The 71169-nt window shown below is 45.9% G+C and overlaps 5 protein-coding genes across 6 annotated transcripts in view; 1 reads left to right on the top strand and 4 right to left on the bottom strand.

Moving 5' to 3' along the window:
* Positions 1–25445: 25445 nt before the first annotated feature.
* On the top strand, positions 25446–29361 carry LOC127317244 (phosphatidylinositol 4-kinase gamma 5). Its single transcript, XM_051347768.2, has 2 exons — positions 25446–25748; positions 26724–29361. Exon 2 carries the CDS (start codon positions 26859–26861, stop codon positions 28941–28943), a length of 2085 nt encoding a protein of 694 aa, XP_051203728.1. The 5' UTR covers positions 25446–25748; positions 26724–26858; the 3' UTR covers positions 28944–29361.
* Positions 29362–29644: 283 nt separating this feature from the next.
* LOC127317245 (calcium/calmodulin-regulated receptor-like kinase 2) lies at positions 29645–33072 on the bottom strand. Of its 2 annotated transcripts, none has more exons than XM_071823435.1 (8): positions 32848–33072; positions 32253–32681; positions 31971–32124; positions 31517–31643; positions 31193–31278; positions 31030–31101; positions 30427–30630; positions 29645–30143 (listed from the first exon to the last, which is right to left on the bottom strand). In XM_071823435.1, exons 2-8 carry the CDS (start codon positions 32600–32602, stop codon positions 29844–29846), a joined length of 1293 nt encoding a protein of 430 aa, XP_071679536.1. In that variant the 5' UTR covers positions 32603–32681; positions 32848–33072; the 3' UTR covers positions 29645–29843. The 2 variants fall into 2 exon arrangements, with proteins under 2 accessions (XP_071679536.1, XP_051203729.1); XM_051347769.2 differs by having other exon boundaries at positions 32852–33066.
* An 11752-nt stretch (positions 33073–44824) lies between these two features.
* Positions 44825–46335, bottom strand: LOC127313107 (aspartic proteinase nepenthesin-1-like). The gene has a single exon (XM_051343652.2). The coding sequence runs from the start codon at positions 46222–46224 to the stop codon at positions 44965–44967; it is 1260 nt and encodes a 419-aa protein (XP_051199612.2). The 5' UTR covers positions 46225–46335; the 3' UTR covers positions 44825–44964.
* Positions 46336–50027: 3692 nt separating this feature from the next.
* LOC127317246 (uncharacterized) lies at positions 50028–53333 on the bottom strand. The gene is made up of 3 exons (XM_051347770.2): positions 52952–53333; positions 50643–52485; positions 50028–50541 (listed from the first exon to the last, which is right to left on the bottom strand). The coding sequence occupies exons 1-3, from the start codon at positions 53258–53260 to the stop codon at positions 50303–50305; spliced, it is 2391 nt and encodes a 796-aa protein (XP_051203730.1). The 5' UTR covers positions 53261–53333; the 3' UTR covers positions 50028–50302.
* A 16767-nt stretch (positions 53334–70100) lies between these two features.
* The window catches only part of LOC127317247 (putrescine hydroxycinnamoyltransferase 1), a 1460-nt gene continuing 391 nt past the window's right edge, over positions 70101–71169 (bottom strand). The window contains exon 1 of the mRNA XM_051347771.2: positions 70101–71169. This exon is cut by the window's right edge and continues 391 nt beyond it. Within this exon, the coding sequence (XP_051203731.1) occupies positions 70182–71169 (988 nt within the window). The 3' untranslated portion in view covers positions 70101–70181.

The following is a 71169-nucleotide window of genomic DNA, read 5'->3' as shown; positions in this document are numbered from 1 at the left end:
TAGGAAGCTAGAGGATGGTTGGGAGCCCATCATTAAGATGAAGTTCAATGACTTTGATTGTAATGCTTTATGTGATCTTGGTGCAAGTATTTCCGTTATGCCTAAAAAGATTTATAATATGCTTGACTTGCCACCATTGAAAAATTGTTATTTGGATGTTAATCTTGCTGATAACTCTACAAAGAAACCTTTGGGGAGAGTTGATAATGTTCGCATTACCGTTAACAATAACCTTGTCCCCGTTGATTTTGTTGTCTTGGATATTGAATGCAATGCATCTTGTCCCATTATATTGGGAAGACCTTTTCTTCGAACTGTTGGTGCTATCATTGATATGAAGGAAGGTAATATTAAATATCAATTTCCTCTCAAGAAAGGTATGGAACACTTCCCTAGAAAGAGAATGAAGTTACCTTTTGATTCTATTATTAGAACAAATTATGATGTTCATACTTCGTCTCTTGATAACACTTGATACACACTTTCTGCGCCTAGCTGAAAGGCGTTAAAGAAAAGCGCTTATGGGAGACAACCCATGTTTTTACTACAGTACTTTTATTTTATATTCGAGTCTTAGAAGTTGTTAATACTGTAGCAACCTCTCCTTATCTTAGTTTTGTGCATTGTTGTGCCAAGTAAAGTCGTTGATAGTAAGGTTCATACTAGATTTGGATTACTGCGCAGAAACAGATTTCTTTGCTGTCACGAATCTGGGCAACATTCTCTGTAGGTAACTCAGAAAATTATGCAAATTTACGTGAGTGATCCTCAGATATGTACGCAACTTTCATTCAATTTGAGCATTTTCATTTGAGCAAGTCTGGTGCCTCAATAAAATTCGTCTTTACGAACTGTTCTGTTTTGACAGATTCTGCCTTTTATTTCGCATTGCCTGTTTTGCTATGCTTGATGGATTTTTCTATTCCATTGACTTTCAGTAGCTTTGTGCAATGTCCAGAAGTGTTAAGAATGATTATGTCACCTCTGAACATGTAAATTTTAATTGTGCACTAACCCTCTAATGAGTTGTTTTGAGTTTGGTGTGGAGGAAGTTTTCAAGGATCAAAAGAGGGAGATGATACAATATGATCAAGGAGAGTGAAAGCTCTAAGCTTGGGGATGCCCCGGTGGTTCACCCCTGCATATTTCAAGAAGACTCAAGCGTCTAAGCTTGGGGATGCCCAAGGCATCCCCTTCTTCATCGACAACATTATCAGGTTCCTCTAGTGAAACTATATTTTTATTCCATCACATCTTATGCACTTTGCTTGGAGCGTCAGTTTGTTTTTGTTTTTGTTTTGTTTGAATAAAATGGATCCTAGCATTCTTTGTGTGGGAGAGAGACACGCTCCGCTGTTGCATATGGACAAATATGTCCTTAGGCTTTACTCATAATGTTCATGGCGAAGGTTGAATCTTCTTCGTTAAATTGTTATATGGTTGGAAACGGAAAATGATAATGTAGTAATTGCTAAAATGTCTTGGATAATGTGATACTTGGCAATTGTTGTGCTCATGTTTAAGCTCTTGCATCATATACTTTGCACCTATTAATGAAGAAATACATAGAGCTTGCTAAAATTTGGTTTGCATAATTGGTCTCTCTAAGGTCTAGATAATTTCTAGTATTGGGTTGAACAATAAGGAAGACGGTGTAGAGTCTTATAATGTTTACAATATGTCTTTTATGTGAGTTTTGCTGCACCGCTTCATCCTTGTGTTTGTTTCAAATAGCCTTGCTAGCCTAAACCTTGTATCGAGAGGGAATACTTCTCATGCATCCAAAATCCTTGAGCCAACCACTATGCCATTTGTGTCCACCATACCTACCTACTACATGGTATTTTCTCCGCCATTCCAAAGTAAATTGCTTGAGTGCTACCTTTAAATTTCTATCCTCTACCTTTGCAATATATAGCTCATGGGACAAATAGCCTAAAAACTATTGTGGTATTGAATATGTACTTATGCACTTTATCTCTTATTAAGTTGTTTGTTGTGCGATAACCATGTTCCTGGGGACTCCATCAAATACTCTTTGTTGAATATCATGTGAGTTGCTATGCATGTCCATCTTGTCTGAAGTAAGGGAGATTTACCGCTTGTTTAATGGTTAGAGCATGCATAATGTTAGAGAAGAACATTGGGCCGCTAACTAAAGCCATGATCCATGGTGGAAGTTTCAGTTTTGGACAAATATCCTCAATCTCATATGAGAACATTAATTGTTGCTACATGCTTATGCATAAAAGAGGAGTCCATTATCTGTTGTCTATGTTGTCCCGGTATGGATGTCTAAGTTGAGAATAATCAATAGCGAGAAATCCGATGCGAGCTTTCTCCTTAGACCTTTGTACAGGCGGCATAGAGGTACCCCTTTGTGACACTTGGTTAAAACATATGCATTGCGATGATAATCCAGGTAATCCGAGCTAATTAGGACAAGGTGCGGGCACTATTAGTATACTATGCATGAGGCTTGCAACTTGTAAGATATAATTTACATAATACATATGCTTTATTACTACCGTTGACAAAATTGTTTCTTGTTTTCAAAATCAAAGCTCTAGCACAAATATAGCAATCAATGCTTCCCTCTGCGAAGGGCCCTTTCTTTTACTTTTATGTTGAGTCAGTTCACCTATCTCTCTCCACCTCAAGAAGCAAACACTTGTGTGAACTGTGCATTGATTCCTACATACTTGCATATTGCACTTGTTATATTACTTTATATTGACAACTATCCATGAGATATACATGTTACAAGTTGAAAGCAACCGCTGAAACTTAATCTTCCTCTGTGTTGCTTCAATACCTTTACTTTGAATTATTGCTTTATGAGTTAACTCTTATGCAAGACTTATTGATGCTTGTCTTGAAGTACTATTCATGAAAAGTCTTTGATTTATGATTCATTTGTTTACTCATGTCATTTACATTGTTTGGATCGCTGCATTCATTACATATGCTTACAATAGTATGATCAAGGTTATGATGGCATGTCACTCCAGAAATTATCTTTGTTATCGTTTACCTGCTCGGGACGAGCAGAAACTAAGCTTGGTGATGCTGATACGTCTCCGACGCATCGATAATTTCTTATGTTCCATGCCACATTATTGATGATATCTACATGTTTTATGCATACTTTATGTCATATTTATGCATTTTCCGGCACTAACCTATTAACGAGATGCCGAAGAGCCAGTTGTCTTGTTTCATTGTTTTTGGTTTCAGAAATCCTAGTAAGGAAATATTCTCGGAATTGGACGAAATCAACGCCCAGGGGCCTATTTTTCCACGAAGCTTCCAGAAGACCGAAGAGGAGACGAAGTGGGGCCACGGGGTGCCGCCACACTAGGGCGGCGCGGCCCAAGGGGGGCCCGCGCCGGCCTAGCGTGTGGGGCCCCCGTGCGGCCCCCTGACCTGCCCTTCCGCCTACATACAGTCTTCGTCGCGAAACCCCCAGTACCGAGAGCCACGATACGGAAAACCTTCCAGAGACGCCGCCGCCGCCAATCCCATCTCGGGGGATTCAGGAGATCGCCTCCGGCACCCTGCCGGAGAGGGGAATCATCTCCCGGAGGACTCAACACCGCCATGGTCGCCTCCGGAGTGATGAGTGAGTAGTTCACCCCTGGACTATGGGTCCATAGCAGTAGCTAGATGGTTGTCTTCTCCTCATTATGCTTCATTGTCGGGTCTTGTGAGCTGCCTAACATGATCAAGATCATCTATCTGTAATGCTATATGTTGTGTTTGTTGGGATCCGATGGATAGAGAATACTATGTTATGTTGATTATCAATCTATTACCTATGTGTTGTTTATGATCTTGCATGCTCTCCGTTATTAGTAGAGGCTCTGGCCAAGTTTTTACTCTTAACTCCAAGAGGGAGTATTTATGCTCGATAGTGGGTTCATGCCTCCATTAAATCTGGGACAGTGACAGAAAGTTCTAAGGTTGTGGATGTGCTGTTGCCACTAGGGATAAAATATTGATGCTATGTCCAAGGATTTAGTTATTGATTAAATTACGTACCATACTTAATGCAATTGTCTGTTGTTTTCAACTTAATACTGGAAGGGGTTCGGATGATAACCTGAAGGTGGACTTTTTAGGCATAGATGCATGATGGATAGCGGTCTATGTACTTTGTCGTAATGCCCAATTAAATCTCACTATACTCATCATATCATGTATGTGCATTGTCATGCCCTCTCTATTTGTCAATTGCCCAACTGTAATTTGTTCACCCAACATGCTATTTATCTTATGGGAGAGACACCACTAGTGAACTGTGGACCCCGGTCCATTCTTTAACATCGATACAATCTACTGCAATACTTGTTCTACTGTTCTCTGCAAACAATCATCATCCACACTATACATCTAATCCTTTGTTACAGCAAACCGGTGAGATTGACAACCTCACTGTTTCGTTGGGGCAAAGTACTTTGGTTGTGTTGTGCAGGTTCCACGTTGGCGCCGGAATCCCTGGTGTTGCGCCGCACTACATCTCGCCGCCATCAACCTTCAACGTGCTTCTTGGCTCCTACTGGTTCGATAAACCTTGGTTTCTTACTGAGGAAAACTTACTGCTGTACGCATCACACCTTCCTCTTGGGGTTCCCAACGGACGCGTGTTGAACGGAAAGACATACGTCAACTACGCGCAGCAGTGAGTAGTTCGTTTAGTTCTTGAGGACATGGGTGAAGTCTAAATGTTAGTAGTGAATTATGGTTGAGTAATATTCAATGTTATGATATTTAAGTTGTGGTGTTATTCTTCTAGTGGTGTCATGTGAACGTCGACTACATGATACTTCACCTTTATGGGCCTAGGGGAATACATCTTGTATTCGTTTGCCAATTGCGGGGTTGCCGGAGTGACAGAAACCTAAACCCCCGTTGGTATATCGATGCAGGAGGGATAGCAGGATCTCAGAGTTTAAGGCTATGGTTAGATTTATCTTAATTACTTTCTTGTAGTTGCGGATGCTTGCAAGGGGTATAATCACAAGTATGTATTATTCCTAGGAAGGCGGTGCATTAGCATAGGTTCACCCACACAACACTTATCAAAACAATGAATATTAATTAGCTATATGAAGCGAAAGCACTAGACTAAAATCCCGTGTGTCCTCAAGAACGTTTGGTCATTATAAGTAAACAAACCGGCTTGTCCTTTGTGCTAAAAAGGATTGGACCACTCGCTGCAATTATTTCTCTCGCACTTTACTTACTCGTACTTTATTCATCTGCTACATCAAAACCCCCTGAATACTTGTCTGTGAGCATTTACAGTGAAACCTTCATCGAAACTGCTTGTCAACACCTTCTGCTCCTCGTTGGGATCGACATTCTTACTTATCGAAAATACTACTATACACCCCCTATACTTGTGGGTCATCAGGCTCCCAGCTTCCCTCTCAGATCTGCAGTAACCTCCCACCGAGGTTTTCTTCCCGATGGATTGTTGAGTGGTACTCCAAAGAACTCGGGATACGGGCGTCCTAGATATTCAACCAGTTGTTTCAGATCCTTCTCGAACATGAGGTTTCCTCCGTGGCCAAGCTGATAGGACTTGCAGGTGTACTCCATCTGTGAGCAATTTGGATGAGTAAGTTAGAGATGTGATCAAGTGTGCAAACTTTTATGTATAACTTTTAAGAAAAGTAGAGCATGAATTTATTATTTTGAAGAAGATCTCAAGGATAAGAGTGAGAATAAGTTTTTCATAAATAATCCCTTCATTTGTTTTGAAACTAAGTTTTTCAGACGTCCATTCTAACTAGGGTCTCCTAAGGTCAACAATGGCTCTGATACCAACTTGTCAACACCCGGATTTTTAAGTCCAGATGCCTATTATGTCATTCCTCGCAATCCCAGGAATATTGTTTTTGCGAGACATAATAGATTGATATCACAACACATCATTCATTACATACCATAATCGTCTTACAAATAAAGGACCACATGATCCAGTCTCATTACAATAATAGATGATCTATGGATCAATTACAAAACACATAGCGGAAGCGAAGTAGCGTAGTAGTAGTTCATCTATTCCACAGGCAACTATTGACGTCAGGAGTGGTCCTAGTTGTCGTAGACATCCTGCTGTCCTTCTTCCGGGTTCTGATACTCCTCTTCATAGTCTCGCCATTTGAATAACCAGGGACACAGCCATGAGTACTTTTAAAGTACTCGCAAACTAATATTAATGGAAGCGCTAGCAATTATAGTACGAGGGTGCTAAGCTCTAGGTTTATTTGCATAAAGCCAGTTTTATTTCATAAGCACTTTAGTAATCAAAACTCTTCATTTGCCTAACTTAACTCAAGTGGGAACATTAGTGTCATTCCCACAACTCTGTGGTGCTTAAAGTCAAAGTCACCTTTCAATTTAATTCACAAGTCACCATTCATATTTTTAGAAAAATTCTGATGACGGAATAGTATGGCCTTTCCAACTGTCCATGACCGCTTCGAATAGGTTAAACTCTGCAGAGGTTGTACACTTGTGCCACAATAATTGCAATAGTTCGTCAGGGGTAACTGGCCCTGATTTATCGTACGCAGTACGCGAACTACCAATCCTAACCTTTCATTTACATACCCTAGTATATGCACCTCTCCCCATGAGTTTGGCCTCCCGGTGAAAGCAAACCGCCAACCCGGGAACTGCACAAGGCTTGGGTAGGACATTCACCTCATTTCATGTCATTTCACTTTCAATGGAGGCAGCCTCGGCATAACCCCTATGACGCTTGTTCATAGGGAACCCATACTAAAATACATAAGTTTCCAGCTAAGCCTTACCCAGATTCAGGTATTGTGGGGGTACTTAAGAATTGGAATGGTATCGCATCCGAACCCAACCATCAGTTTTGTAAAATTCACCAAGTCATTCACCAGTCATATTCACCTTCAAAATCTTTCAATAGAATGACTCATCATTCCAAGGTTTTCAAAGTCATTTCATTTCACAAGTTCCCAACTAGAGTAGTCACTTTTAATGTTCAGCACTAGCCACTAGTTATGAGGGGTGCTAAATAGCTTATAGCTTTCTAGGCTAAGTGTTATGCTCTTGTACTACTCCATAACTAAACCAAGTGAATCATAAATCAAAAAGTAACTTTGATAATTAAAATTTAATAAAGCTTGCAAGGTAAAAACTTGGGATAGGACCATTAGGCATAAAGTAAAATGTAATGGTGCCTTGCTCTTGTAGAGCTTTGCACTTTGCAAGAATATTAGCTTGCAACAAAATAGCTTGCATTAGTCTAGCTTGCATGGGTAATAGCTTGCCTTGATTGGTGAGGTGATCAAAGTTTTCTTCTTGTTCCTCTTGGTAGAAGACCTCTTCCTCTTGATAGTCTCTGGTACTAGCGCCTATAAACGAATACGAGGATACAATCACCAAACAATACTTAAGTAGTCTTAATTAGCCTTAATGGCTCACTCAAAATGATCTAGCATCATTACTTACCATTGCTACCTAAAATTATACTAGGGTTTTCTTACTTAGTGTTAGAGAAATAATTTCCTCTCATTGAAATGTGAATTAGGGTTTCTGTTTAGTTCTTTGGAGAAATTAATTCCTCTCATTGAATCTTCTTAAGATTTAATCTTCTCAAGGCATAAATGTGAGATCATGTTGACCAAGGTCAATACTTCACATTTATCATTTGAGAAAAATGATTTAAATGAGATTCATCATCTCATGTGATTTAAATACTACTTTGATTTAAGTTCCTCAAGTGAGCAAGTATGAGACCATGCAATAGAGATCATCACATTACTTCATAACACTTGGGAAAAGGATTTAAAGGAGGTGCTACACCTCCTAGATGTAAAATCCAAAATTTGAAATGGTTTAAATGGGCTAGTTATTGACTACATAGCCAATATTCTGCTCTAGCCTATGATCATACAAAGTAACCCTGTGATATTTTTACATAAATAATTAGAGTTTGTGAAATGTGAATTATGGGAGGTGGAATCACCTCAAAATCATTTAGATCATACAAAGTAACCCTGTGATATTTTTACATAAATAATTAGAGTTTGTGAAATGTGAATTATGGGAGGTGGAATCACCTCAAAATCATTTATGGTTGATTTTATAAATTTATTTGAACTCTGAAAACTCTCTGACTTGTTAATTTCACTATACAAATTCTACAACAGCTATGAGGTTGAAACTAGTGTGGTTGGATCAAGCATTTCATAGGCTTTCCAACAATATAAATTTGGTCAAAATTGGTTCAGTAGATTTGAAACTATTTGAATTCTAGCAAAGGACCAGTATTGAATTCACTGAATCAAATTAATTCAAGTTTAAATTAAATGGGCTAGGCGGGAAACTTAATGGGCCCGAACGAGTGAGAGGGAAATGGGCCAGCCCAGCTACGCTAGTGAAGCTCGTGGGCCGCCTGATAGTGGGGTCTACCTGTCAGTGGCATTTAAACGCCGAAGCGGTACGCAGCGCTGCGGGCCGTTGGATTAGATGACGATCGAGCGGCTCACGCTCGTCGTCATCGACGGTGAGCGCAACCTCGCTGGCGGCGAGCACTAGGGGGTCGGCGTCTCACCTGGGCGCCGGTGATGGTCGGCGACGAGGCAGGGTGATGTTGCGGACGATGAGGAAGCCAACGGTGGTCGCGGCAGCGTCGGGGGTAGATGAAATCGACGACGCCTTCTGCTCCTGCTCCGGCAGACTCCGGCGATCAATTAGCACGCTACAGGTGAAATTGGGAGGTGGCTGAGCTCGAGAAGGCTTAAGGAGATGAGAGGAGGCGAATGGAGTGAGGACTGGAGGCGCGGGTGCTCTCCTTTTATAGGAGCGCGAGGTAGCCGTGGGGTGCGGGCAAGGTCGACGGTGGTGATACGTCCCCGACGTATCCATAATTTATGTCGTTCCATGCTTGTTTTATGACAATACTTACATGTTTTGCTTGCACTTTATGATGATTTCATGCATTTTCCGGAACTAACCTATTAACAAGATGCCACAGTGCCAGTTCCTGTTTTCTGCTGTTTTTGGTTCCAGAAAGGCTGTTCGGGCAATATTCTTGGAATTGGACGAAATCAACGCCAAACCTCCTATTTTTCCCGGAAGGCTCCAGAACACCGAAGAAGAGTCGGAGAGGGGCCAGGGGGCCACCACACCACATGGCGGCGCGGGCCAGACCCTGGCCGCGCCGGCCTAGGGTGTGGCGCCCCCAGGTGCCCCCCTACGCCGCCTCTTCGCCTATATAACCCCTTTCGACCTAAAAACACAGTACCAATTGATGAAACTCCAGAAAGACTCCAGGGGCGCCGCCACCGTCGCGAAACTCCAATTCGGGGGACAGAACTCTGTCCCGGCACCCTGCCGGGACGGGGAAGTGCCCCCGGAAGCCATCTCCATCAACGCCATCGCCTCCGCCATGCTCCGTGAGTAGTTCCCCCATGGACTACGGGTTCTAGCTGTAGCTATGTCGGTATACTCTCCCCCATGTACTTCAATACAATGGTCTCATGAGCTGCCTTACATGATTGAGATTCATCTGATGTAATCGGTGTTGTGTTTGTTGGGATCCGATGGATGATACATTATGATTAGTCTATCTATAAAGTTTGTGAAGTTATTGTTGCTGCAATCTTGTTATTCTTAATGCTTGTCACTAGGGCCCGAGTGGCATGATCTTAGATTTGAGCTCTATACTTATTGCTTAGATTGTATCTACAAGTTGTATGCACATGTCACTGTCCGGAACCAATGGCCCCGAAGTGAGAAGAATCGGGACAACCGGAGGGGATGGCGGTGATGTGAGGGACACATGTTTTCATGGAGTGTTAATGCTTTGCTCCGGTACTCTATTAAAAGGAGTACCTTAATATCCAGTAGTTTCCCTTGAGGCCCGGCTGCCACCGGCTGGTAGGACAAAAGATGTTGTGCAAGTTTCTCATTGCGAGCACGTACGACTATAATTGGAAAACAGGCCTACATGATTAATAATCTTGATGTTCTGTCTTAATGCTATTTCAATCCTATCAATTGCCCAACTGTAATTTGTTCACCCAACACTTCTTACTTGTTATTGGAGAGTTACCACTAGTGTAGATCGCTGGGAACCCCGGTCCATCTCTCATCATCATATACTTGTTCTATATGTCACTGGAAGTAGTATCAACTATTTTCCGGTGCCATTGCTCTCATATTGCTATTACTGCTGTTGTGTTACTATTACTACTGCTCTCATATTACTACTGCTTTCACATCACCCCTGTTACTAGTGCTTTTCCAGGTGCAGCTGAATTGACAACTCAGTTGTTAAGGCTTATAAGTATTCTTTACCTCCCCTTGTGTCGAATCAATAAATATGGGTTTTACTTCCCTCGAAGACTATCGCGATCCCCTATACTTGTGGGTCATCAAGACTGTTTTCTGGCGCCGTTGCCGGGGAGGCATAGCTCTACTCATAAGTTCACCTGGGGAGTACACTCTACCTCTCTCTCTGTTTTATTTTATTTTGTTTTCCTTAGTTTACTTTTGTCTAGTTTATTTTTGCTTAGTTTATTTCTGTCTAGTATTAGTTTGCGTAGTTTACTTTTGCTTAGTTTATTTTTGTCTTGTTTTATTTGTCTCATATACCCAAAAATCCATAAAAATTTGAAAAACCAAAAAATTAAAAACTGCCGTTATGGGAGAACCTACAACTTACTTGGAGCTCATAGAATGTTATAATAATTATAGGAAATCAAGAGCTGGTGAAGTAATGAGTGCTATGATAGAAAAAGTGAATACAATTGCTAAAATCTTGCTTAAACGCCATGATATAAACTGTTGCTCTCAACAGGATACTAAACATCTTAAATTTCAATGTGGCTTTAGTGAGGAAATTTTAATTAAGAACTATAATCGGAATTGCTATATTCATTATGGGTTTGAAGAGGTAGAACAATTTGTCGTGTTTATGGGAGCCTCTGAGATCGAATCCTTCATGGTTGAGAATTATGAAACTTGTGTTGTTTGTAAGGACCTTAAGGATTATGTCTCTTCTATCCTTAATTGTTGCATAGAATGCTTCGGTGATCATCCTTATATCATTGATTATAAAGAGAGACTCATTAATGCACAAGAATGCACTCACAATTTGCAGGAACCGGTGGAAGAAGAAACTGATGAACCTGAAAGCTCATTGGATGAAAAAGAGGAGGAAATTGATGAACCTGAAAGCTCATTGGATGAAAAAGAAGAGGAGAGCGACAAACAAAAGGGGGAAGAATGGATTCGCTACCCATGCCAACCTTCTAATGAGAGTAACTCTTTATCTCTTACACTATTTAATTGTCCTCCATGCTTACCGAAAGAGGTTGAATGTTATGTTCCTGTGGATTCTCTTGAAATAGTACCTATGAGCAATACTTGTGAAAATAATTATGCTACTGTTATTTATGATAATCCATGCTACTTTGATAAATCTTATGATAATGCTTTGTTTGTGCCTGATATCGAAATGCATGGTACTAAAGAATTTTGCGTAGCAAATGTTTATGATAAAGCTCTAGATGATGGTCCTATGTTACTTGATAATATTAATTGTACTACTAATGAAAATGGGATTGGAGAGTTATTGACTTTATCTATGTGTCCCATATCTCTTGAGATTGATCAACTACCTTGTTATATTATTAATAAAAGTAAGTTTGAAAGTTTTAATTCCACTATTCTTGAACTTGATAAAAATTATGTGTTTGGAAATCATGGAAAGTATGCTGCATGTGATAGTTATATTGTTGAGTTTGTTCATGAAGCTACTGAAAATTATTATGAGAGAGGAAAATATGGTTGTAGAAATTTGTATGGTACTAAAACACCTCTCTATGTGCTGAAATTTTTGAAGTTACACTTGTTCCATCTTCCTATGCTTGTTACTTTGCTTTTCATGAACTTGTTTATTTACAAGATTCCTTTGCATAGGAAGCATGTTAGACTTAAATTTGTTTTGGATTTGCTTTTTGATGCCCTCTTTTGCCTCCAATACTATTTCTTGCGAGTGCATCATTAAAACTGCTGAGCCCATCTTAATGGCTATAAAGAAAGCAACTTCTTGGGAGATAACCCATGTGTTATTTTGCTACAGTACTTTATTTTATATTTGTGTCTTGGAAGTTGTTTACTACTGTACCAACCTCTCCTTATCTTAGTTTTGTGTTTTGTTGTGCCAAGTGAAGCCTCTAATCGAAGGTTGATACTAGATTTGGATTTCTGCGCAGAAACAGATTTCTATCTGTCACGAATCTGGGCTGTTTTCTCTGTAGGAAAATCAGAAAAATATGCCAATTTACGTGCGTGTTCCTCAGATATGTACGCAACTTTCATTAGTTTTGATTTTTCTGATTTAAGCAACAGAAGTATTTTATTAAAATTCGTCTTTACTGGCTGTTCTGTTTTGGCAGATTCTGTCTCTGTTTTTTGCATTGTCTCTTGTGGACTTTAAGCGAGCTTTTCTAGACATAGAGAGCTGTAGCTAATGTTTTATTGAGTTCTTGCAATGTGCCACTACAGGACCAAGGTGGATTCAAATTTTTTGAGTACTAACCCCTCTAATGAAGTTTATGAGAAGTTTGTTGTGAAGGAAGTTTTCAAGGGTCAAGAGAGGAGGATGATATGTGATCAAGAAGAGTGAAAAGTCTAAGCTTGGGGATGCCCCCGTGGTTCATCCCTGCATATTTCAAGAAGACTCAAGCGTCTAAGCTTGGGGATGCCCAAGGCATCCCCTTCTTCATCAACTTATCAGGTTCCTCCCCTGAAACTATATTTTTATTCGGTCACATCATATGTGCTTTACTTGGAGCGTCTGTGTGTTTTTATTTTTGTTTGTGTTTGAATAAATTCGGATCCTAGCAATCCTTGTTTGGGAGAGAGACACGCTCCGCTTTTTCATATGAACACTTGTTCTTCGTTTTACTTTTAATGTTCAATGATAAAAGTTGGAAGCTACAATACTTATCTTTATTTGGTTGGAAGCAGAAAATGCCTCATATGTCTTGGATAATTTGATACTTGGCAATTGTTTTGAGCTCTCAAGTAGATCATAAGTTTTTGCATGTAGTTTAAACCTATTAGTGGAGAACTACCGTAAAGCTTGTTAAAATTGGTTTGCATAATTGATCTCTCTTAAGGTCTAGATATTTTCTGGTAAAAGTGTTTGAGCAACAAGGAAGACAGTGTAGAGTATTATAATGCTTGCGATATGTTCTTATGTAAGTTTTGCTGTACCGGTTCATACTTGTGTTTGCTTCAAACAACCTTGCTAGCCTAAGCCTTGTATCGAGAGGGAATACTTCTCATGCATCCAAAATCCTTGAGCCAACCACTATGCCAATTGTGTCCACCATACCTACCTACTATGTGGTATTTCCTGCCATTCCAAAGTAAATTGCTTGAGTGCTACCTTTAAACAATTCAAAATGCTTCCCAATTTGTGTTTATGTTTCATAGCTCATGAGGAAGTATGTGGTGTTTAGCTTTCAAACTTGTCATTTACTTTTGACGGACTCTCATATGGACTAGTGGCACATCCGCTTATCCAATAATTTTGCAAAAAGAGCTGGCAATGGGATTCCCAGTCCCGAATTAATTAACTTAAATAGACACTCCTCCATGGTATGTGATTGTTGGAAGGCACCCGAAGGATTCGGTTAGCCATGGCTTGTGTAAGCAAAGGTTGGGGGGAGTGTCATCATCATAATAAAACTAAAATAAAAAGGCACTCCTTCATGGTATGAGATTGTTGGCAGGCACCCGAGGATTCGGTTAGCCATGGTTTGTGAAAGAAAGGTTGGAAGGAGTGCCACCCAAAAATAAAATAAAATGGGAGCCGCTCTTTGAAGGTTTGTCTGGCAAGGGGGTTAGAGTGCCCACTACCATTCGTTGACAACAACAAACACCTCTCAAACTTTTACTTTTTATGCTCTCTTTATGTTTTCAAAACCAAAGCTCTAGCACAAATATAGCAATCGATGCTTTCCTCTTTGAAGGGCCATTCTTTTACTTTATGTTGAGTCAGTTTACCTACTTCCTTCCATCTTAGAAGCAAACACTTGTGTTAACTGTGCATTAATTCTTACATACTTGCATATTTGCATTCATCATATTACTCTATGTTGACAATATCCATGAGATATACATGTTGAAAGTTGAAAGCAACCGCTGAAACTTATATCCTCCTTTGTGTTGCTTCGATGCCTTTACTTTGAATTTATTGCTTTATGAGTTAACTCTTGTGCAATCTTTTGATGCTTGTCTTGAAAGTACTATTCATGAAAAGTTTTGCTATATGTTATCTATTTGTTAGCAACTATAGATCATTGCCTTGAGTCACTTCATTCATTTCATATGCTTTGTAATAGTATGATCAAGGTTATGTAAGTAGCATGTCACTACAGAAATTATTCTTTTTATCGTTTACCTGCTCGGGACGAGCAGGAACTAAGCTTGGGGATGCTGATACGTCCCCGACGTATCCATAATTTCTGTCGTTCCATGCTTGTTTTATGACAATACTTACATGTTTTGCTTGCACTTTATGATGATTTCATGCATTTTCCGGAACTAACCTATTAACAAGATGCCACAGTGCCAGTTCCTGTTTTCTGCTGTTTTTGGTTCCAGAAAGGCTGTTCGGGCAATATTCTCGGAATTGGACGAAATCAACGCCAAACCTCCTATTTTTCCCGGAAGGCTCCAGAACACCGAAGAAGAGTCGGAGAGGGGCTAGGGGGCCACCACACCACATGGCGGCGCGGGCCAGACCCTGGCCGCGCCGGCCTAGGGTGTGGCGCCCCCAGGTGCCCCCCTGCGCCGCCTCTTCGCCTATATAACCCCTTTCGACCTAAAAACACAGTACCAATTGACGAAACTCCAGAAAGACTCCAGGGGCGCCGCCACCGTCGCGAAACTCCAATTCGGGGGACAGAACTCTGTCCCGGCACCCTGCCGGGACGGGGAAGTGCCCCCGGAAGCCATCTCCATCAACGCCATTGCCTCCGCCATGCTCCGTGAGTAGTTCCCCCATGGACTACGGGTTCTAGCTGTAGCTATGTCGGTATACTCTCCCCCATGTACTTCAATACAATGGTCTCATGAGCTGCCTTACATGATTGAGATTCATCTGATGTAATCGGTGTTGTGTTTGTTGGGATCCAATGGATGATACATTATGATTAGTCTATCTATAAAGTTTGTGAAGTTATTGTTGCTGCAATCTTGTTATTCTTAATGCTTGTCACTAGGGCCCGAGTGGCATGATCTTAGATTTGAGCTCTATACTTATTGCTTAGATTGTATCTACAAGTTGTATGCACATGTCACTGTCCGGAACCAATGGCCCCGAAGTGAGAAGAATCGGGACAACCGGAGGGGATGGCGGTGATGTGAGGGACACATGTTTTCATGGATCGAGTGTTAATGCTTTGTTCCGGTACTCTATTAAAAGGAGTACCTTAATATCCAGTAGTTTCCCTTGAGGCCCGGCTGCCACCGGCTGGTAGGACAAAAGATGTTGTGCAAGTTTCTCATTGCGAGCACGTACGACTATAATTGGAAAACATGCCTACATGATTAATAATCTTGATGTTCTGTCTTAATGCTATTTCAATCCTATCAATTGCCCAACTGTAATTTGTTCACCCAACACTTGTTACTTGTTATTGGAGAGTTACCACTAGTGTAGATCGCTGGGAACCCCGGTCCATCTCTCATCATCATATACTTGTTCTATATGTCACTGGAAGTAGTATCAACTATTTTCTGGTGCCATTGCTCTCATATTGCTATTACTGCTGCTGTGTTACTATTACTACTGCTCTCATATTACTACTGCTTTCACATCACCCCTGTTACTAGTGCTTTTCCAGGTGCAGCTGAATTGACAACTCAGTTGTTAAGGCTTATAAGTATTCTTTACCTCCCCTTGTGTCGAATCAATAAATTTGGGTTTTACTTCCCTCGAAGACTATCGCGATCCCCTATACTTGTGGGTCATCAGGTGGCGCGGCGTCTCTGAGGCGCGAAAGGGCAGGGTGAAGGGCGCGTGAGGTAGGCGACGTCTAGGCGGTACTGGTGAGCGTGATGGCACGACAAATGGTGGATGAAGGCGTGCAGGAGAGGTCGTCGGCTTTGCAGTACCGTTGCGGGGGATTTTGATCATGGCGACGGCGATGTTGCCTCTGCGTGCTCTTGAGCGTGTCTAGGAGCTAGAGGGGATGGAGGCGACGCTCGATGCAGAGATAGGGCTGCAGGGGAGGACGGAGGCGACGACACGACTCGCCGCTCTGGAGCGTCCAGTACGCGGTGAGCGCGCGTTCTGGCACGTACTGGGCGTGTCTGGGCGCATCAAGTTTGGCCAATGCCAATCTCGTGTGAGCTCCAGCGGGGCACCGTGAAGATCAGCGATGCTAGGAGATTCTCCAGGACAAGGTGATGAGGAGAGGAGAGGACCAGAGAGATCAAGTGCATGAGGGTTGTCATGTGCACGGCATGGCATGGTTTTTGCCTTCTCCTCACTTTAATCATCCAAAGCAAGGACATGCATTGATGCAGGGGTCATAGAGGAGCAATGATCAACAAGTTTGGAAAGGGGTTTAGTCAAAAATCTGTTGTGTCAAAGAGTGTGTTTGGTTTGCAAATTGTTGCCTGCAAGGTATTCGACATAATGGCCGCATGAAGATTTTTGTTGAATTTTGAAATTCTTTTTGGTGAAGTTGATTCAAATATTCAAAGGAGTAGAATGGTGGTGGTGGTGGTCAAAATGGTGCTGGTTTGCAAAATTCCAAAATGGGTATGATCTTCACTTTGTCTCAAGGTTGCAACTTGTCACCTTTGTATTGGTCAAACTAGGCAGAGTCAACTATGATGGTCAACACCAAAAATGTTCACCTTGATATGGTCTTGGATGAGGTGGAAAGAAGTGAGGGGTTTTGGCTTAAGAATCTTCCAAACCAGGGGTGCAAAGTGGGCAACATTTTATAAAAGGGCAATTTGACCATTATCACATGTAACAAGGATTTGATTTTTCCTTTGATTTGATTTGTGTTTCTTTGATGCAAATGTGTTTGTTATTGATATATTAAGGTTTCACAAGCAATGGCACAAGCAATCGTGGCCTTGGTTGATGATTTGCAAAAATGGCCATTTGTGTATGTGAGTGAGATTTCCATTTTCTCATTTATTTTATTACTCTCTATTTGATTTGGTTTTTCTTGATTCAAAAGTGATTCTTATTTGTTTAGGAACATTTCCAAACCACTGAAACAATTCCAAAAAGGCATAGTTCAAAGATTTGCAAAAATGGCCATAAGCACTGTATGTGATGAATTGCATTTTTCTTAATTTCTTATTTTCCTTTTCTTTGCCTTACTTAGGCATGGTCTAGGGTCCATTTAGGGTTAGATGGGGTTTAGTGTTGTTTTCAAACCATTTGGGCAAAGTAGAAGGGCATAGGTCAAAATTTGGTAATATGGCTATGTGCCCTCTATGCATATGTTTATTTGATTTTTGATTTGATTTTTCTTGACCCAAATGATGTTGTTGAGTGTTGAAATGGTATAGAGGAGTGATCCAACCATTCACAACAAGTCTTAGGGTCAAGATCATCAAATTCATAAATTTTCTATTTACTCTCATATGCCTCTATGGCATTTTTATTTTCTTTTTAAGTTCTTTTGTTTCACCTTGGATTTGGTTTGATAAGTACTAGGTAAGGTTTATTAAGGTTTTCCAATTCTATAATCAAGGTAGAAGGGCCCAGGGTAAGGTTTTACTAAAATACCCATAGCCTCATATGTGAAGCTAGTAGCATTTCTCTTTTTCTTAAAAGTCTCACTTGAATCCAAATGGCCATGGCTAGGGTTTAGTGGGGTTTAACCATGGTTCACAACCATTTGGAAAAGTGGCTAGGGCAGAGGTCAAGATTTGCACATTAGGGTTTTAGGCTTACATAGGTTTTCTCTTTTCTTTTATTTTTATTTGGTTTGATTTCATTTGTACTTCAAAGAGCAAGGTTTAGGGTTTTAGGCCATTTTCAAATACTAACTAAACAATCATGGCAAAATCTCAACATATAAGCATGATCACTATGTATCAAACTTAATTTAAGAAAAGTTTTTGTTGGTTCCAAATTTTGGAAATAGTGAAATTCATTTTCTTTGTTTTGAAATTTTTGGGATGTTACATTGTTTGTCCCAAATGTGTTGACCTACCATGATCTTGCTAGGGTTTGTGCCGTTCACAGTTGCAATGAATTGCTTGTCTGATTTAGGATGATGTTGGCATGGTTTGTGTTGTCCACTTTAGGCATGTCTTTAATTTGTTCCCAAGTAGATTCACGTTATATGTACTACGATGTGTGTAGGACTCCTTCTGTGATGATTTTAGCCAGGCGCTTGTCTCAGATCCCTTTGCAAGTTCCCGATTCACGACCCCTCTTTGAGTCCAAGGTGGCGGTTACCCCTCTGCCGGCCGTCAATGGGCCTGTGGCTGACCTGGTGGCTCAGGTAGCAGCAGAGGTCGCGACGAGGTTGGCCGCCACAAAGAAGAGCAAGAACCGCAGGGACGCGAACAAGGCATTGAAGGCCTCACAAAAAAGAACCGCTGCCATGAAATGGCTTCCATTCATGTCCAACTTCGTGTTGGAGAAGATGTGCAGCTTGACCAAGACCCGAGTGAGAGCTGACACAGGCTTCAAGGAAGTCCATCTGACTGTTGTGGCGACGGACCTGTTTGAACACTGTGGTGTCTCTGCGTGCTCCACTCAGGTGTACAACCACCTGAGGAAGTGGAGGCAGAGGTGGCTCACCATTACCAGGTTCCGTGATCTAAGCGGGACTCAGTGGTGCGAGGATACCAAATGCATCATCCTTGAGGGTGAGCACTACTACGGGCACGTCGTGCTGAGCACGCTCAGTCTACTCACTAACTCTTTTAATCAGCGACGAGCAGAACTAACATCATTGTCCCTTCGTATCGTAGGATCATCAAAAGGATGCGGAGTACCTGAATGTGCCCATTGCCAACTACGACGAGATGCATACCATCTTCTCTTTCGGCCTCGCCACCGGCAAGTACGCCATGGGATCCAGCGAGCCCATGTGCTCGGCTGTAGCTACTCCTTCACCTGAGGATGCTGAAACCCAGGAGTCCGACACGGTCATCCTCGATGAGCCACCTGAGAAGGCTGTCGACTGATATGTCTCAACGTATCTATAATTTTTGATGCTCCATGCTTGTTTTAAACCAATTCATATATGGTTTGCTCATACTTCATTTCACTTTTATACATTTTCCGGCACTAACCTATTAACAAGATGCCACAGTGCCAATTCCATGTTTTCTGTTGTTTTGTATTTCAGAAAAGTTATACAAGAAATATTCTCGGAATTGGACGAAACAAAAGCCGATAATATTTTTCTGTAACGAAGACATAGTCCAGAGGGGAGTCGAAGGGGGGCATCAGGGCGGCCACGCCAGCCCTAGGCGCGGCCTAGCCCTGGCCCGCGCCTAGGGGTGGTGTGGGCCCCCTGGCCTCCACCGACATCGCCCCTCCGCCTATTTATTCACGATCTCGGGAAAACCCTGAAGACCCGAGCCTCCATCCACGAAAAGTTCTGTCACGGCCGCCATTGCAGACCCTAGCTCGGGAGGGTTCTGAAACTCTTCTCGGCACCCTATCGGAGGGGGAAATCATCGTCGGAGGCATCTACATCACCATGCCCGCCTCCGAAGTGATGCGTGAGTAGTACATCCTTGGACTATGGGTCCATGACAGTAGCTAGATGGTTGTCTTCTCCAATTTGTGCCTCATGTTTAGATCTTGTGAGCTGCCCTACAAGATCAAGATCATCCTTGTGTAATGCTACATGTTGTGTTTGCTGGGATCCGATGAATATTGAATACTATGTTGAGGTCGATTATATATTCATGTCATATGTTATTTGTGATCTTGCATGCTCTCCGTTGCTAGTAGATACTCTGGCCAAGTAGATGCTTGTGACTCCAAGAGGGGGTATTTATGCTCGATAGTAGGTTCATGCCTCTAGTTTTCTTGAAGAGTGACAAGAACTTCTAAGATTGTAGATGTGCTATTGCTACTAGGGAGAAAACAACAATATTTTATCCAAAGGTAATCCTATTGTTTACTTTACATACGTTGCTTAATGTGATAATCTGTTGCTTGCAACTTAATACTGGAAGGGGTTCAGACGATAACAGGAAGGTGGATTATTAGTCATAGACGCAGTTGGATTACGATCTATGTATTATGTTGTAATGCCCAAACGAATCTCATAGTAATCATCTTGTCATGTATGTTCGATATTCTGTCAATTGCCCATCTGTAATTTATTCACCCAACATGTTATTTATCTTTATGGAGAGACACCTCTAGTGAACTGTGGACCCCGGTCCTTTCCTTTACACTGATAAATTCAACCACTGCAATCCTGCTCTATTTACTTACTGTAAGCTCTGTTCTCTTTTATTACTGCAAACATCTCCTTCCACTCGATACATTTAATCCTTTGTGTTCAGCAAAACCGGTGAGATTGATGACCTCACTGTAAGTTCGGGAAAGTATTTTGGTTGTGTTGTGTGCAGGTTCCACGTTGTTGTTGACGCCGGTAGCGCGCCCTTCCACTAGTCAGCTAGCAACACCTTCAGAAGTCACGTCTTTCTCCTACTGGTCGATTAAACCTTGGTTTCTTACTGAGGGAAAACTTGCTACTGTGCTCATCATACCTTCCTCTTGGGGTTCCCCAACGGTGTGCAATCTGCGCTCATCACCGACGCGCCTGACAAGGCGACCACCGACAAGAGGAAGAGAGGTGTCTTCGCCGATGACGAGCTGGTGGCTTACACCAACATGACTGTTGCTGTGAAGGACATTGCATAGGCCATCAAGGATAACAAGCCCACGGACATGCACCCTGACATGTACAATGCGGGCATGGACATGCTTGGCTTCACTGAGGATGATCTCATGGAGGCGCTGAGCCACCTCGTCGACCACAAAGCCCAGGTTGCAGCTTTGTGGGCATGATCGAGCCACACCGCGTCCTCTGGCTGGAACTACCTTGCCAAGTACCACTGCAAGGTGTAGTGGTGCCCTTGAGGGGGTGGTTTAGGGGATGCATACATGGAGGTGATGAACTTGATGATGATGATGATGATGCCGATGATGTACATTTTGGCAGTAGCTAGGGTTGAAAGACATTTGATGGCCCCCTTGTAACTATGATGAGGTGGTATATACTAACCCCTCAGGTGATGGTGAACTTGCAGTGTTAGGATGACATCCACTTTTGTTGTGGTGGTAGGATGACACCATAGTAGTGTATGATGAACTTGTGATCCACTTTTAGAATGATCATGCATGCCCCTGTTAGTTTATCATTTGATGTCAACACTTGTGTAGTTCTATTGCTCCGTTATGAATTGGCTCATGGTTGTGATCAATTACCTGCGCTTCTTATGCTGTGCTAGTGGTATGTGATATTTCGCGGCCGGGTTCGAGGAATCTACAACCGGAGGAAGTGCATGCTCTACAAGAAGCACCACTGGAGGTACGTCAGAGTCGAGTCAAAGATTTCATCATCGTCTTCCTCATCGTGGTGATCGTGAGAATCTTATTCTTCTGAATGGTGCCTGATCATATGTAACATGCTATGACATGGTATTCTCAGTATATTTGAATTGTGGTAAAGATATGAAACTGTGATTTGTGCAACCAAACGATTGATTCGTATTTTCCTACGTGCAAGTTAGGCTGGAAACATGCAACCAAACAATGTGGCCTCGCTTCTCTACAAGGTGCAAAAAAAGGTCGGCTCAGATAACCAAACAACAGCCCAAATCTACACCGTGATCCGTCTAAAACGAGATGGAAATTTATTTCTACCCAATGATGCAAAAAACCAAACGTGTCCGTACTGGCTGCAGCATAGCGGTTCCACTTGCAAGCCCGGCACGTACAGTTCGATACGATCGAAACCCCAACCTTTTGGATACTACTAGGAGCCGATGGGGCATAATACAATCCATCCCTGGCAAAGGTGAAACATACCAATCAGCACATATATACCAAGCAATCAAGCATCCATCCGTCGTTCTCAGCTGAGCTGGAAAAAACCGGCCGGATCGGAGGTTCGTCTCTCCTTCCCACAGAGATCGACTGCGCACGTCGCCGTCGACGTCCCCCGCCGCGGCTAGCTCCGCCGTGCCACGTTCTCCTGTCGCGCGCTTTTGCCTCCCTGTCGACCGTCGCACGAATCTGCAACGACGACACGGCAGACCTTGGATTCGCCGAGGCTGTCGTCGTCATGCCACGCCGGCGACCACAAGCAGGAGGATGGCATGCCGCTGTCGCTAGCTAGCCGCTTTGCTTTGCGCTGCAAGGAAATGTAGAAATCAGCACAAGATCATATCACAAGATAGAAAGTTAACCGCCTGCTTTAGTGCCTGCTTTTGTGTAGGATTTGAGGTAGTACACGGTTGTTAGGTCTGACGCTAACCGTCCGTCGAACGATCGAGGCAGTCGTTGCAGGGACTAGCTAGGAATGCCGCGTTTCAGACTTTCTATTCAACCGTACGCCTCTCTCAAGAATCGCAACTAACTGGCAAATATCTCGAACAAGCTAAATTAAGCAGGGTCAACGTGCATAGATCAATCGCCACCTATGCTGCTACCTCTACTCCCTCGGTACCAGTTTATTAGATATTCACGTATAAAAAACACAATTAACTATATTAATTTGGTCAGTAAATACCAATAAAACGTAACTTTCATGACATATTGTCGTTGTGTATGGAGGGTCACGGAGGGGGGAGAGGGGAGAGCCACGTGGCGATGAGTCACCGGGACGGGGTCACACGACTTACCCAGCTTCAGACCTCGCAATGGCAGCGAGATCCTACATGCTGCTATAATTCACTATAAGGTAACAAGTGCGCGATTACAATGACTTGTGTCTTGCCGCAAGAGCTTCCAGGATCCGGCTTATAAAGACCACAAATCTAGGGTTACAAGTAGAGATACGACTAAACCTAAACTACGCACGATATTTCTTGTCATGCACGTCCCTAATCCGACCGACCTTCATCATGGGCCAGATCTGGCAGCTTGTCTCCAAACCGGATCCTTCCTTCTTTAGTTTCCGGCAACTGGGCCGCCCGGTCGAGCCATAGGCCTCACCACAATCTTTGGACCGCCCGAGCTTACCAGAATTAAGGGCCTATCGCGATATACCTGGTTAGCATATTCACGATACATATATATTAATATATTTCATATTTTAAATTAATGGTTAACTTTTCCTTAAAATACATGGAGGACTAATAATCCGGTATGGATGGAGTACGTGATTCATCCTGGTCATTATGGCATGTACAATAATCGTATCTTCTTGATCCACCACATAATCTATATCTATATGTATATAATAATAAAATATAACGTACAATGGGTTATTTCTTAATTGAGAGTCCTACCTCTAGTAATCAGACATCCGAAAATTGACGAGAGACTAGTACTGCTAAGAGATCATCTTTTAACTAGGATAAAGCAAACCTTTTCCTCCAACTCAACGTTTATTATACATGGCACTTCTCGAATATCACCGTAGTACATGCCTTAACATGTGCTTTTCTGTAGCCATGCTGCAATCGTATTTTTCATCTCTTAACCGTTCAATCCCCAGGTTGTTTGACTAAATTTTGATTTTGTTATATTGCATTTCTCGGACCGAGAGTGGTTGCTACTATATATGGAAGACACCGTCTTTTTCAGAAAAATATGGGAAGACAATTCGAGTAACAAGTCTACAACATTTCTTTAACGAAACAGAAAGCAAGTATTTTTGCAACATCACGAGCAAGAGCTAAAGCTAACTTGTTGCAACTCTAGCACATGCATCAGCTTACAGAGTATGTACCATGTCGTGGCAGGAGCGTTGCACGTTTGCAACGGCTGCCGTCCACGAAAGGAAATACAGTACTCCGTATATATAAAGAAAAAACTGGACGTGACCCTTATCTCTTATCGTCTGCGTGCATGGGCTAGACTGAATTATTGCGGCGCCAACAGTGTCCTGACTGGCCGATTTCTGTGTGCTCCAGGTTCAGCGCTGGTTTTAATTAACTTGAACCAGGGGCAAGGCTAGCTAGCTAGCTCCTCACGTTCGAACTCGCGATGAATTTGACTTGTAAATCCAAATAATCCGTGTATTTGTTTCTGAAGTCACAAAGTTTGCACAATTTCAGTTTTAAAGGTATTTTAGTAGGAACACAAGCCACTCCACTTAGCCTTTCTGTGGACCTGTCTACTGGCCGGTATGATTCGGTGCATCGCATGTCAAATGAAGTGACGCATATCTTAATTTCAAGAAACAACAAGAAGTGACGGGTAGATCGACACAAAGTTGGTGATGTACAACTAGAGACAACCGAATTAAAATAGGCGTGCGTAATCGTTTAAAAAAAAAGGAAGACGATCAAGCAAGTGTAAGACTAGCTGGAGGTTTTTCCCCCTCATAAGATAACTTTGTCCTACCTATGCAAAATGAAATTCATCGTACATATTGGGATTTGAACTTTTCAACGCATAACACATTTGAATCGACAAGTCATGAGTACTGGGTGTGCAAATAACGAGTATCGCATCTACTTTTGCCAAAAAAAAGTGCAGTAAGTATCGCATGAGTGTACAAAACAAGATACCTACTCCCTCGGATCCCTTTAAATTGATTCAGATTTACACACAAGTCGACTAAAAGAGATCCGAGGAAATATCATTTAGCGCACACACATTAAATTCACAGTGAGGAACGGGGATGCAAAACTACACAGTACAACCTAAATATAGCAATACGCTGTTAATGGACACAACCTTTATGCTAGGCCTATCGAACAAACCAAAGGCTTATTTTCCTTGGTGGCGAAGGTTTCTTTCTGGTGTCCTTTTCCGCATGTGCTTACCGACTCTTGACCTTAATTTTGGACCATGGGCTAAAAGGAGGATACCCGTTGGACACATCGATGTCGTCGTAGTCTCGGATGCCACTATGTTCACATGACGACCCATCGCTAAATTTTACTGTAGATACCACTCGCTTCAAGGTCATACATACATTGCAATTATACCCATGTTGTTGATTTGCAAGGTTGTCGCGAGATACATATAAGAATTTCAAAAATTTGTTCAACTATGCCTTGGATGACCGTTCTTGCAATTAAAATGAAGTTGAGGGTGAGCAGAGCAAGAAGACGGAGGAAGAAGACAGGCTCCTTGTGCAAGGCAGACGTCCGTTACTTGGGCCAAGAAGACACGCCCTCCTCGCGGCACCTCTCTCCATCACCTAACTTAACCATGGTTAGTTGAGCACCTTAAATCTAACCCACACCATAACCCATCTCCCCTCTCCCCTCTCGCTCCACCCACCCCTCACACTCTCGCACAAGCTCTCTCTTGCGCACGCACGCACGCACTCTGCACGAACTCGCACGCACGGACGCACCGGGAGAGCGAGCGAGGCGAGCACTCGGGAGTCAGGAAGGCGGCGGCGGCGTGCTGGGGAGCGGGAGGCAGGCCCTGGTGACGCGCCGGACGCCGGACGGAAGACAGGGGCGGCTGCGGCGCACCCGCCAGATCTGCGGCCCCGCCGGCGGCGGGCCGCCATTTCCGAGGCTCCGCATTGGTTCAGGTACGCGCCAGCGCTCGTTCCACCGTTTCCTCTGGGTAATCTCATCTCCTCTGCTTCCATATTTCGCCGTTATCCCAGCATCTGTTTTCTCTTCTGGAAAAAAAATGGCATTTTTACTGGAAAAAACCCTGCGCTTCCTTGCCAAGGAATAGTATTAGTTCCTCCGGGGATTTTAGCTGCCTCGGACACGCATTACCCGGCAGCCTGGCGAGTTAATACCTCCCCTTGCCGCGTAGTTCGTGGCACTGAGCGTTCCAATCCTCCCTCGATTTCTGGATTGCTTCCGAAGCAACTGATCTGTGTCTGGCCGAAGTTTCTGCCTGCGCAGCTTCCTTAGTCTAGATTCAGCTTGAAAGCTACCGGATTTCTGTGATAAAAACAAGGCTTTTGACAGCTGCATCTGAATTTTTACTGACTGTAGTGAGGTGAAATGAAATATCAGTTGGCTCCCGTGCCAGGAAAAAACAGATTGGGGGCTTGTCGAATCGAGAGGCAATGAAGCTGCTGCTGCGCGCAGCTACCACACTCAGCCGTCGGCTTTGAGTTTTCCTGGTTCGTTTGCCACATGGAAAGTTCACTATACTTTTTTGCCTGGATCTCATCATCGGTTGCCGGAGATTCAGGGTAGGAAACGCACAGATGCTAGCATTGATGGAGGAGTGAATGGGGGGACATCAAGAATCTCCGGATGAAACTGTAATAAAAATGCAGCTAGATTCAACGAACATACCATATCTTCAGTATGAGGCTTAAAAAACGTGGTAGCCAGAGATGGAAAGTGGTAGCCCACTCCTTATGTATACCAACTTCATATTTTATATGGAACATGAATCAAGCGCGAGTAGTCTGCAAGTCGTGCGGGAGAGTCCCTAATTTCTGGTTTTTATACTTGATAGTGGTTAGGAAGTCATATGCAGAATCATTAGTTTCATAATTGATAATAACCTCCTCCACTTGCTCTTTCTGTTTTCGCAGGATCTAGCTGTCTAAAGGCTTGGCTTATCAGTTTTCCAATAGCTTCCCATTGTAGGGGAGATCACTGCTGCCTTAACCTTCCTTAGGCGTCTTTGCTGCTCTATATCTAATGCGGAAGATGTCACTTGTTGCCTGATGATTGCTACTGTCTCGCACTCGACCACTGCGGCATCTGCAGAGTTTGACAGGCACAGGGGAGTGGACTGGAGTAAGAAGGGTGCCATCGTTGCAGCTGCCTCTAGTGTGTTGGCCTCAATTCCTTTGCTGTCAGCCATGTCTCGCAACTTGGAGGGCCCAGTCCAGACCCAGATGGCAGTTTCAGCCTTGAGCAGCTCTCTGATTGGTGACCCTAACAAAACTAGAAGCGATGCGAGGGCTGTTGGATGGAAGCGTGTTTTTGTCCAGACTGACACTGGCTTTGTACTGGCTGTTCAGCTAGATCGTGGTGACAATGCACACACCGTCAAAAGGAAGCTGCAGCTGGCTCTGAATGTTCCCACTGAGGAGAGCTCTCTCACATTCGGTGATCATGTCCTGAAGAACGATCTCAGCAGCGTCCGAAATGACTCCCCACTGCTTCTGACCAAGACCTTCATGCATCGGAGTTCCTCCACCCCATGCCTGTCTCCTACAAGCAAGGATCTCCAGCAGCAGAGGGATAGGAGTGGTCCAATCGAAGTTCTAGTATGTCCAAGCCGCTGCTCTCGGGCAAAGCAGCTTGTTAAGGATGTTGCTAGGGCCATAAGAAATGGTGTCGATCCAACACCTGTCAATAGTGGGCTTGGTGGTGCCTACTATTTCAGGAACAGCAAAGGTGAGAATGCTGCCATTGTGAAGCCAAATGACGAGGAGCCATTTGCACCCAACAATCCAAAAGGTTTTACGGGGAGAGCCCTTGGGCAGCCAGGCCTCAAAAGGTCAGTTCGAGTTGGTGAGACTGGTTTTAGAGAGGTTGCAGCATACCTTCTGGACTATGGTAACTTTGCTAATGTCCCCCCGACAGTTCTTGTTAAGATTTCACATCCTGTATTCAATGTGAATGAAAGTGTAAGCTCTACCAACAAGAAGGCTTCTCTGGGTGCTGCACGAGCTGTTAGCAAGATTGCCTCACTTCAGCAGTTTGCTCCTCATGATTTTGATGCTAGTGACCTTGGCACTTCAAGCTTCCCTGTATCTGCAGTTCACAGGATTGGCATTCTTGACATCCGAATCTTCAACACTGATAGACACGGTGGAAATATTCTGGTAAGGAAGGTGACTGGAGCAGGAAAATTCGGGAATGAGACTGAGCTGATTCCTATTGACCATGGTCTCTGCCTCCCAGAGTGTTTAGAAGATCCTTATTTTGAGTGGATTCACTGGCCGCAAGCGTCAATCCCCTTCTCTGAGGATGAGCTTGAGTACATAGCAAATCTTGATCCAGTGAAAGATGCTGACATGCTCCGCGCGGAGCTTCCCATGATCCGGGAAGCATGCCTCCGAGTGCTAATCCTCTCAACCATATTTCTGAAAGAAGGCGCATCATTTGGTCTTTGCCTTGCGGAGATTGGTGAGATGATGAGCAGAGAATTTACCAGGGTGGATGACCAGCCAAGTGAGTTAGAGGTTGTCTGTATGGAGGCAAGGAGGCTAGCAGCAGAACAAGAAGAATGTTCAACAGAACATGATTCTGGTGATGAGGATATAACTCAATTTGAACTTGATAGCGAAGATGATCATGAAATACATAAAACACCATCTGCCTACCATTTTGAATTTAAGGGTGGGAGCTCCAGAAACCCGCTGTCAAAATTGAATGAGGCCATTGAAGAGGAGGAAGATGACATTGAGGAGGAAGAAAGCAGTGCAGAAAAGTTAGCTTGCCCCAAGCCTGTCAATAAGTGGCTTCCTAACATTTCCAAGCTATCGACCTCACTGAGTGGTGTCAGCCTCATGGAGAAAAGCCAGCGTCAACTGCCTGCTGTTCCAAAGGGTGCAGATTCTGTGAAAACTTCTGAGAGCAACAACCGTACTGGCCCTCAAGTTGGTAACTGGAGGAGCGCGAACGAGCAGCTCCCGACGAGTGCAAGCTTTGTGAAGCTGGCTGACATGGGTGTGGAGACATGGGGCATGTTCCTCGAGAAGTTCCAGGAGCTGCTCCCAGGCGCGTTCCGCTCACACAAGTGCGGCGCCGCAGGGCAGAGGGCGAGACAGAGGCTGGGCACTTCTTGCCAGTTTTGAGCTAGTTCAGGAGTAGGGAAATCGGTTGGCTGCTGCTGTTTGCTTGCCGTGGCTTTCCCGTGGCTTTCTTGTTAGGTGTCAAAGGTATGTGGTCGTCGAATAAAAGCCATCCTTCAGTCTTAGAATAGGGTTCGAGTGATTCAGCGCCATCGTCAGAGGTCCATGTTTAGAAGATGGCCTTTTCTGTACATATTTTTCCCTTTCATTTCTTTTCTAGCTAGTTGCCTGGAGGAGGTTAGGATGTGTAGTCTGTCCAGTCCTTGGCCACCCAATTCCTCCACTCATGATATGCATTCAAAGGTTTCATTTAAATAAAATAAACATTCGAGAAAAGGTTTCTGATGTAGTAGGTAAACATTGTTCAGACTTCAGAGTAATGTTATATCTCCAAGCTTGAAAGATTTTCACTGTGTATTCACTTGTCATATCTGCATGTTTATTTATATTGGGCCTGTGGTCACAGATATTTCAGTGTCGTGTACCTTACTCTTTATCGATGCAGTTAAACTCTGCTGCCTGTGCTCAGGTGGCTGGTAAGTTCGCTATCTAGTTCATGTGGCAAAGCTGGATTAAACTCTTTCGACGGACATGATCATGCCAAACTGTACCGATATGCAATTGCTTATAATTGTCAATTGCAAATATCTCCTCTCTTTCCGTTCATGCTTCTGGGACGTTTAATACCTAGTTCACTTGGCAACAAAAAAATGGTCATGGATTTTCAATTTCTTACGGCCGCAGTGTTCATTTTACCAATTTACCACAATCTACCTATGTTGGATCCGTGATCCTGCCACCAAACTCTACCAGTGCTTGATTATTTACACTAATTCCAACCCAAGTTAGACACCCCCAAAGGCCAAAACCAACTGATGCTTTCATCAGTTAACGAGGAAGTTTTCAGGCTCCTACTGGCGTGATATCTCTCATGCCGGCAAGATCGCTGAGCTCCACATGCTGGTGCTCTATCCTCCTCAGCACTGTCCGAGTCTCACTCCTCTGCAAAGTCATCTGGCGCTGTCTTAGCCTTGATATCGCCTGGCTAACCTCTGATATCCAGGGCCGCTTTTTCGGGCTCCTGTTGATGCAGCGGTAGGCGATGTCTGCGAGGACCCTTACCTCCTCTGCAATGCTGCCCTCAAGGAGGTTCTTGTCAAGTATCTCGTCCCAGTCAACCTTTCCTTCCCCTCCAATTGCTGCCTGAAGGTAGAAGTGCATAATGTTGGTGCTCACAGTTGATTTACAAGGTAAACTTGCCACAACATAAAGGAACTCATGTTGAAATCATCTATAACGTAGTAAATGCTTAAGATTATTAGCCTTCTCTTTGTACATTAGAGATTCTGTTGTTGCATAAGTAACCAAACAAAACAAATCTTTAAGAAGTAATAAATCTACTGAACATATCTGGTAGCCGTTAAATATTGTTTCTTTTTGGATGAACTGGACTATAATCTACTGTAAGAATGCTGAAATCACTTACTAGGTCAATGTATTCCATAAGGCCTTGTTGTGGATTTATGGCTGTTATGAGTTCAAAAAGTATTATGCCGAAACTGTACACGTCGCTCTTCTTTGTGAACTTGTTGGTGGTGATGTAATCAGGATCCATGTATCCATAGGTGCCCTTGAGGCCTGACTTGCTTCCATCAAATACTTCCTCTTTTGATAGACCAAAGTCTGCAACCTGTAGGCAGTACCAAGTAAAACAAACAGTGTACACCAGCATAGTTATCTTATCTTAAAGCTAACAGATTTTTCTTCACGGAACTGAGTATCTTTATTTCAGTTGCATGCATTTTTCTTCAGAAGTTCACTTAGCAGGTTCAGTAGGTCACTGATCTGAAACAGTATTGGTTTAGCTTAACAACTCGCGTCCAGCGGGTTAGTTGATTAATGAACTGTGACTCAGATGAGACAATCGATATTGGTTTAGCTAAACAATCAGCATGTAGTAGGTTCAGCTGATCACTGAAATGTAATCATGGGCAGTACTTGTTTTGGCCAAGGTGGCAAAATGTAACACCTAAAAGGACACATAAAGAACAATCACATTTGCAATGATCAGTATCATAAATTGTCTAACCTTGGCCCTCATTGAATGGTCTAGGAGTATATTAGCAGACTTTAGGTCTCGGTGAATGACGGGAGGGACAGCCTGCACACATAGTCATAGCTCTAATCAATTGCCAATATCAAGGTCACATTAGCAATGGAAGTACACGTTTAATAGCCATCATCAACTGTACCCCTTCATGTAGGTACTCAATCCCATGAGAGACGTCGTGAGCTATTTGTAGCCTTTCTTGCCAGGTCAAACTCCGTTTATTATCACCTAGTAACAGGACATGGTACAAAATAATAAGGGAGAGGCTTGTTGATTCGTGGGAGCATTTAGTTTATTCGAAGGGCAGAAGCTGATTTTTATTAAGCTATGGAAGAAACGGGGTTTGGCACAGATGGCAAAATTTTGTTCAATTCCACTTTGCAGTGCACATCATGCTATACAATTTTTTTGTTCCTGTTCATCTTTCAAGTTATCAAAAAGCAGAGATTTTGTCTTCTATTCTTACCATAGAGAAGGCTCGCCAGATTCCCGTTGCTCATGAACTCGTAAATCAGAATGTGCTGACCTTTTTCCACGCAATATCCAACCAAATTAACAAGATTTCTGTGATGCAGCCTACTAAGCAAAATGACCTGCAAACGAAGAAGGAATGGTCATGATTATATAGCTTGCTCAGTTTATCAAGGTCAAATGCTTCACTACCAGCTACTCTACACAGATTAATTGAAGGCATTGCAAGTTGCACTTGCTTCACACACACACCCACAACGTGTGTCACCACTCAAGAACATAACCACTTGCTGACTAACAAAGAAAGAGAGAGAGAGAGCCAATGATTTTGCCAAACCAAATCGGGACATGCCAATTGGAAGCCAATTTTTCGTTGCCTTGCCCCGATTAGAATACTTGATCAAATGCAGGCAGGGATTATCCAAAAAAAGGATAATGGTGTGTCACACCTCTGTCTGGAACTCTCTTTCCCCTTGGGAAGAATCGCTGGCGAGGGCCTTCACAGCTACTACTTCTCCGGTGGCCATCACGGCCTTGTACACGGGGCCGAACGAGCCTTGCCCGAGGATCATGGTGAAGTTGTTGGTGGCCTTCTGCAGATCCCTGGAGAACGTTCAGAAAATGCAGTTAACAATCTGACGAATGATCATTCATTTGTGTGTCATACTATACCAGTTGATGGTTACTCGAATCACAGCAACAATGGGGTAGTAGGGAGTTGCCGCACATACTTGTAGTGGTATTTGGGGATCCCGGAGACGGAGAGGGGCGGGTGGTGGTCACCGCCGCGCCATCCCCAGAACGCGACGCGCTTCCCGGCCGGCAGCGGGTTGTGGGCCCAGTCGCCGCCGCTCTCGGAGACCGAGACGGAGACGCTGGAGTCGACGGAGCCGTTGCCGTTGCCGTTGCCGGCCCGCAGCGTGGCCGTGGAGGACTCGAGCGACCGCGTCCGGCCGGCGGCGACTCTGCCACGCCTCCGCCGCAGCCAGATGGCCAGGAACACGAGCGCCGCCGCGAGCGCCGCGGCCCCCACGGCGGCGGCGGCGGCCACGACGGCCGCGAGCTTCGTCCTATCGACCATTCTCCCGCGCCTTCCCCGGCGAGGCAAAGACCATGCCGCGGCGCGGCGGCGCTCTAGGCCTCCCCTGCCGCCACTCCTCCTGCCATGGCGTAGCAGAACAAGGCGTCAGCAAAGAATCAAAGGAGGCGATCCCGAGTGAGAATTCCGGGGCCAGAGGGGAGCAATCTCGCCGGTGATCGAGCCGGCGGAAATGGTTTCAAAGAATCGATCTGTAAAGCGTGGCGGGAGGCGTGCATCGTACGTACGTACCTCGGCAGCGCGGGAATTCCGGTCTGGGCTGGGACGCCGACGGCCGGCCTGTCGGCGCCGGAGCACTGGGGGCAGAGCGAGGACCGGCGGTGGGAGAGGCCGACTTCCCGTGCTTGGTTCTTCTGTGCGTGGGAGGAGGAAGAATTCAGAGTGGATGGGCGGGGCGGGTGGAAAAGGCGGCCTGCTGCGTTTGGAGTGGACGCAGTCGTCCGAGCGACTTCACAGGGCAAGACTGGGCATGATAAGTAATATATTTTTATTTTTTACTTATTTATTATCTCTCTCTCTCTCCCTCTGATCTTTTCTGGATTATTTTTGTCTTCTTTTTGTTTCTGAAGAAGAAGCAAATGCATGACTTGGTTTAGGACATGGAAGGCGGTTGGTGTCATGTGCAGATGAATCCCAGAAAGAGGCGTATTTATTTATTCATTCGTGATCCTACTAGTATATGTTTTTTTCTTCTAAATCCGTGAAAGTTGGTAGGTCCAGAGGAAGTAAAACAACTGTTAAAGTTTAAAAATATTAAAATATATTTTGTAGATAGTCAATGATGTATACGGCAGGCACACACAATTCTTGGTATTTCAGGCTACACGAAAATGATAAAATTTAACAAATCCTTTTCAATCCATTGGTTGGAACCTTGTATCATCGTCTTTGACTCTTCACACATTACCATTTGGACTTTTGAGATTAGGAGTATAAGCAAAGAAGATATTTTTTGCCATCCGGTAGTACGTAATTTGTCACCTGATTCAGATGATTTATGTCATATTGTAACCAAATCACAAATCTATAGCCATCTCAAATTTATCTCAAATAAAAATTGGGCCTGAGCGTTGTGTCGTGTTATCTCAAATAAAAATGAGATGTGTGGATTTTCCAAAAGGAAAAAAAACATCATTCCCAAGTAAAACAAAATAACGTGGATTTTCTGAGCAAGCTTCCATTAATCAAATATTTTTTTGTAAATCTCAATTGAATGTTAAGATAACAATATAAATCAACAACTTCTAAAAATCCTATAAAAATTTGAACATCTAAATTTCATATTTCAATGCAATTTATTTATTTTTTGAAAGTACATACACCTGGTTTGGAACAAAAATACTCCCTCCGTCGTAGGATAGTTGTCTTATATTTGTCAATTCAGATGTATCTACATATTAAATTTTGTCTACTTATATATTCAACTTTAGACTAATCAAAGACAACTTTTATAAGACGGAGAAAATATGTCAATTAAAAAAATGTTTGGAAACAAATCACCAAACTGTCACTGTACATCAGCTCCGGTACAAAACTTAACCTTTCACTGAAGCTAGAAAGGCATTCCTTTGGGAAAAAAAATTGAAGTTGAAGAGTGATGGCAGAGTTACATCACCCGCATGTAACTGATTGGGCGCTACCGCCAAGGGAGTTACTACCATGGACCGACCGACCGACCTGACTAAGAGCATCTCCACTCGTCTCCCCGACGAGGCCCCCGGATGACGTTTTTTCAATCCGGATGGCGAAATTTGGCCCAGTCGCGCCCCATGTTCCTCGATTTCGTCCGAATTTGGGCCTAAATTCATCCGGCGATCCCACGCCATCCCCAGCCCCCCGGGGAGCTGTCGGGGACTCCGGACGAAACAAAAGCGCGCGAAAGGGCGAGGAAACTTCCCGCGCGTCTGGTGGCCCCAACTTGTCGGCGAGAGACACCGATGCGGAAGCACAAGGACGGCGCCGCCCCAAGCGCGATCACGATACCTCCGGCGAGCGGAAGCGCAAACCGGCGAAGGTGAAGGTCGAGGAGGAAGAAACCGTCAAGGACGCCGCCATCCTCGAAGCCGTCATCGCGAGGTCCCTCCAGGACCTCGTACCCGCCGACAACGCCATGCCGCTCGACCAGGCCTGCGCCTGGTCGAGGGAGCAGTGGGAGAAGGAGGAAGAGGAGCGGCAGGCGAGGCACCTCCAGGACTGCGCTCGCTTCCGGCGCCCTGCGACTCCTCCATCCGGCGCCGTCGTCCCCGTCGTCGACCTCGAAGGCTCCGACGACGAGCTGTACAAGCCATCGCCGTCCCCGCCTCGCACCAGCGGCCGGTGGGGAGACGCCGGCCAAGGCAGCAGCCAGGCGGCTTCGGCGCCGCCACAGTTCGACGACGACAGCTCCGACGACGATAGCGGTGACGGCGACTACACGGTGTTCTACCGCCATTTCGGCATGTAGAGCGCCGTGTTTTAAAATTTACAGTTGTATTCCCCTAGCTGAATTCGAAATATAGTCGAATTCGGCCTCTATGTATGAACTTCGCCATCTATATAGTAAATATCATTAAATTTAGTCTAAATTCGACCGTTTTATGCCGTAGTTTGTCAAGTTTCCGTTTTTCAAATTTAGATTACCGTCTTCACCTGAGATCGCGGCTGGGAAACTACTCCTCCCCACGCCAAATTTACGTCCAATCCGGACGAAAATTTCCCCAGATTTCGGCGTGAAGAGAGCAAACGAGTGGAGATGCTCTAACGAAATTTCTCACTCACGCAGTGTCGATCGTCGTCCGATTCCGGACGGCAGTACATGCATCTCTCACTATATCTCGAGCATAACGCCCGCCTTGTCTTGCCTCGTGAGCAAGGTGAGTTAAGGAGAAAAAAAATGCTGCCGGAGACATTTGTACACTTGCATCATGCATAGTCCTAGTCTCTTGCCAAGAAAATGACATTTGTTTTAACTCTTGCAGCCGGTGAGGGGTAGCACTAGAAAAAGATCAACCTTTGCAAAGAGGAGAACTTGCTCCGCGCATCGCACGTCCGGCTGACACGCGAGTACGGAACCAGAGAGCCTTCCGCAAACGAAACTCCACCGCGAGTTTAGCACGAATTCACACCGTGCGAGGCTAGTTCGATTAGACTAGATGACTGTACCTGTGCGAATGGTTGGCTAGTACTCGTTTGGAATGCACCGTGCACTTTTGAAAATCGGTCGGCCGTACAAAATCGTTCCGTATGCATACGATAGTTGTACATACTACATATAAAAACGGATTAGCCGAAATACGAGTACAGTTACATACAACACAGGAGTACAACTACGTATGACACACGAGTACAGTTGCGTATATCACACGAGTACAGTTGAACACATGGACGAGTACAAATACAGTCATGCACACAAGCAGGTTCAGTTGCGCACACGAGCAGGTACAATCACGCACAACATACGAGTACAGTTGAACAAACATGAGAGTATAGGTACAATCGTGCACACGAACAGGTACAGTCACGCACAACACACACGAGTACAGTTGAACACACATGCGAGTACAAGTACATTACACACACGAGCAGGTACAGTCGTGCACACGAGTAGGTACACTCACGCATAACACACGAGTACAGTTGAACACACGAGCGAGTACAAGTACAGTCACACAGACGAGCAGGTACAAACGCGCGTACGAGCAGGTACAGTCGTGAACACGAGCAAGTACATGTACAGAAGTACAGTGGCGCATACGAGCAGGTACAGTCGCGCGTATGTACAGGTACAGTCTCGCACACGGGCGAGTACAGTTAGCGAGTAAAGGAAAAAATTGCACCAAATACACTAAAAACAGAAGTACTTATCAGTTGAAACACGAGTACAGTTAGGTACACACCACAGGTACAATCATAATACTATTGGAAGTACGAAAAAAATATCTCCAAACCTATCAACATGGGATCTAGTTTTTGAAGATCTCGACGCGAGGATCTCAAAAGTGAAAACGGTTCGCAATTTGGACTTATGGTTCTCAAGATATTTCATTTTGAAAAAACGAATCTAGAAGAAAAAAGAAAAAACTGACACAACCCAGTCTTCTCTCCCCTCCCCCATCCCCATCTTGCTTCCCCTTGCGACACGTGGCGAGCAGGGAGACCACTTCTCAGGGATTTTCTGGCACCACAGCGCGCCTGTCGCGTGCGGAACGAGTTGACTTCCCTTCGCGAAGGTCGGCCTTTTTTTTAACGATTTCGGCCGGTGAGTCAATAAAAGAAAATCCTGCCGCTGGTTGTACCTTGCGGCCCGCCGGCCCGGTCAGATAAGTGATTGTGTCTCTGGAATGATAAATTTCTTTGTAAAACAACAGAGTGTGTTGTCTCACAATATTCCGCTTAAATAAGACATACATGCGTGTTGTCAAACCCAGGGTTCGATTTCTGGTCATGTTTTTATGTAACGTCAGATTTTTTGTGTTGTGAGTAGTATGTTTTAGTCATATCATTGCAATAAGATAACTCCCATGCAGTCGCTTCATCAATGTTTTGCCCTATCGATATAATGCAAAGCGTTTCTCTCAAAGTGCAAGTGCCCTAGAAGGCTAGAACCGAATGTCCAGGGTTCGGATTATGTGCGGTAAAGAAATAGTTAAAATTTCTTCTGATGTTGGTAATTGTAACCGGTCCCTTCATCATGACTTCCTGTCACCTCATTGCCTATGCTGCTTGTAAAGTTTAACCAATTAAAATGAGTGGATAGCTGCTGACACTGACAGTAACCAAAAAATCTAATTTCCTAACCAACCTTAAGTTGCTTACCTCATAGTCTCCCGATTCATGAAAATACATATCAACATTGCAAGTTGCATTGCAACTTGCACAAATATTTGTGTAGTATATACGAGCAATTTCGATAAGTATCAGTAGTGCTTTTCCTCAACGGAAAAAGACCTGAGAGGTGAAGCAACCAAGTGGTGCTTAAATACACAAACTTGTGGTGAACAAGTATGCCAGCTTCCACCTGGCAATCCTTCCTTGGCAGACCTTTTTTCTGCAGGCCAATGTTCAGAAATCCTGGCATATGCGACCGATTCCGTGCTCTGGGTGCACCAACCATGCCTCATAAAAATAACCAAATGTTGCTTCCGGCACACACACATGGAACATGCATACGTATCCCGATATTTTTATTTCAGAATTTTTTCACATTTCGAAAATGCATTTCCAACCTGGGTTCACGTGCATCCAGGTTCAACTGGGGCTTTTCCCACCAACCGTGCCTCATAAAAACCTGAGACAGGCCAAAGTCCAAGTTGAAGCGTCTAAATTCAGCTTGGGCCTCTTTGTTTCCATGCATACATATAGCTTGCCCTGCTGCTCGTAATTGCCCCGGCTTAACATTTCTTTTGAAGTGCGTACAATGGTACAGTTTTGCTAAGTCTGTGCAAGAACTCCCAGAAAGATTATTTGGCCAACAATCGGTTTGATTTTGGACTAGAAACAAGTATTGTTTAAATCTTTTCACGCTGCTTTTAAAGTGCGTAAGAGTATCTCTAGCAGATCCCATAAACTCGTCAAAACTATAAAATAATAAGGGTTTTTTTAGTTTTCATTCGGTTTCTCCTGCCGATCAAATACCGCAAAATGATGCAACCCATTAATTTTTTTAAGGGGTCTGAAAAGACCCCGTCTAAACCGGACATTCGCGGGTTGCATGGCCGAACGGAACACAAGCTCTATCCACGCGTGGGATGTTGACAGGCTGAAATTTTTGCCATTCCCCTCCCACCCACCTTATTTCACGCATCCTCTTTCCGCCGGGCCGCCGCCTCCCGCCATCTTTCTCAGCATTATTGACTACGCCCCGCCGCCCTCGAGTGCCCCTCACCCCGCCGCATCAGTAGGAGGCCGGACCTTGCAGGCGGACCGCGTTTCCTTCCACAACGGAAGACTCCAATGGTGGCCGCCATGGAGGTCGGGAGAGAGTCGTCGCCCGCCCCGGGAACCCTGTCCACGTGGGAGCACCGCGCCTCCACTCCAAGCGTGTGGGTCCGGGTGAGGCCCCCGCCGGCACAACGCGGGCTTAGCCCGGTGGCCCGCGCCGACATCGGCGGAGGGGGGAGGACGAGGTGGCTAGAAGCTAGGATTTGGTTGTCGCCTCGATTCCGTCCGCGGAGGATGAAGCGTTTTGGTGGATTTTTTTGAAACGTACACGTACTCTTTGCCTCCTACCTATAAAGTACTAGCACAATACCCGTGCTTTGCAACGAGTTAACAAGTAATAAATTAGTCTCACAAAAAAAGATTTAGTAGATTTTTCTTTGATTGGAAAACATTGCCGCGCCACTCTTCAGTTTTCTTGGGAATCAGTGGCACGTCCAGCCTTAGACACATGGACATTTTTTCCCGCGCCAGAGGACACCGATCCTTTTTTACCTCGCCTGATGACACCGATCCAATCCTTGATCAACCGATCGATCACAACTTCAATATTTTTCACCGCCCATATTCCGCAAAGAAGTGCCCTTGTGTTGCAGCAGTTCTAAAATAATTTAATATGTGTTCATAAACATCAAAAATAATATCATACAATCGATCTGTAGCTCTCAAAAATCTTATATTTTACTTTGCTTTTTTTGTTTTGTCATGGTATTGTTTTTGGAATATTGTCATGGTTGTCCAAGAAACAAAAGGTAAATTTTAGGTCTAGTTGGTCTCCGTCGAAAACGAATGGAGACGACAGGAAAGGCTATTCGCGAAATCTCATTTTTAGCCCAGGCCCAAAAAAAAAGGAACGCAACCCTAGCTTTCTTGCAACGCTGTAACCCCCAAGCCATCACTCGTTCATCACTTTTACGCAACCGTGCATCGCGCCGCCGCCCCACTGCCTCCTTCGATTCAAGAACCGCCGCCCACTCCCTTCTCAACCGTACTACTAGGGCAGACACGAGAGAAGACATCGGCCAAACACTGTAATTCGACAAGACGAAGGTCGATCGTGCGATGAACACAGCAATGGCACGAGGACTCGGTGATGGGGATTTACCCGATGATGTCCTCACCGAGGTTTTCTCCTACCTACCGGCCAAGTCCGCCGGCCGCTTCCGCGCCCTTTCCCGTTCATGGCGCGCGACGCTCTCGTCGATGACCTTCGCCCACCTCCACCTCCAACGAACCACCAAGCCAGGCGAGATCAAGGTTTTCTTCAGCCTACCTGATGGTACCTCCGAAGAGGAATCCAGCCACGGCAACGCCCCCGAAGAAGAATCCTGCAACGACGACGGCACCCCGGAAGAAGAAGATGGATCCTGCGACGACGGCATAGAAGAACCCTACTTCTATGCTTGGCAGCCCGGTGGTGCAGTCAAGAAGCTCGCGCCCAACTATTTAGGCCTGGGGACTCCTCTCACCAGGCCCCTCCACGGCCTCGTCCTAATGCGCAACACCAGGTATCACGTCGTCAACCCTAGCACCGGTGCAGCCTTGGCTCTCCCCGACAGCAGCAACCCGTCGGCGAAGCAGATTCGCCGGCCGCTATGGTACTACTTGAAGCACGTAGCCTACGGCCTTGGTTACTGCGCAGTGACCGGAGATTATAAGGCAGTCCGCATATTCAGCAACGAAGCCAGCCATGAGTTCACTCAGATCCTCTGCGAGGTCTTTGTTCTCGGCAAGCTGGCGTACTGGAGGTATCCTGCCCAAGATCCTCCTGTGTGCGTCATCAAGGAGGAGAACCCGGGCGTGTTCCTCAGCGGGTATTTGCACTTCCTTTGTCTGGACGGCGAGATCATTGCTTTCGACATCACTGCTGAGACGTTTGGGTCAGTGTTGCCGCCGCCCTATCTGGAGGATGCCGGTCCGATCATCAAAATGACGGAGCTCAACGGATGCCTATGCGTCTGCCATGGAGAGCTTGGTTACAGTGACAAGGAGTACCATATATGGGTGTTGACAAATTACAAGGAAGGAGAATGGGAACAAATCTATCGCTTCGATCCAACGTATTGGGCAGAACCAGATTGGACGCAGCTAGATTGCTCGTGGATAGCTCCACTTTGCATGTACACCAGCGAGGACGGAACTAAGAAGATTATGTTTGATACGGGTAACTGCAAGGTGTTCACGATGGACGTCATGAACGGAAACACGCCGGAGATCCTATTCAACCCAGACGACACAATGGTTGGCCGCTTTGAGGACTTTACTGAGCCTAGATTAGGACTGTTTGAGGAGAGCCTCGTGCCCGTGGGATGCACAATTGAGGAGATGGTACTATCGTGTCCGAAGACCAAAGCTTGGTTTGACATCCTCAAGTGGATGCCGACGCGGCATGTTGCCGATTTAAGCTTGGTCTGCAGGGGATGGCACGCAATGGTCAAAGATGATAATTTTGTCCGGTCACATGTCGCCCATGCAAACTTGAATAAAAGCCCTAGAATCACGATGATCCAGGATACTTTAGTGAAGAGGTGTTGCAATTTGGAGGATGTAATTAATGGAACAGAAGGTTGCCAACTTTTTCTTCATCTTGTATGTTCTCAGCCATGTCATGGTCTGAATGCCGGGACACATCATTCTCACAGCTTTGTATACAATCCTGTCGGTGGCCATGGTGAGAACATTATGCTTGACGGTGTTGATGATGTTGATGATCTTGACGACGTTTACGATGGTGCTGACAATGTTGACGATGTTGACGACGCTGACGATGGTGTTGACAATGTTGACGATGGTGTTGACAATGTTGACGACGTTGACAATGGCATGTTCTTTGCTGGTCAAACTGGTTTGGGATACGACGCACAGAACAACAAGCATGTGATAGTGCTTATCACCTACAAGCAGAAGAACTTGGCAACACGGGAGTACCAACTTGAGTGTAAACTACGGTATGTGAATAAGAAAAAATGTCATTCAGTAGACCCTCCTCCCAGACCAATTGCTGATGTGCCACCGACCTGGGTTGATGGCAAAATCTTCTGGTTGGTAGATCCTAACCTTGGGCCAGTTTCTCAAAAGTGCGAGATAGTGTCATTTGATGTGGAGACCAAGGAATTTCAGGTTCTAGGAGGTCCCCCATGTAGCAGCTACAACGACGGAAATATGTCCATCCTGCAGCTTCAAGGTGCACTATGCGTTGCTTGTTCGGACAAGAGGAGCAACGCGCTTGACATATGGATGATGAAGGACGCTGGCATTTGGTCCATGGAGTATCACATAGAGCTGGAAAGAGTTCTCGCCACAGTATTCATGGGAGAAAACTACACCATTGGCTATTGATCCAACGGATGGACGGATTTTACTTAGCACGGGTCGGTCATTGGGCTACATCGACCCCAAGACAGGAGCAATGGAGACTCTCTACAGCAATCATGGCCAGCCAGGGGATGCAAATTTCTGCCCTGTCATCTGCCACGAAAGCTTTGTCAGCACACTCTGATTCGTTTAATCAGTGTGTGAATTCAATTTCCCAGGTCTCTACTGCCAATTTAATTTCCAAAGACCTCGTGAGTTTCAGTAATCATGCTTTGTTCTTGAGTTTCATATTAATTTCATCACACTTTTGCTTGGTTTGTTATTTCCTTAACTGTGATTAAGATTGTACTAGCTACATACTGTTTGATATTATCTCAAAGCGCTTTGGATTACATTGTTTGAACACAGGGCTGGTGATATAGCATATAAACTGAACTAGTTTGAACTGTTTCACCTCGCATCAAAATAAAATTCGTACAAATTGTTGTTGTGGAAACTGAGAAAACTATCAATGTGACTTGGATATTATCTAAAAGCGCTTTGGATTCCATTGTTTGAACAAAGGGCTGGTGATATAGCATATGAACTGAACTTGTTTGAACTGTTTCACCAACGTCACATCAAAGTAAAATTCGTACAAATTGTTGTTCGTACAAACTATAAAGCCACATGGAGCAGGCCGTTGTGCCTGAGCTGTGGTCTGGGCGAAGGCTCCTGTGAATGTATAAGCTGATATTACCCAGCTATAAGGGATCCAAGGTCAGAACAATAGATATTTCTCAGAACTGCTGTCATAAGTACCCAGCTGCATAGCACCTCCACATTGTGTAAATTTGGATGAATCTAGTTACTATTTACTTATTTAGTGACTAGATACATCCAAAATTTTACACAGTTAAGACAAGTTTCACGAGACAGAGGGAGTACTAACGATCTAATCAAGATTACCCTTGGGCAAAAGGCCGATGTCTGGAGTGCTTAGTAGTTTGCCATGTCCGAGCTTGCTCCGCCACTACAAATGAATGAATGAGAAAGAAGATAACAATCAACTTGAAATATTCGAAGATGACGGATGAGTGACTGAATATTGAAATGCCAAGACAGAGATACTTAATTAATAATCAAAAATAGTAAAATAATGAAATGATCTACTCAAGAAATGCAAAGCAAATGAATGAGGATTCAATTTTCAAATGATGAGAAATGAGTGATTAAAAGGCTTAAGGACTCAACTTAAATTTTAGGGTCGAGAAATGAGTGACGAAGAACCGAGAGACTAAGAAGAAAGGTGATGCATGAAGATCAACAAAACAATTGAATAACTAAGATACTGGGTGAAATGCCAAGAAATGAGTGACTACATTATTAATCTGAGTCTTTAAAAAATAAAGTAAGAGACTAAATAGAGACCAAGTCAAATAGAGCCAAGGAAGAGCAAAATCATGAGTGAAATACCGAAGAGTGAGGAACTGAAAACTAAAGAAAAAAAGAGAGTAAGACAAATAAAGACGTGGGGATGTGCAAAAGAATCATACTTTGTAGATTCATGAGCTGCGATGTTCCACGCTCTTAGTATAGCACAAACCAAGATCGTGATCATCGCCCGATTGGTGACACACTCTACATTACTCAACAGGAAAGCAATTGCCAAATCTTCTGCTGATATGATCCTTGCCAAAAAGATGGCATGAAATTTATATGGGATAATCACCTAAAACAGAGTGGAGCGAAAAAAAAAAATGACCATCTATCAACACATTCTGAGGCTTTGACACAAAACTAAATAGTACCGTGGCACCTAAAATTTAACACATAGGGATGATCCCTATTCAACAATAAGGATTCAAACAATAGAAAAAGTGAAAACAAAATTCTATAGAATATACAAGAACAGAAAAGTAGACAAAAACGTTGGTGACATAAGCATGAGAACATATAACACCAAATAGCAGCTATAAAACATCCTAAATCAGGATCCCTCTCTAAACAACTATGATATTATGGGCAACTCAATAACTATATATCCAGCAGAGGCTCTAAGAAAAGCCAATAATCAGGGCAAAAATACATGGTCACACATAACAAAAGAAATAATCAGGCTCTAGACCAATATATATGTGACTGTTTGAACAACAGATCAAGGACATCTATTGCGGGAAATCACAATCAGGACAAAAAAAGGTGAAAACCCATGTTGTCATGCCCTGCAAACAGAAAACTAAACACACTCCCCCACCTCCACCCAGCTATTGAATCTGCGGCCACCTGAATACGACCATATCATCGACGAACCCATGCTCACTCATCTACGGCCCTCAACCGCAACCAGAAAATGGACCATCATGCTACTCCCGCGCCCCAAGACAACCCACCGACAACGAAAGAAATGAGAGAGGGGGCCAATGAAACACAAAGTGAATGGCGAACCCATCTCCCTGGTGGCACCCATATCTTCCGTCCTGCGAGCGACCGCTCCCTTGGCACGCGCCTAGTGAGGCATCCCCACAACCTCTCCGCCATGACCTTGCCCAACTCGGCTTCTCCCACCTATATATAAATGAAATAGGGAGAAACAGGGCTCTACCGTGAAAAACCCAAAGGAGATTAAAAACGTGTAACCGTGTGGTTCGGTGCGGCAATGCAGCCCAAAACTGACATAAACATACCTGGCACGATGCGTCAAGATTTGTTGGAAATGCAATTCTAACGGCGTCGTGGACTACCGGTCAAGCATCCACCATTGAAACAACGTCGTGATTCATGCATATCTATGTGCAACATTAAGTTACACACTAAGTTACAAATATTGAAACTTAATCGTTAGGTCATTCTATAGCTTGAATCACGAGAATAAACAGGACGATCGAAACATGACCGGCAGGCCATGGCGCCTTGGACCGAAAAGTGATTGTGCTCCAAATGATAAACAGCTAATTGTTATTTAGGAAAATCGTCCTTAAAAGGTTCACCTTCTCTACACACATGTCCCATTTTGATCATACCAATAACGCAGTATGCATGACAAAAAAAATAAAAATACAGTATATGGTATCGTCTGCAGCTCGGACTAGTGAGAAAAACTTAATTCAGGCAGGATTTTCTACCGTGCACGATCAGACGAGACTTTGTGGGGCGAGCACCCACGCCAGAAGAGTGACCATTACCATGAGTGCCACCCGCTCCGGCGCCAGAGCACTTGCCGCCGCCGTCTGGAACGTCAGCTGCCCGCCGTGGATGTCGTAGGTCATGGTCCTGCCCGCCTGCAGCAGGCTACCCAGGACCGTCCCGCCGGTCGACGGCAGTATGGTGAAGCACGTCAGCCCGCCACTGACGTCGAAAAAGTAGTTCTCGAACCTGAACTCCATCGCCCTGTCGGCCCCGTCGAACACCAGCGAGAGCACGGGGACCTTGGCTTTGGCAAGCTCGTGCGCGAGGAAGCACAGCTGGTTGACGTCGCCGGTGGCGTTCACGCCCTCCGACTGAACTCTGCTCACGAGCTCCCGCCTCAGGACCCTGTACGCTGCCTCCTCGAGATACGTGACAGGCAGTGTGGTGCTGAGGATCGCCCCGCCGGAGCCATCCGACCGGACGTCGAAGGTCCCCGCCGGGATGGCGGTCAGGAGCTTTCCGTCGAGCTGAACTCCGGTGAGCTTGACGTAGTACAAGTCAGGGTCCTGCTTCTCTGTGGCTGCCAGCAGCGGCGTGCTGCTCCTTCTGCCCCGCATCATCGCCTGCAGCGCGATGATGTCGAGGTTGTCGGCGTCCCCCGAGCTCCAGCTGACGAAGCTCTTGCCAGCAGCGTCATTCAGAGGCGCGATAAAGTAGGTGAACCGGGACATGTTGAGCTGCGACACGAGCGATAGGCCCCCCCTGCTGAAGCCGGCGAAGCCCGAGGCACCGGCGAGGCCATCCACCATGATGTCGCCGCTGCAGCCGAACACCACGCCGGGGACGGGCGTGGTCCCGAAGCTGAACGTGTCGGTGGCGAGGAAGCCGGACGTGTTGCCGCCGCCGATGAACGTGTCTATGTACGTGCAGAGGGCGCGGTCTCCGGCGCAGTGGTGATCGCCGGGGATGGCACGCTGGCATGTCTGGGAGGCGCAGCCTACCTCGCGGAAGGAGTCGGAGTTCTTGGGCAGGAAGGTGCGCGTGCCCGGCGGCGTGAACCTGACGCACGAGGTGCAGTGATCGCACTGCGCCCAGACGAGCTCGCCGGTGATGTCCATGATGAGGGAGACGGTCTGCGGCGAGGTCCCGACGGAGATGTCGAAGACTAAGGCGCCAGAGCCGTCTGCCGCCGCGTGGCCCATCTGTTGGCCATCTTTGCGCTGGCTGGAGAGGTTTGTTACTCCCTGCCGCGCCTTCTGTTCCATGTAATCCTTGGCGGACTCTCTGATGACTGAACGGACCTCATAGGCATACGGTGCCGATGAGACAAGCGCAGGAGCTACAGGAAGAAGAATGAGAAAAAGAAGTGAAGCCGCCATTGCTACGGTCGTCACTGCGACTGCCATACCTTCTGTTCCATGTGGTATTGTGGTATGTGCTAGAGCTTGCTAGTCAGCTAGCTTAGTACTGGCCTAGTTACCTTCCGCGCTGGTAGATTGGTAGCCTCGAAGTGAACGCGTGCAGGCCTGGATTCTTTGTTCGACAATACGGTTCTATCAATGATCTATCGCTGTCGTAATAGCACTTGCCAAAAAAAAAAGTACTGCTATACTGTATATCCCAACAACGAAAGTAACTAAGACATACATGTTGGTGGCGTACATTCGTAGGCTATACACAAAAGTCTAATTTTTTAACTGCCCTTGTTCCTCGGGCAGGGGGGTCTGTCTCCGTTGCTTATATACATGGTGAAGCAATGCGACCAACTGTCATTCCATGTAATTCTTGGTGCACGTTAGCATTGTTATGGTAACCAAAATGTAGACAAAGATTTCTATAATAGATCGGAAAGCCCTAAATTGGACAAAGAAATTTCTTATGCTAGAATCAGAAAAACGGTTTTGCTAATTCTTGAGCATTAGAGCATCTCCAGCCAGCGTACCCCAAAGCACCCCAAACGGCACCGGATCGAGCGTTTGGGGGACGTGTTTTGTTTGTGCCGCGTTTGGGGGACGTCGCTCCCCAGCCGCGTCCCCAAACACCGTCCCCAAACAGAAATTCAAATAGTCTGCATTCAAAAAAGATCGTTCCCGCTGAAGTCGTCGGGGGAAGGGGTTGGGTGACGGCAACACCGACGGTGCATCCTGAGTCGATGTAGGCCTGTCGATCACGACGAACTCGTCGTGAACTTCCCGGTGTGCATGCTCCGTCGCCGACGCCGAGGCAGAGGCCGACGCATGTGTACTAACAGATGTTGTCGCAGACGCGTCTGCCAGCTCTTGCTCCGGGGTAGGGGTTGCTGCCGCTGCCTCGGCCGCTGCCATTTTGGTTTCGATGTCGTTGAGGATCTGGCCTTTGAAAAAGTTGTGCGTCGCCCGCGTCAGGGGAGACATTCCTTATGTCGACCCTGTCAGCAGGGACATGTCGTCCTTGCCTTTCTTAAGCTCCATCTTCTCCTTTTGCCTCTTGAGCAGCGCCGCCCATCTTTCGTCGGTCTTTTTATCATGGGAGAGCAGGGTCGAGGAGACCTCGGCAGGCACTGCGTGATCGACGCCTGCGTCTTCTCGGCCGACGCAGCGTTGGCCAAGGCGGCCTTGGCAGTCTTGTTGCCGATAGGACGCCCTGCCGATGTTGCCAGCGGCGCTTCCAGATCAATGGCGTCTTTCCTCTGCTACAACGAAACGCGCGTCAGCCGCCATTTCTCGTTCTTTTTTAGTTTGCTATAGCAATGCATCGGCGCGAACGACTTCTCATCCGAGTTCTTCCGGTACATGTCCATGGCCTTGTCGAACTAACAACAGGAAACACAATCACAGATCGTCGAACAAAATGTAGGTGCTACAGATTATCTAAGAAAGAGTCGTACCACGCCGCTAATGTCGATGGCGCTGTCGCCTCTGGTCTCGATCTCGTGATGAAACCCATGGAACATGTTCACCGACGCCTGGATGATGGCCCATCACGTCGACATGCCTTTTGGCTCCTCTTCACTGTCACTTTTTTGTAGTCATTGTTGATTAGCTTGCGCTCATCGAACTCGGTCTTGATCCTCGCCCAATACTTTTCGTACTTTTGGTTGGCGCCGATGATGGAGTCATGGCTCACCGTCGACCATGACTCGCAGAGACATTGATCCTCCAGAACCGTCCACTTGGGGCCTCGTGTGCTCGACGCCTTCTTCTTCTTCCTCACACCGGCCGCGTCAACCTCGACGAGATCATCGCCATCCTCTGCGCCGTCATCCTCTTCATCGCTGCCCTATTCGTCCTCGTCATCGTCGTCCTCCTCCTCCCCTCCTCCTCCTCCTCCTCAGCACCGGTGCCCTTGAATTCGAGCGGGCCCCTGCGGCCAGTGAACGGGCACCGTCCGCACCGGGTCCTAGCTCACGCTGGGTCGCTTGCTCGTACGCCGGGGAGTAGAAGACGGCATTGGGGTTGAAGCCGCCATGCGGCAGCGTATCCTGGTTGTGCGGCAACAAGTTTGGCGTCACACACCCGGGAGTGGCGGAGGGGCCGTCGTTGTAGAACCCGGATGTCGACGGAGACACCACTCCCGGAATGTACACCGGCGCCGACGTACTCCATGGGCTCGCGTTGGTGGCAGCGATACACCCGACCAGCGCGTGCTGGTGCGCGCGCTGCCAACGCCTTCTTCTCCAGCTGCGCCGCCCTCCGTCCCTTCCGCTCCGCCATCGACATCTTCCGGCGCAGACAGTCTTGATGCCACTGATCTTCGGTCCAACCTTCCGGCTTCTTCTTCGGAGCCGGCGCCTTCCGCGGCTCCGTGAAGGGCGCTTTTGCCCCTTTCGTCTCATTGCCCGGCGGCTTCTTGGCCGCTTTCTTGGCCATTTTTTGAGGGCTGTCGGCGGCGCCATGGATGGGGAGAGGGTTGCGACTGCGGGGGGAACAAAGTAGCGACGGCTGGAGGGAGAAATGAATCGGCGGGATAGGAGGTAAAATGTGTTGGGAGGGCAGAAATGCGTGGTGGGAGAGGCGCGATGTGGCAGGAGCGGCGCGATTTGGCGGGAGAGGGAGACAAATTTTTCATGTGGCGCTGACGCGTCGGACCCGCGCCTCCTCGCCTCGCTTTTCGTTGTGTCCGGCGAGCCCGAAGCGACCCTGTGTAGCGGGGACGGGCTCGGGGCATCAGACACCGTATTGGGCCGTGCCGAACAAAAAGAGGCTTTGGGACACGCGCCTGGGAACGGTTTTTGTCTGGCACGCCTCAAATCTCTTTGGGGAACGCTTTGGGGACACGGCTGGAGATGCACTTAGCCTAGTTCTAAGTCGAATCCTAAACAATACTACCTCCGTCCCAAGAAATAAGGCGCACGCGTATTCCAAGGCAAACTTTGACCATAAAAATTGAGCAACAAAATTTTGGTTATATTATATGTAATTAGTATCGTTGGATTCGTATTGAAAAACAATTTATAATGATATTAATTTCATACAAACAATCTTTATATATTTAAAGTAATTCTTAGTCAAACGAAAAGCACGTAAAACGAGGGCACATTATTCCTTGAATCGGAGGTACCTGAGGTTGCAACTAAGATTTAACTATTTGCACATGGATGACATCACCTGACCGAGAATTAACTTAATTCTCTATCGCATGAGAATAAGTCACACCCTAAAAAACACTTTCAAATGACGTCATCATTTATAGTTCAGTAAAAAAAATCCATTCGGTAATAACCCAATCATGGAATAAAATACTCCTACTTGTTATATGAATTTAATTGATAAACAGAACAAATTGGCATTAGTTCACGAGGAATTTTGCACGAACTAGTCCTAAGCAAAGAAGACGAACCGGCTGTCGAGGACTCGTTGGACGGGACATCCAAGTAGACTCATATTGGATGGCACCCATCACATGCACAATCAAAGGCCAAAGTCCCCTACGAAAAAAGAGCTACCAAGATGCTAAAGTGCCTCTCTGAGACGAGACAAAGCTAAATTCAGGCAGAAAATCTAGACGGATCACCAAAAATCAAAGGTGAGAGGTCAGGCAACCAAGTAAAGCTAGTGGTGCTTAAATACACAAACTTTGTGATGAACAATTATGCCAACTTCCACCTGGTTTTCCTTCATTCGGAGACTTCTGTTCCAATCACTACAGCCAACGTTTACAAGACCTGCTCCGTGCTCCATGTCCGGCCGCACCAACCATGCTTTCATAAAAACCAGCAAAAGTTGTTTTGAGCACCTAAAACCACTACATTGAAAGGAAATACCTGACTTGCTATGAAAATGTACAACAACATGCATCCTATTTGGGCTATGGGGTATAAGTCTAAGCTACAACCAAAAGACAGTTACAGACTGTGTCAAGATTCTAGCAGGAGGGAGCAGCTTGATCCATCTGATGGCCGGACAGCACCGAGCTGATGGCTAATTTTACAAAATCACACAGGCATTCTTTGCATGTATTGGCTATCACTGAAGGTCTAGGAGGTTTGTGCTTGCAAACTGGTTTAGGGACCGCTACAGCTAGCTCTGGTGAGTGTTCCAATCCGCAGGAAGCCAGGACTGTATGTGTTGTTGCTCTAGCGGCTTCCTTGAATCTCTCAGAACCTGAATCACAATCAAGTTTGTTAGAGATCAAATATGTAACAAAATTGCAAGGAGGTTTTGTGTCTAACAAATTGAAATTAAACTGGAAGGAAAATACATACCATATGTTTTGTCTATCTTGAGTAGCTTCAACTCACGCAAAGCCAAGGATGAGATTTCACCTTTTGCAATTTTAGAGCGCTTCCTAAGTTTTTTGGATCCTTGATCGTCAGATGTTTCAAAACGAAGTTTTCTCTTGGACCCGTGACGGTCTGATCCAGAAGTTTTCCTAACTTCCACTGTTGCTGCTGCAGTACCAGTTTCACTGGATGTTGTAACCTGAACGGCTGGGGGTTCCACGGGGTTTACCGTCGTACCAGATTGGCTCCCTGCGCTCGACAAAAACTGTAGCGGAGAGGTTACCATGGACCTACCAAACGATAGAGTGTTTGAAGATGGACGCAGCACATCGATTCTGGGTTCCCCTGACCAGCGCGAACCACAAGAAGATCCTACGGTTGGATCACTGTGTTGTATGTGGCTTGATGAGGCAGATTTGCTGGCACACGAAGACTCTGTCTGCTCTACACGCTGACTGTGGCTTGATGAGGTAACTTTACCATTTGTACTTTCCTCATTTACCATTCTATTTCTACCCTGGAACGGACCATTTCTTTCAAGGACTAATGCATGGCAACTCCCAAGCATATTGCGGTGTCCTTCAAGGTCCTTCTTGGGCAGTGTACTATCCTTTTTTGCGCTACGGTCATATTTCATAGTGTTTCTCTGAGCTACCAAAGTAGATAGGCTCTGGTTGTTCTGTCCTAAGATTGTGTCGATCGGGCTGAATGATGTTGATCGATTCCCCATAGAGAATCGTGGAGTGCAGTCTTGGGAGGAAGGCGTGTTACATTTCTTCCTTCCACCAGCAGATTTTGCCATTTCCAACATTTTCCATGCCTTACTGACATGACGGGTTTCCTTGGGTGCAATCTTGTTAGCATAGCCAGATATGGTAGGGGTTTCCTTCGTGGAAGGCATCCTGGACTGCTTATGCTCATTAACAGAAGAAGTAGCGGCGCTATTCTCCCTTCTATTGTTGCGTAGATGTGTTGCAAATCCCACAGAACCTTCACGGAGACCAGACCAGTTCTCACGCAGTTCTGTTATTCGTCTAGTAAGATTGCGAGAATTCCGCAATGTTCTAGCTCTCTCGATTCCAAAGCGGGCATGAGCATGCAAGAATGTGCGACCACTGCCTCGCTTTTGAGGAGATCCCAGACAAATAGATTCATCTGAAGAAGTACCCTCCGATGTTCTATCAGACCTAGCGCTCCGCAGATTAGCCCTGCGGACGGAATTTGCTTCATAATCCTCATCCACAATATCGTAAATAGAAGGAACTGGGCCACTGCTCTGCACGTTTGTCCCGTGCACTGGACTTGTTCCGTAATCTTCATCCACATCATCATAAATAGAAGGAACTTGGAAAGGCCCACTGCTCCGCGCATCTGCCGGCCGCGCCAAATTTGATCCATAGTATCCATCGCTGTTACCATAAATAGAAGGAACCGGGACAGGCCCACTGCTCCGCACATTTGTCGGACGAACTGAACTCCGAGAGTAACCCTCATCCACGATATCAGAAAGGGAAGGGTCCGTAACTGGCTCCGCACTCGGGACCTCAATGGTGATTTCAAGCTCACTCTCATCACTAGACCCGCTGCCGTCATCGATCTGGCACCTCGAGTGCTCCTCCTTGGAGGTCGCACAGTCCTTGCAGAACCAGTCATCCTCCGGCACAGTAGTCCCCAGCCCGACGCAGTAGGTGTGTGCGGCCACGTCGCACAGCTCGCAGAGCAGCAGCAGATCCTCGTCGTTGGTGCAGCTACACACGCTGCAGGTGCTGTTTGCGGAAGGATCGGCGCCCACCACGCTACTCTCGTTGCCTAGAGGATGCCACACCTGTTCAACCAAAACAGAGTGTCAGTTGTTCGGGGAATTCACAGGGTCCTAACATAGATAGAACATAAATGCTGCAGTTTAGCGAATACTGGTAGAGGAACTAATGAACTGCTGACATTGCAGTCCAAGAAATGAAACCTTTACAAGGTTTTGCTGATGTCGCTTGAGGAAAAAAAAAAAGAACAGTTCCCTGATTTTTTTTCATCATGAATCTCAATAAAAATGTAAACTGTACATTACGGAGCCTGAAATTGCAATCTAGTAGGAAGTGTGCAGTTACTACATATTTACAACAGACAAACGCCATAATAACAGTTTCGGTAGCAGAGCTTATCCACAGGGTGAGGGCGGCGAGGGACGACGATTGTAATGTTGGGTACTGATTAATTAATATTGTCGCCAGGGACAAGAAGAGAAATTCAGAGAGCAGAAGCAGCGCGCGGTTCCGAGTCGGGAGCTATACTACCTGGATGCGCTGGGCGACGGTGACGACGCGCTCGTCGGGGAGGCGGCCGGGGACGGGCGGGCGGCGGATGGTGCGGAAGCGGGCCTTGCAGTAGGGGCAGCGCGACTCGACGCGCGCCCAGGCCATGATGCAGACGAAGCAGAAGTGGTGCGCGCAGCAGTCGAGCTCGCCCCGGATCGCCCGCCGCGAGTCCGTCAGGCAGATGCCGCACGGCACGCCCTCGGCGGCCTCGGCGTCGTCGTCCATCCTGGCCTTTCCCTTGGACGCCGACGATGGGGGCGCGCAGCCGTCGCCGGCGGAGGAGGACATGACCAGTGCCGGCGAGGGCGAGGGCGAGGGCGAGGGCGAGGGCGGTCGGTACGACGGGAGGCGCCGCGCTGGGGTCGGGTTGGGTTTCGCCGGTCGGAGCTTCCTTGGGTTGGGTGGCCTAGGAGTCTAATGGTGGTGCCCAGGAGTATGGGCTTTTTGAGGCCGAATTGGTATGGTGTTCGAGACAGATTCGGATTGAGCTTACCGAGGTGGGCCTTCCTTGCCCTAACGTGGCCTTGGTTCTTGAAGTTCTATCTAATGAAAAGAATCCCCTCAAAAAAAATCTAATGAAAAAATGTATAGAAATCAAGCCATGAGTGTTGGTTAGTGCATCGGTAAACTTCGTATTTTTTAGCTTGTTTTCCATTTAGGGGGAAAGGGGAGGTTTGGATCATCGCTTGAATCGTGTATGAGCTTCTAGATGACATTGCCAGTACTTTACCTTGTTGATGGCAGTGGCGACTCCGAGACTCATGCTTTGAGAGAATTGAGAATCTTGGGTTGGTTGAGAATGCGATCGACAAATGCGAGGGTTTACACTATGGACAATGGTTCATCCGGCAACAGGCAGAAGAGTCAGCGACTGCGGAGGCGATGTGTAACACCCCTGTTTTGCTAAACCTAGATTAGAGTTTGTTTGTGCATCATGGCATGAGCATTATTTTTCCTAAGAAAAATGCATAAATGATTAATTTTGGAAAACCCTAATGTAATGTAAATCTCCCTCTCATTTCAAATGCTCAATGCATTTCAAACTTCCAAATTCAAACTACATGGAACCTCTCTTAAGAAGTCCATGGATGTTTTGAAAAGTTTAGAAAATTTGAATCAAAACAATGCAAAAGAGTTTGAAAAACAAATTTCAGAAAAAGATGAAGAAGAAAACTCACCTCTTTTGGGCGCAGCCCATCTTCCCTTTTCCCCTCTCTTCTCTCAAGCGCAGCCCAGGTGGTCCAGCAGTAGCCCAACACAGCCCATCTGCAGCCCAACTCAATTTCCCCAGTCATCTTCAACCTCACGTTCGGGAAGCAGCTGCGTGTCGCTGCGGATGTCGTCGTCGTGCGCCAAGATCGTCGCCGCCGCCCCTGGACGTCTACAAGTACCTGGAGCCGCCGCCGCAGGAACCCTAGCCCCCCAATTCGTCCTCTCCCTCACTCGCTCGCGAGTTTCCCCGAAACCCTAGCCGCAGACGCCGGCCGCTCTCGTCGTTTCCGACCTCCCCGAGCTCCGGCGAGTAGCCCATCAGCTTCGCCTAGCCGAGCTGAGTCTCCTTGTCGACGGGCGCTTCCCGGGAAGGTCCGAGGCGACCGAATCGTGCCGTCCCCTCCGACTCTGGCCGTCGAAGCCCGCCGCCGTTCCCGAGCTCCTCCGGCCTCGCCGTCACCACCTGCGTGCTCCTGGTGAGCTTCTGGTTCTCCTAGAACTCGCCCCTTCCTTCCTCTCGCTCTGGTTCATTGTCCCGTCGTGGACCACCGTGCGCTGCCGTCAGACACCGTCGCGGGCGTCGCTCCGGTGACCAAATGCCAGCGGCGCCGCCACCAAACATCTCCACACGGCCGTCCGCGTCAAATTAGCCCCATAGCGCTGCCAGAGAGTTGTTGTTCCGTCGTGTCTGTTCGCGACCAGAGAGAGTTGCTGTTTGAAGCTACGTTCAGTTCTGAAGCGCTACAGGGAGGAAGATAGCATCGGCCCTTTCAGTTTTGATAAAACAACTCCGTCCAAGTGGCTGGAACTAATTCTACTTAGAGGTTGTTTGGTATCCATCATTTGAGCCTGAAATTCTGGAAATCATTTTAAAATTTCATAGGTGGGCTGTTTGGTTGTCATAGAATTGGGCCATCATTTCATTTAGGAAATCCAGCAAAATGATGCCATGTGTAATCACAATTCCGAGCTGAAACCTGTCATTCACAATTCCTGTGGCAACCAAACAAATTCAATATTAAATTCTACTGTCATTTACAATTCCTGTGGCAACCAAACAAGTGTCCATTTCTGGAATTACAATGTAAATGGTATTCATTTTAAAATGCTACAAATGAAATGAAAACCTGGCTTCCAAACGACTTCTTAGTGGTGGCCATGTTTAATCCATATACATACACGTCTCCGTACTGGAGTTGCACTGAATCTTCTATTCCTGCAAAGAGAACCAATCTGAAACCGGTACACAATAGTCTTAGTACTTGCATACTTATCGTCCATTGAAAATCCTTCTCATGTTGTGCATATAGCTGCCAACCTGAACCAACCATTTCAATTCGAATTTCAACAGCAGACAGAAAGATGAGAACGCTAGCGCTGTTAGTTATAGCTCAGTCTCTACATACTGCTTTCTACGAGAAGAGTTAGACCCAGGAAACCATGAAGTTTGGTTTTGCTTTGAACTAGTTTATCTACTCATGTTTTCAGTTTAAAATCTAAAGTTTCTAACATCTAAACTGTGAGAACTTTTGAAAGAGTTCAAAAGACTAATTTCGTATTCCGCAGTTTTTCGTTTTCAGAAAATACCGGCACTTGTGGAATTCATAGCTAATTAATTTTAAATCAGAAAAATATGTATAATATATCAATTTTTTTAGAAAAATGAGATCTACAACTTGGTTACAAAATCATGCATTGTTAAACAACTTTAACCCTAGTTGTTTTAGAGGAACTAAAATCAACACCTCTGAGGTTCTCGGAACTACTAACCCTAGTTCGTCGAAACCCAGTTAAATTGATTATCATATCCTAGGTCTTATTTCAATACCTTTAATATGTCATATCATCATTCTTGTTTGCGCATTGCATTATGCCATGTGTTGATTGTTGTTCTACCTTTCCGGTATTTGCTTCTTCGCGATCGATAGAGCAAGTGCCCGAGATGATGAAGATCGACAACGACGCAGATCAATCGTCAAGTACAAGATCATCGAAGATCCATATTGGTTTTTCAGGGACAAAGGCAAGCCCTAGCCTGGTTCACATTATGGTTTCGAAATGCTTTTACTTCTGGTTCCTACATATCGCATTCGTTTCCAATATGTTTTATCGGCAGGTATAGTTATCCTATGTGTGTTGCATTTACCATCCTTGTAGCCTAAATACTATGATCCACTGCTCCCAGCAAGACTAGGTTTGAGCTCGTGTGCATCGCTAGAGCCATTGTATCGAATATGCTTAGCCATGCTTAGTTAACGAATTCTGATCCATCCGGTTGATGAATCAGAGCTGCGATTGAACCTAGTATGGCAGGATGACGTGGTAAGATCAGTGATGATAATAAACTTGTTAAAGACTTGGATGGGCCGCCACATGGGGATGTGGTGATTTGATTCGTTCTCGCCGATACTAGGACCTGAGTTCTCGCCTTCGGAACCAAGACTGAGCGTACAGCCACACGGGGCCCATGGGAACCCCTTGGCCCGAACTTGTCTAGCTTACCCATGAGTCAATTAGTTTGCGAGTTCCATTTGGCATTCTGCATGGCGAAGGCGTGGAAAAGGTTTTCAAAGGTGCATCATACAGGGATGTGGCTAGGGTGAAGGATGCTGGAGGCATTGAACTGGATCCCCTGCACACAATGACCGGGACCGCCTCGGAGAATGGCTACCTACGATGACGGAGCTCCCCAGTTAGATTGACTCATGGAATAGGCGAAGCAAGGGAAAGGTTTTGGTCGACCACCCTCTGCCGGCACACCAAGGAAGTGTGTTAATCATGTGGCGTTAAGAGTCGGTCGGCGCGTGTGGGTAAAGTTGTACACCCCTGCAGGGTAAATCTTTTCGAAAAGCCGTGTCCACGGTTATGGACGACTTGGTGATGGATTATGTGATCATAGACAACATGAACCTAATCGTAAAATTTGGAATCAATGTGTGATAAGGATCCCTCCTCAGGTTATTGAGGGGGTGCTCCTAGTGAATAGGTTCAGCATATGATGAAGATTCGGTGGATTCAACATGATGATCAGTAGAGCTAGTGATATCGCTCTCTTATCCCCTTTTTAAAATGATCTGAGTAGACGAGCTTCTGCTCCCTCTTGTTTTACAAAGGAAAACTGGCTTTCTGCAAAATAAGCTCCACATAAAACCTCGCATACCAGCTTTGCTAAAAGGTTGTACTAAGTCTTGCTGAGTCCCTGTACTCAGCTTTGCATGCTTTGTTTCAGACGAAGACTCTCCAACAGATGAAGGTTTCTAGGTCGACATCGACGAGTAGCTTGGGATTCCCAGGTGGCAGCCTGGAATCTATGGGCTGGGACGTCGCCGTTATGCTCCTGGCCTCTTAGGCCTTTTGCTATCTTGCTATTTAGAATAGCATAACTTCGCTTCCGTTGGTTGATGAAATGTCAGGTCAGTGACCTCTGCTTGTAATACTTTGGTTCTTTGCTCAGTTATGAGCTTGTATTACTCTTTGAGTCGTAGAGTCACTGTTGTGTTACCGATTCTCACCCTGTAGGCCCTAGAGATCTAGGTTAGGCTTATGCCAGATGGAGATCTGGGTTTGTCTAGCCTACGACCCCCGGGGTCGCCACACGATGGCACCACGAAGACGAAGGGAAAATAGAGCGAGGAAGAATCGGTATAGATCCAGCACATGCCAAGTAAACGCACCTGAAAACTCAGTGCCTAGTCAACATCACGAGGAAAAAAAACACTACAAGAAACATTTACCCATTTTTGTTAATTTGGGGGTTAAAGTCGTACCAAATTCGAGTTCGGTGAGAGGAGGGTTATGTATCCATTACAGTGGATTTGATGGTGATTTCTATAAAAAAAATTGAATTATAATCTCTCACGGCCCAAGATGAGGCCAAGGAGTCCAGACGATGATTTCAGTAGAGTGATTTATTTTTTTAGATGAGTAGTGATTGTCTTACTAGTTGCAATTATTCAATAATGTCATATTTCACTAAAAACTTCGAGGTTTGTGTCAATTGGATCTAACCTTTACTACTATGAAATCGGGCATCTCAAATCACAAAACCGATGCTATAACATTTCCGTGACGAGTTCTCTTACGGTCTGATTTTCTATATGGGGAGAGCTAATATGGATGAATTTTTTCATGACTTTGCCCTAGACTAAAGGGATACAAGTACGCTACACTAGCGCAAATAAAAAAATCTATTGCGTAAACTAGGATTGTTGTAGTCATAGATCACAGGATTAACACAAAACACGCAGTTGCGGAATTTGATGAAGCGTGCCGGGGTAGTGTAGCGGTTCTACATCCTCGCCCCCACAAAGAGCTCATCTCGTGCAACTCGTCCAAGTGCCACAAATTCAGCACACTTCAGGGTATCGACACGTGCGGAGTAGAACCGTTGGACTGTTAGGTTTGGGTGTGCAAATGGGGAGTGAGGGGTGTGGCAGCTAGGCGGAGTGGTTAAACCATAATCAAATCGTCTCACCCTCTCTTATATAGGCTACCCTGATGGGATTCTACATTATGGGCCCATTAGTACCCTATGCCTCATCTAATACGGAGGCTTCCAACCTCTTATGAGTGTGATTCTTTAGCAAGATGTGAGACAAGTACTTTCATGTGGCCAATAGTTGGTAGAGGCTCCTAGCAAGACGTGCTAAATACTAAACGCGCATACAAATTATATCAGACAAACTATCACGATGTTCAGGTAATGCACGACATTCTCTTTGCCTCACGATATTAGGCCCAACGTAAAGCTAATCAGTCTTCCTCGATCCCATGATTCGGAATCCCTTTCTTTGTTAAATCTTAAAGTTTATGTAACACGAATGCACAATCGTGTATTTCTAGATCGAATCACTCGAAGATCCTAGAGATATCTCTCATGTAGAGAGGGAAAAATCCTACCTTGACTGACCATGTCTTGCAACATGCTTCAGAATAAACCTTAATGCTACCGTTATAACTACCCTATTACAATTTACTGTCTCGTAACTCCTAAGTACGTCGATTCACATATTGATATATCGAGTACATGTGACAATCTCAGGTCTAGGGACAAAACTTATGCATGGTGTAGAGAGAAACAATAACCATTTTAGTTGTGTCTCGTGTTGGTTAGGTCTAACCCATTGTTCATGACATATGTCCACATTATTGTTTGACATCTCCAGACCATAACTATATACATCAATTAATCCATGTGCTAATTTAATATTCACGTGTGCCCTCACACGACTCCAACTACTGACAACTTCAGAAAATAATACAAGTAAATAGCTTCACAAAAAATCACGTATTTGCCAATCGATAAAAGTTACCTGATATGGATATTTAAGGATAATACAATAACTCATGGATATAATAAAATAATAATTTCTATGACTGCCTCTAGGAAATGTTTCTTACACTAACATTCAAACCACAGTAGCAGGCCAAAATACGTCCATTCTAACATTTTGGTAGTGCATGATCAATTTCATATAAATATTTAAGTATTACTTGTATATTTTTTTTTTAGCCAGAACACTTAGCTCGAGTCTCTCCATGAAGGTGGCAAGGTGAAACCATAGTTGTCATCGCCTTCTTCTCCTTCCCTCGTTGCCCACCTTGCCGCTGTCGGAGGAAGCCGATCGGCAAAACCTGTTTGGCGGATGGTGGTGGTGGGCTTGTGTCATTGCACCACCAAAGCCCTCATGGCTCTCGTGTTAAGATGGATCATGATGATGCAGACATCAGCATAAATAGGAAGTCGGGATGGCATCCCCGGATATTCTCGACAGTGGTTTTGCCTTTTCTGGCTGCAAGGGTATCACGGTAACAGGCTCGGCGGCGACGGTCGATGGTAGAGGCTCCTGATTTGATGATTCGTGACAACAGTTGGTTCCCATCTCTAGATAGAGGTAGTGATTGTACATCTCCCTCATCCCTGGTAGGAGACGGCTTGAGGCCTCACGTGGCAGGCTTGATCCTTTGGATGTAGGCTGCATCGGAGGTGTTCGTGTTCACCTTCATGCCCCAGTAAGTTACATGTACTGTAAGAATATTATTTTTTGATAAGAAGAATATATTAATATTAAGAATATACCAGCTACAACTGGTCTCTGCACCAACACGATACCAAGAGCTATCCGCCGCACGGCCAAGCTATTAAGAAAAGCGATCAACATAACATTGTATGAACCATCTATGAAGACAATAGAGAGTAATAGAAGAGATACCTGACAACTACGCCTTCAAGAAGTAAACTCCGCACGACATTGACATTGCTAGATCCGACCATTGAGCCTAGATCATGGGTTTTCACCCCTAAGAGAAGTCCAAGAAAACTCCAAGTTAACAAGGGAACTTCGCATAATCACTGTCATTAACATGTTCACTTAAAGAGTGTCACCTAACCAGTGACGCGGTGTGATGTCACCACCTGTTGGTCTAGCATGCACGAGAAATGCTACACTTACGGGATTCCTCTTACGTGATTCCATTACAGGATGATATATCAGTTCCCATAATTTGCTGCAAATCAGTTAGCCCCCATATTTCAGCGATGTGATGTCCCCACCCCTCTCCACGTCTACCCGTAAGCATAATGACGTAAGATTATCCCGTAGATATAGTGTTTTTGAGCATGCACAAGCACACAAGCACTTTCTTTAATGCGACCACGCAGGCAGATGGCAACAAAACTTCAAGTTTCTCTACTTTGGTTGGGACTCAAAATGTATAGTGATGTAATAAGGAGTGAGCATTTGGTGCACATGAGCACCAGTGCTCTTAGTTTTTTAAATATTAAAAAATTTATGTATCTATATTTCAAAAAATCATCACATTTATTCTATGAATACACATATACGTTCCGAATACTCGTGAGAAGTTTCGCTAGAAGTTGCATTGTATTTTGAGCTACAGGAAAAAAACAAATTTGTGGGTACGTATAGGGACGTATATTTGTCAGAAATTTATCTTTTTTGTATAGCTTAATATATAATATATTTTTCTCCAATTTTTTTACTGTATCTTCAGAATGTTTACATGTATGTAGGTATTTAATTTCAATTTTTTTGAAATTCATATAATATGATTTAATAGCACCAGGAGCACTGGTGCTCATGTGCTAAAGACACTTTTCGTGTAATAAGGAAGATTTATTTTTACAAAGATAACTCGAGGTTTATATTAAACTTTCAAAGAAGAAAAAAACTAGTCTTTCTTCCATCATCTTCAATCAGCATGCCAAATATAGTTTTGCGTCCCGGCTCCACCGAAATATTTGTCAGGCACAACGGGGTAAATGTAACTTTTTTTAGACCTCATAGTTTCTCAACTAATCTACTCACATGATGCCCACGTGAATATGAGTGGTGAACACTCGAGTAGAGAATAGCTAGATCGCTGATGCCCGCGTGATGACGTGAAGATGAGTTTGTCAAAACCCTCGAGTTTACCAACCTTCACAATGAAGAAAAGGGTGCGTCTTTTGTGGCTGTGAATCCACGCTAGCTGCATGAAAAATATTTATTGGGCCATTATTCCATTACACATGTGTACGTATTCAACAAGTTACTACAAGTGATAAACTTATAACAAAAAAAACGGGAATAAATGATTTTTTGCTTCAGCGTGCTCTGCCTTCAAACTTTGACCTTTGGAGATCACCATCTGACTCTAGCCCAACCTCATGCCGCTCTCGCGCAGCCGCTAGGATCCCCACCGCCATCGGCCGTAGTACATGGGAGCAACCTCCAGCGCCACTTGACTTCGAGATGAGAAAGTCATGTCGTTGTTGTCGCTGTTGTAAGCTGTGGTGGATGCGGGGCCTGTCCCCAAATGGTGGGCGGGGATCCTCTAGCCGCGTGATGCAGTGGAAACGGATGCCAAGGTGGCAGGCCATGGTACATGGCAGTGCGGTGCGCTCTGCTGGTCGCGGCGGCGCGAGGTGCAGTGGAGACTAGGGTTCTTGCGGAGGAGAAGGCGATGTGGGGCGGCACTAAGGGTGAGCATATCGGGCGAGGCTGATCCTCAGTGATGTCATCTGAAGTGTGGCTGCCATGGCGTGCGGCGGCTGCTGCGGGGCCATCCTGGATCCAATCTAGGCAGTTGGGTCGTGACGACCACCGCCCGCATCAGCCAGATGGTTTGTTGTCCCCGGTGGCGGCGACTCGGGCCTATCGGGTCCGATCTACGTTAGTTCCAGCAAGGGTCGACGGCGGTCTAGTTTGTCTTCTCCTCTGCCGGCTGGTAGGGTCGGCTATCGTCACAGCTTGAATAAAGGTGGTTGGCCATGCCGGTCTTCGAGTTCCAAATCGTTGACCATCTTCGTGTCGGCCTTCTTGTTCTGGGCGCCGACGAGTACTTGTCTTCCTCTCGAAGATCTCCACTGATTGGCACATGTGGTCACTAGATATCTAGATCGAAATTGCTCGGCCGTGCGCGCCCTTATCTTCAGCCAGCAGGCCATCATGAGGGTGTGGCGTGGCGTGAAACTCCGCTTTATGGTCGGTGCCATGGAACATTTATAAATATAGGTTTCCATGGTATTGACAGTGAAGAAAGCCATGGTGACTGCGATCGAAGGCTTGTAATTGATGGGAGCTGTTTTGGTTGCCAATGCCATGAAGACTTGCATCACAAGTTTCTGTGTGTCGGGTGTTGAGGACTTGCAGCAGTGGCCTTGGGAGGCGGGGCGGCAACACATGTGGATAGCATTTTTGGTGGTGCTTCTCGAGTACCGAGCCATGATTTCCTAGGTCAAAGCCCAAGGTTTGATCTTCATTGGTTGTACCTGGCAATAGTTTTGCTGAGGGCATTATTTTAGGAACTCGGTCTTAATCTAGGGTGAAAACTCAAGCTCCTTGACTAAGTGATGACAACCGCTTGTGCATTATTTCCTTCTTAGAGGTGTCGCTTTTGGAGAATCTTTTTTCAGCCCGCATGTTGTCTTTGGTGGTGTTCGGATAGTTGTTGTTGCAAGTATTTCATCAGTGTGATGGGATTTTTGTTTTTATTTCTCTTATTTTATTTTATTCTTGGTGGTATGCATTCTTGATGTTTTTTTGACATCTTGTTGGTGCAAACTGCAATGGTCAGGTGTAATTACTATATTCGCGATATTAATATTTACATCAAGATATTTTTTGGCAGCGGTAACCGATATTAGTATATCTTGTTCCATTCTAAACTGTTTCATAATCTTATTTGCTTAATAGAAAGATTTCAAAAACACATTGATGCTGAAAGAATCTTCGAACCGGTGAAGAGGCTATTCTTATTGAAGGATAGACAAATAATATGACTGAGGTGTGTAAATAAGTCAGTAAAGAGTCGTCCACATTGGAGTATATGTTTTTACTCGCACTATAGATGGTTTGGGATATCGTCCGCCTTTTCGTCCGCCGGTGCCTCGGCCGTCGGTGCACTTTACGCCGCCTCAGCAGTACCAGCACTTTCCAGGTCCGTATCAGTATGCTGTTCCTAACCAGCAGAATATGCTTCAGCCTCCCATGCAGCAGCCAGTACTTCAGCAGCCACTGCTGCAGCCTGGTGAGGTAAAGAAGAGGCGGAAGAAGAAGCCTGCTGTGGCTCAGGGGCAGCCGGCGCCCCCGGCTGGACAGCAGCCGCCACCCTTGATGCAGTCTGTACCACCCCTTGGTCAGTTGGTGTCAGCTCCCATGGTGATTTCTGATACTCCTCAGGTCCCTGTGCAGCCTTTGGTTACTATTCCTGAGGTCGCTGCACCAGTGGCGAAGCAGAAGAAGGCCGGAAAATGTTGGAAGTGTGATGTTAATACTCATACTACTAAAGCTTGTAAGGCTATTCACTATTGTCTGATTTGTGATTCAGGGGCACACCCCACTATTCGGTGTCCGGTTCTGAAGTTACCTAGACCCACGAGCTTCTTTGTTGGTTGCGGTAATGATGCCACACTTGATCTTCAGATTCCAGACTCAGTGTATAAGCCACAGTTGATCTCTTCTGGAGCACCCACAGCTTTAGTGCAGGTGTCAGGGGTTGTATCTGCAGCTGATGTTCAGAGTCTGATGGCCCGCATGTGTCCAGGAAACCCAGTGTGGAGATGGGAGGCGGTGCCCCACGGGGCTAATGCTTTTCTTATTGGTATTCCTACAGCTGGTGACTTGTCTCGGATTGATGGTATGCAGATGAGTGTACCCAAGGTTAATGCTCAGGTTCTAGTCTCTTCTTGGGTGCATCAGGATGTTCAGCCTCTTTTCGTTATGCAGCCGGTTTGGGTGCACGTCAGTGGAGTACCGGATTCTGTTCGTCATTTTTTAGGTATCTGGGCAGTGGGCTCTCTTATTGGCACCACTCTTGATGTTGATTTGTTCTCTCTTCGGAGTCAGGGGATTATTCGTGTTCTTGTGGCTATGCGTGACCCTTCGGTTCTGGAGAAGAATAATGGCTGCCTGGAGGTGGTTGCTCTTTTACAACTTAGTGGTTATCGTTTTCGGTTCACTCGTGAGGCAGTGGGGTTCCAGCCAGACCCTCGGTTTCGACCTTTTTTCTGGAAGGAGGGAGGGGATGATGATGGTTCACATGGTTCAGAGGAGGACAGGCCTGATGAGGCACCTGCCGAGGCGGCACCTGAGGCTGCTCGTATGGATGTTGATGGACATCCCCCGACACAGTCTGGCACGTCGGCGGCGCAGTCTACGCAGGTGGCGTTGACTCCTTTCAACCACTCGCCGATGACGGATAGAGGGCGGCAGATTGTGGCACGTGATAGAGTCGAGGCGCCACACTTGGTCGCCTCACCTCCTGTAGCTCCACGGGAGCCCTCACCCTCCAGAGTTCGGATTTTTATGCAGGGTCGTACTCGTCCGGTCTCCGTTCCACCGCGGGGGCAACAGCCACCGACTCCGTCTCCTTCTTCGACTCAGACGGGGTCAGTGGTGTCGCCGACTTCGATGATGCAGCGGGCCGCTGTGTCCTCGCTGCATGCGCAGCCGACTCCGCTCGCCCCCTTGGCTGCGCCGCAGCCAGCCACGGCGCCGCTGCTACAGCCGGTGGATGGTTCCACGCCGCGCGCGCCAGGGGCGGCCATGGAGAGGCTGGCTTCGCTGCCCCGCCAGGCGGTGATGCAGCCGGCCACGGCGTCGCCATTGCCGCCTACTGGGGACCCTGCGCCACCGGTGCAGCAGGTCACCTCGTCGTCGTCTACGTCGGGACAGGCGGTCTCGGAGGGCGCCACACAGGGGGACCGGCTGGAGCTGATGCCCGAGCCTGCTTCACCTCGGCCACGTCCGAGTGACGCAGTGATGGAGGAGATGCGGGTTTGCGAGCACCGGACTCCGAGGACCTCGCCCCCTATGACGGGAGTGTCTTCCGAGCTTGCGGCTACACCGGATTCTTCGTCGCCGCCGTCTACATCGCCATCTACCGCCTCGTCGCGGGCCAAGGCGGGAGGGATACAGGGGGCTTCTCCACCCGCTACCTCTGTATCGGCTCCTACTTCTCCAGATGGTTCTCCTCCGCGCTCGCCCACACCATCGCCAGCCTCCTTGCAGCAACCTTCACCCACGGTCCCTCCTCCAGTCGTTCAGCCGACGGTGAGGAGAAGTGGGAGGTTTGCTCTATCGGAGGATGGGGCGGGGGCGACGGATGAGGATGTCATGCAGAGAGCCATGCGGCGCAAGGCGGAGATGAACCTTGACACGGTAGGTATTAAACATCCGCCTAAGTCCTTTGTTTCTTTTTCAGATACTCGTATTTCTTCTAATTTGAGTAGCTTAGGGGTTTCCTTGGGTACTCGCCCTGATGATATTTCTGTTTCGGCTAATGTGTTGAGACAAACGGAGCTTGACCGTCTAACGGTTGCTCCGAATGTCTCCACTGGGCCTGAAACGACAATTATAGATGATGATGATGATGATGACATCCTAGATGGTCAAATTCTCTCGGCTATAATTGGCAATATTTCAGAAGTTGATTTAGAACACGCGGAGCTTAGTTCTGATTTACAAGCATCCGAACGTGGTTCTCGATCATCGGCTGGAAAGAAATCTCGCAGGTATGGTAAGAATTCTAAATCTAAAATAGTTTCTCGATGAATGGCATGTTCCGGAATAGCAGAGGTCTTCGTGACTTGGCTAAGCATTCCCACATTGCTGATGGTTGTAGAGATTATGATTTAGATTTTCTTGCTATTTCGGAGACGGGTAGGCGGAATTTCTCTCAAAGTTTTCTCGACCGTTTGTCGGGCGGGATTAACTTTCAGTGGTTTTCTCGCCCGCCCCGTGGTAGGTCTGGGGGCATTTTACTCGGCGTCCGTATAGACACCATAACCGTTTTGGCTAGTTCTGATGGAGAGTATCACATTAAACTCGACATTCAGAATAAAGCAGACGGTTTCATATGGAGTCTGGTTGCTGTGTATGGTGCCGCCCATGAAGTTTTTTAGGCTGACTTTTTACGTGAGTTGGTAAACCTTACAAAGGATAATCCTTATCCGATTTTAATCGGAGGTGATTTTAATTTGTTGAGGTTCCCTCATGAGAAAAGTAAAGACCGCTTTGATGGTCATTGGCCTTTCTTGTTCAACGCTGTCATCGACGGCCTGGATTTAAGAGAGGTCTTTATGTCTGGTCGACAGTTTACTTGGGCAAACAGCTTGCCGGAGCCCACATACGAGAAACTAGATCGCGTGTTGATGGATACCGAATGGGAAAGTAAATACCCTATGGTGTCAGTCCGTGCACTAGAACGTATTGAAAAACTGTCTGACCACGCTCCCATCCTTCTAACCACTGGAAATCCCAGACCTGTTTGTAAACGGCCGTTCAAGTTTGAACTTAGCTGGATACATCAAGAGGGATTTCATGATATGGTTAAAAGGGTTTGGGAAAGACCGGTCGGTGGAAGCACATCTATCTTGAGATGGAATAATAAAATGCGGTCTATGCGCAAACATCTCTCTGGTTGGGCTACCCATACGGCTGGTATTCTTAAAAAAGAAAAGTCTCGCTTATCAAATGTGATTGATGAGCTTGAGGCTGTTGCGGAGATTAGACCACTGTCTACACATGAGATTGAACTTAAAAATCAATCCAATGAACAGATGGCCGGTCTTCTCCGCGAAGAGGAACTCAAATGGTATCAACGATCCAAGGCTCAATTCATCTTGGAAGGAGACTCAAATACGAGGTATTTCCATGGCTTAGCCAATGGGAGACACCGGAAAAAACGTATTCACTCTCTTATTCAAGATGAAGGGTTGATTGAAGGCCATGAGCAACTCAAGTCTTACATTACTAACTATTATAAGGGTCTGTTTGGTCCTCCAGAGGAAAGTAATTTTACTCTTAACGAGGACCTAACGGATGATATACCCCAAGTTTCGTTGGAAGAAAATGGCTTGCTAACCGCACCTTATACTGAGGAAGAGGTTAAGAAGGCTGTTTTCCAAATGGAATGCAACAAAGCACCGGGTCCAGATGGTTTTCCAGCAGAGTTTTATCAAACCTTCTGGGATACTATTAAATCGGACCTTCTAGATTTGTTCAGTGATTTACACATTGGACAACTAGAATTATTTCGTCTAAATTTTGGCGAAGTCATCTTGTTACCGAAAATTAATGAGGCAGAAAGGATCCAACAATATAGACCCATTTATCTATTAAATGTAAGTTTCAAGATTTTCACTAAAGTTGCCACCATTAGACTTAATACGGTTGCGGATCATGTGGTTTTACCATCGCAAACAGCCTTTATGCAAGGACGGAATATCCTTGGCGGAGTGGCGGTTTGCATGAGACGGTACATGAGATGCATTCTAAGAAATTAAATGAGGTTATTTTAAAGCTTGATTTTGAGAAGGCGTATGATAAAGTTAAATGGTCTTTCCTTCAATAGACACTCAGGATGAAAGGCTTTTCACCTGAGTGGCGAGCTCTAATTAATGATTTCGTGTATGGTGGTAGTGTGGCTATACGGGTCAATGATGACACCGGACACTACTTCCAAACGCGAAAAGGGTTACGCCAAGGGGATCCGTTATCTCCGATGTTGTTTAACATCGTAGCGGATATGTTGGCGATACTCATAGAGCGGGCCAAGTCTGATGGTCAAATTGAAGGGGTGATTCCACATCTAGTTGATGGTGGCTTATCTATCCTTCAATACGCCGATGACACAATTCTTTTTATGGATCATGATCTTGAAAAAGCTCGAAATCTGAAATTGATTTTAGCAGCTTTTGAGCAATTATCGGGATTGAAAATTAACTTCCATAAAAGTGAATTGTTCTGCTTCAGTGATGCCCAAGACGATGTAGCTCTGTATTCAGAGTTATTTGGTTGCGGGCAAGGCCAATTTCCGATTCGCTATTTGGGTATTCCGATTCATTATCGGAGATTTACAATTGCGGAATGGAAATTAGTAGAAGAAAGATTACAAAAACGCCTCAGTAGTTGGAAAGGTAAACTGTTGTCCCTGGGTGGAAGACTGGTACTCATTAATTCAGTACTAACTAATATGGTACTGTATATGTTATCATTCTTCATCTTACCCAAAGGAGTTCTGCACAAACTCGATTATTATCGATCCAGATTCTTTTGGCAAGGGGACAACGAGAAAAAGAAATATCGACTGGTTAAATGGAGTATAGTTTGTAGTCCCAAAGATCAAGGAGGGCTTGGAGTTCATGACCTGGAGGTCAAGAACTCAGCGCTACTGGGTAAATGGCTATTTAAGCTACTTACTGAGGATGAGATTTGGCAAACTATACTTCGGAGAAAGTACATCGGCTCGAATACATTATCTCAAATGGTTTGGAAACCTGGGGATTCACACTTCTGGGCCGGTCTTATGGCGACAAAAAATGTCTTTTTTCGACATGGGACTTTCTCCATTAAGAATGGTGCACATATACGGTTCTGGGAAGATGCTTGGCTCGACAATGCACCCCTATGTGAACAGTATCCCGCTTTGTATAGAATTGCGCGTCGCCAAGGTGATACCATTGCAACTGTAATGGCTACCTCACCCCCGAATGTGACGTTCAGACGAGTTTTACTAGGACAAAGGCTCGTGGCATGGAACAACCTAATTCTGCGGCTTGGAGATATTCAATTATCGCCAGAGCCAGATGAATTTCGATGGAACCTCCACGTAGATGGTTCCTTTTCTGTAAAATCTTTCTACAATGCGATGCTGCTCTCTGATTTACCAGTTGATAATAATAAGAAAATTTGGAAGATGAAGATACCATTAAAAATTAAATTTTTTGGATGGTATCTTCGTCGTGGGGTTATTCTCACCAAAGATAATCTTGTTAAGCGGAATTGGCACGGAAGTACACGATGTGTCTTTTGTCATCATGACGAAACCATCAATCATTTATTCTTCCGGTGCCAGTTTGCGAGATCTATATGGTCAGTCATCCAAGTAGCGTCTACCTTGTATCCCCCGACTAGTGTCGCTAATGTCTTTGGCAATTGGCTGCATGGTATCAATTCAAGGTTTAAAATGCTTCTTAGGATGGGGGCGCTAGCAGTTATCTGGGCGCTCTGGCTATGTAGAAATGACAAGATTTTTAATGACAAAAATTGCTCTTTGTTGCAGGTTATCTACAGATGCATAGGTATTCTCCGTTCGTGGTTACCTCTTCCGCGGGAGGAGAACCGAGACCTGTTTACGGAGGTCTGTACACGGTTGGAGGATACGGTGAGGGATACTTTTTCCCTACATGGGTGGCAGCATAGTCTACGGATAGAAGCTCCACCTAGCTCTTAGGCGTTATATAATTCATCGTTCCGATATGTATTTCGCCTCTTTTTGTTTTATGTAACTTTGGTGACTTGAGACAAACAAACGGCTGTGTGCATCCTGGTTATGCAGAGACTGGATGTAATTGCTTCTTGAAGTAATAAAGCATCCTTTATCGAAAAAATAGATGGTTTGGGAGCACGCCTCAAGTAATGCCGCACGAAGTGCACGATAACAATTGAAATTTGAAAGTACATACATGATACATCACAATGTGGGAAGATAGTTAAATGTTGGCGTAAAGGAGGTGCTGGAGACCGTTGACAGTTGCAGGTTCCGCGGACAGGAGGACGCGCATGCTGCCGTCGGCACCGTCGATGAGGTAGGCGATCCCGGCACGCGGTTGCTCGGCGCGGAGCACCACCAGCGGCTTCCCCCACCCGAAATCCGTGCCGTACACTAGCGTGCCTTTCCAGCTAACCACTCTCAGGTCAGTCTCCGGCGGGACGCTCCCCGTAGGAGCATCTGTCTGGCTCTGGCTGCCGGCGATCTCCATGTAGTCGATCGCCGAACGGACCATCTCATCGTCCATCCGGCGGATGGCCCCTCTGATCCGACAGGCGACGGAGTCCAGCTGTTCCCCCGAGGTGATGTCCTGCACCTTGCCCGTCACGCTCAGCATGATGATCCCGTTCCCGAAGTAGCTGTCCGGAAGCGGCGGCCTCAGGCTGCCCCGGACGTTCGCCGGGAAGATGAGTCGCGCCGTGGCGTCAGGCGGCAGCTGGCGGGCGGCGCACACACACCGCCACACGTGGGCGCTCACAGCACAGAAGGTGCTCGCTCCGCTGCTGCAGGCACGCTTGAGAGCGGCGACCTGGTCCTTGGAGAGGGTGAAGATCTGGTTCGCCACCGCGCCCGGCGATGGCTTTGGCTCCTCGGACGGCGGTTGTTGCTCCTTTGGGGGGCAGAACAAGGTGAGCGCGTCGGAGTGGATGACGGGCGGGGAGCGTGCACGCAGGAGGGTGCGGTCGTGGCATGGGCGCTCCAGCGCCGTCGCCGCGGCGTCGCCGTCCCTGCAGAAGGCAGACCACGTCCGGAAGAAGTGGAACGCGCCGATGGCATCGACGGCGATGTGGTGCATAGCCACCCCTAAGGCCACCCCACCGCACTTCAAGAAGTTCACCTGGACGCCGCACATGAGGGACGGCGAGTACTCCTCGACGCGTGGAACAAAGAGCCTCTTAAGCTCCGGCGACGGCTGGAAGCTGCTCAAT

The sequence above is a fragment of the Lolium perenne genome, chromosome 7 (genome assembly GCF_019359855.2).
Source record: "Lolium perenne isolate Kyuss_39 chromosome 7, Kyuss_2.0, whole genome shotgun sequence".
In the NCBI taxonomy this organism is placed as follows: domain Eukaryota; kingdom Viridiplantae; phylum Streptophyta; class Magnoliopsida; order Poales; family Poaceae; genus Lolium; species Lolium perenne.
The sequence above is the reverse complement of the archived record's forward strand: the minus strand, read 5'-3'. Positions and strand labels throughout refer to the sequence as shown.

Excerpts from the sequence above, each read along its gene's own strand:
- LOC127317245 (XM_071823435.1), bottom strand. The coding sequence starts at position 32,602 with ATGGTCGATAGGACGAAGCTCGCGGCCGTCGTGGCCGCCGCCGCCGCC. Across the intron at positions 31,102-31,192 it reads TTGAGTACCTACATGAAGGG|GCTGTCCCTCCCGTCATTCA; the intron begins GTACAGTTGATG and ends CTATGTGTGCAG. Across the intron at positions 30,631-31,029 it reads ACCATTCAATGAGGGCCAAG|GTTGCAGACTTTGGTCTATC; the intron begins GTTAGACAATTT and ends TACTGCCTACAG.
- LOC127317244 (XM_051347768.2), top strand. The coding sequence starts at position 26,859 with ATGATTGCTACTGTCTCGCACTCGACCACTGCGGCATCTGCAGAGTTT.
- LOC127317246 (XM_051347770.2), bottom strand. The coding sequence starts at position 53,260 with ATGTCCTCCTCCGCCGGCGACGGCTGCGCGCCCCCATCGTCGGCGTCC. Across the intron at positions 52,486-52,951 it reads CCGTCGCCCAGCGCATCCAG|GTGTGGCATCCTCTAGGCAA; the intron begins GTAGTATAGCTC and ends TTGGTTGAACAG. Across the intron at positions 50,542-50,642 it reads CAAGATAGACAAAACATATG|GTTCTGAGAGATTCAAGGAA; the intron begins GTATGTATTTTC and ends ATTGTGATTCAG.
- LOC127313107 (XM_051343652.2), bottom strand. The coding sequence starts at position 46,224 with ATGGAACAGAAGGCGCGGCAGGGAGTAACAAACCTCTCCAGCCAGCGC.